This window comes from Pinus tabuliformis, chromosome 5_2, assembly GCF_031772625.1.
Source record: "Pinus tabuliformis cultivar Carrire ecotype Pingquan chromosome 5_2, CPIR1, whole genome shotgun sequence".
Classification (NCBI taxonomy): Eukaryota; Viridiplantae; Streptophyta; class Pinopsida; order Pinales; family Pinaceae; genus Pinus; species Pinus tabuliformis.
The window spans coordinates 316,152,640-316,224,728 of record NC_142306.1 but is presented as its reverse complement, the minus strand read 5'-3'; positions in this window follow the sequence as shown (position 1 = coordinate 316,224,728).

The following is a 72,089-nucleotide window of genomic DNA, read 5'->3' as shown; positions in this document are numbered from 1 at the left end:
ACGTACCCGACTGAGTGTAAACTAAGTCAAGGTACTAGGCTTGAGTAATGACTTGCTCCTCAGTAACTACTCCGGCCTTAGCTACATCTTCAGTAATCTTCGGTAATAATGATTTTACAAACCATTCAGCTAAGATTTGGTCCGGGATAAAAACTTTCACCAATCGCCGTCGACGTCTCCATTCATGAATATGATCAGAAATATAAGTGGAGGTCGACTGTTTTAATGAAGTTAATAGCTCCGTGTCGTTATCGTATCTGACCGGCAACTGAAAATGAGTTAGGAACGAGGTAGCTAACTGACTGAAATTGTAAAAAGAGGCCCGTGGTAACTCAATGTACCACTTAGCCGCGAGACCAATGAGCGTATGCTGGAAAAGACGTAAGCGGATCGAATCATCCGAGATGGAATTTGAAGCACACCAGAGGTGGTAAGTCATCACGTGATTGGACGGATCCTCTCCAGACTTACCTTCAAACTTGGGTATATCACTGGGCAACTTATTTGGCATTGGCGGCCAGAACGGAAGATATTGTATTGGATCGTTCGTTAGGCGTGTCAAGTCGAGTAAATCCAAAGTTACGATAAACGGTAATTGCCGATTAGCATCCCTAAAACTTTGGGTCACAAGACCAGTCCCAGGAGGAGGATATCCAGGATAACTTGGAACAGGAATCGCATTCGAGATATTATATCCTCCTGGAAAACCAGGATTAACCGGACCGTACTGGGGTTGTTGATAAGTGTACCCAGGATACGGTTGATACTGGTAAACTGGTTGTTGGACAGCAGGACCGAATTGGTACTGTCCCTGGTACTGTTGATAGGTAAATTGAGGTTGACTTGTTACAACAGTACTTAAACCAGGCTTCCCTACAGGCATCTGGACCGTGGTTTGAATCGTAGATCCGGACAACGGTAAAGATGTCTGAGGAGTGGTTGCAGAGACAGTAGAAACCGGAGCTGTCGATACTCCAGAAGTAAGTGCGGTAGATGTTGCAGTAGTTGTAGCAGTTGTTTGAGATGGAGTACTAGGTGCAATTGGTGGCTGAGTAACTACCGAAGTTACAGAAGTTTGAATATTTGACTGGACAGGTTGCGGTTGCTGGGGTGAACCAGAAACTACGGGTTGTCCAGTTTGAGGTACCAACTGTATACTTGGCTGCAACACCTGTTGACCTTGTGATGGATCCCACACTATCATTCCAGGGTATTGACCCATAACAGGTTGAGGATACTGAGATCCGTAACCGGATTGAGGATAGGATTGATAACTGAAAGCTACAGTTCCCATACCTTGAACATATGACTGACCTTGAGGTGGTTGATAACCTTGACTCGAGTATTGACCTTGAGGTTGATAACCTTGGGGTAAATACTGATACTGGGGTTGACCTTGACCTTGAGGTTGATACCTTTGAGGTAAATATTGATACTGAGGTTGACCTTGGGGTACATATTGAGGCTGGGGTTGACCTTGAGGCATGTATTGTACTATGGGTACATATTGTCCTTGAGGTTGCCCCCCAGACGCAATTTGTGTACCTTGAGGTTGTCCCCCAGGCGTTAATTGAGGCTGCCCCCCAGGCGGTAATTGGCCACCTTGAGGTTGAGAAACGGGAACTGAACCTGACATCATATAAATGTCTCCTACACCCAACGGTTTATTACCATTGTTTCCAGCTAATAACCCATGATCAATGGGTTGAGGAGATGCCCCCGTAAAGGTACCAGAAAGTGACTGATACCCGGTGGGAACAGAAGGACCGTCGTGCAAGAAAGATTCAGGAGATTGAGTGAACACGGACGACTGACCAGACATATTTACAGGAGTATAAATACCTCCAGGTTGAAAAGGAGTACGAGGTGGAGAAAAACCTATCCCTGAGTTGTCTAAATAATTGGTTAACGAAAGGTACCAAGAAGTACTTCTAGGAGGACTGTAAAAGATAGATTCACGCTGCCTTAGATCAATAGTAGGTTGATCTTCAAGGATAGATACGCCTAATTCTTCCTCTGGAGCAAGTTCTTCAATAGCTACCAAACCAGCAGGAAGATTTTCGGTGATGACTCTTTCTACCCTAGGTGAATCTGGTGCACTAGAAGTTGGAGTAACAGGTTCAGATACTTCAGGTTCTTCGCCTATATCACTAGTAGATGAAAAACTACCAGCAAGCTCAGAAACTGCAATAGCCTCAGGATTATAACCTGTTTCTAGACCTTGGTAATCTGGATGGACTACCAATGACGATTCTCCTTCTTCAAGTGAACCTACTTTACTGCCACTAGGAGTTACAAGGACCTTTAAACCTTCGTAATGACTTGGGACGTCTTGAGAAGGCTCACCCCGAAGTCTACGGGATTTCCTCAACAATTCGGCCACAGAAACAACCTCAGGAGACTTGCCCCGAAGTCGACGGGACTGTCTCGGTAATTCCGCCACAGTTAAAAACTTTTAACTACTGCACACGCAAACAAAGTAAAATCTCAAAGCAAACTACCTAAAGTCTCTAAAGAACAAAACAAATTTGAATCACACGCCTAAAGAATCTAGGGTGTCAAACCAAGCACAAACAGTAGCCTTCCGGACCAAAAACGCTAGTTGGAGATGAAACCCAACATCGCCGGATTCAGTACAGAAGTGGCGGGTGGAACAATTACCCTGGAAACCTGCTTAATGAATAGACCGGCACAAGTTCCTCCACTTTAACCGTCTCGAGTGAAGTGAACCCCCCGGAAAATCCAAGTGAGTCTAGCCGACGTCTGCTCCAGGTACAGTGGGATCTTCCCTCCACCGTCACCTCGGTAGAATCCTAAAGATAATGGTCACTAAGGTTACCAATAGCAACAAATGCACCTGGGGGAACAGTCTACACTCCGACAGCACGCAAGGGCAGAGTATCAAGCTCAATCCCCTTGCCGGCTCCTTGACAATAATCCAAGGTTTACCGACAAGTGACCCCTGGCTCCTCGACAATGGTTAATCTGAGGTTTACCGTTTGTAATACGTGCGTGTCTGGCGTCATTCCCAATGAGGGAGGATTGATCCCCTCACTGGTTCGAACACGAGCTCGTGCTTCTCCTTTAAGAGGAGCTTTCCCAGAGTACAAATGAAACAATTGGATTTATTCTATCACAAGATAAGCTACGTGTTTGGTTTTGTTGTCTTGGAGAGTTAATTACTCTCCTACTCCAAGACACTAGCCTGATCTAAATTGGTGTTTCAGAGCCCTAGTAAATAAAAGTTACTAAGTTGATTTTACTTTAAGCGTTAATTTTATGGTTTTTCTTAAAGACAAAAAGGTAGTGGAGATGAAACTAGTGGTGTGTGGACTCGACTCGCAACCACTACATAGATGCACCTAAGATGATTTACACTACTTTTCTCTTTCAATGAATCTCCTAACTAAGAGAGTTGGAAAATGCAAATTTTATAGAAAACAACTTTCTTAGTAAAGACAATCAAAGAAACAATCTCTTTATCTTTTCAAAACACACAACTCATGACCACTAATTACTCTACAAAATTTCCTTTTTCTCCCAAAAGTCTACAAATGCTACCAAAGCAAACTTTTTCCAAAAGATTTTTTGTGTTTTTTCTATATTAATAAAGCATGTAAAAGCTATTTATCAAATCAAATTTAACAAATCTAAAAAAATCAAATCAAATTCACTCAAAAGCAAATTAAAAGGAGATTTACCTAAAAGCAAAAAATAATGAGGACAAAAGCCTACAAGGATAATTCCCAGATGTTTTGCTCAGTCAAAATGCAACTAAGGATCAGTTCATGCAGAATCATAAACTAATCAAAAAACAAAATCGAAATCTTTTTGTTCTTTTTTCTCAAGAATGAAATTCAATGGTTTTAACAAACAAACTTTTCGAGATTCGCAAAGAGAAGACACAAAGGTAGGTCTCTCACAAGGGTGAATTCTAAGACAGGCCCGACTCCTAAGAGGACTGACCAAAACCAAGGAGATCCAAGGTTTGACAACCTCTAACGCCAAAGTCACTACAGGACCAGTTAAAAATCAAACCCTAAGGCAAAATCCCTATGAATTCCACCAAAACCCTCGACACTAACAGGACAAGTTCAGGTGAAGATCTCTGACAGTAAACTAATGGATCTGGGCAGTAAAAACAAAGTAAAAACAAATCTAAAGAGCAAAAAGAGGAAAAATGAAATTTTCTCAAATTTGACAGGGGTACGCAGGTGATCTGTTGACACAGGCACGGGTACGCCCTGTGCACAAAGACGCAGTGCGTACAAGTACGCACTGTGTCAAACTCAGAGACTGCGTATTGCTGGCAAAGCTAAGAAAAATAAAAATCTAAATTGAATCTAAGCTAACCCACCCAAATACACAGTTAGACAGCCAAAAATCAAAAAACAAGCGATTTTTCTCAGACCAAAATATCAAATCAAAAAGAACTCAAACACATTCATGGAGTCCCCAGTATGGTCGCCATTTTGTCACACAGAAAGAGTCGTTAGTGCGGACATAACCAACCTCCCTAGAAGTCTAAGACTTTCTAGTGACAAACAAGACAAATAAGAGCAATCCTTCACTAAATATGCCTTTACAATATGAGAAATCAAGTGTTTAGATCCTACCTGTAACCCAACGTTGTTGTAGTAGTCCAGCTTCGTTGATCCGGATGAGCTCCTCCTTCCCTTCGAAACCTGCATTCACTAACAATCAAATGATTAAATAGCACCTGAATATCACATAAAATAAAACATATTTAACATATAGACCAAGGAGTATATGAAACAACTCATAAATAACAAATTGTTGAGAAGAATGGACTAATTTGTATTAAAAGGTAACAAAAGGAACCATTACAACCTGAGCCTTGGTGTTGTGCAAGTCCCTCCCAGGGTCCACAAGAGTTCTCCTTTACTCTGATCAGCTCACCCACTTCCAAATAGAACAAGCAAAGATGGTAATCTCTCCTCACAAGCTTCTACAAGGAAGTCCTAATTCCAGCAGCATCTACCCTTAGGGATATTCAGCTTTCAACCTCCCCTCCCTTTGGCCCAATGCCTGTATTTATAGTGCTCTAGAGGAATTTATTCAGGTCCACCATCAATGGGATAAGCCCCTCTTTGGATGGGATAGCTCCCCTCTTGATGGGATAAGTTCCTCTTTGGTAGGGATACATGAACCATCGGGAGGCGCTTCATACACGTCAAACAAGCTTCTAGAAGGCTCTAGAAATGACCACAAGTAACTTTTTTAGAGTGAAACTTTCGCATTTTGACCTTTACAGGAGTACGCACCCATCCCTTTACATACAGAGCGTACAAATACGTAGGTATTGTGAACTTGGGTTGCGTACACGCACGTAAGGCTAAGAGAAACTGCGTACCAGAGATAATTGACTTTAAATGACTTTTCTCTCTTTCTTGAAGTTTGACATGAAGAGCAGAGGCATGAGACTTGCCAAGGAGGATAGTATGACAGTGGATGGAGCCATACTAACTGCAAATAGTCATGGTGACATTTTTTAGTGTAACATGCCCCAAGATTATCAAACCAAAATATCATATTTTGATGGTACTGGCTCTCATTCAGCCCTTCAACATACTAAGAAAATGCAGGATTATTTTGAAAATTATGAGATAGATGATGATGGGGTTAGAATGAAAATTTTTGTGCAAAGTCTAACTGGAGATGTAAGATCATGGTTCAGGTCACTCCCAGCAAACTCTATAGCTGACCCCGAAGCCCTGTATCAAACCTTTATTAACAGATGGGAGAAGAAAAAGGATCCACTCCATATTTTATCTGAATACAATGCTATCAAAAGAGGTCCCCAAGAAACTATCTTGGACTATTATGCTCGATTCAACAATGTCTACAATGCTATCCCCCAAAATCTCAGACCCCCACCTAATCTGGCCCTATACACCTTTCCTGATGGGTTTGATTCAGATATGGCATACCAATTGAGAGAGAGAGCTCCCCGAACTTTAGCTGAGATGCAAGATATAGCAGTCAGTGTAGAAGCCAACCTGATAGCTAGGAGAAATAGGACCAGAACTGAAAGAAAGACTACCTTCAAAGAAGAGCCTTCAGGCTGGGATCAGAAATTGGATGCAATAATCACTGGTATGCATAGATTAGGTGACAGAGTAGAATCAGTTGAGAGCAAATCATCATGGGAAGCACCACAGAACAATCCTATCAGGAATCCCAATTTTAGAAGAAATAAAAATCCTAATGTTGGCAAGGCCAGCCCTGAACCAAAGATTAGGCCTCCGTTCCAAGAAAACTATGTTGAAGCATCCACTTCTAGTGAGCAGATAGATGATACCCACATTAACTTGATGGGCCTGAATGATGATCAACAAGTTTTTCTGAGTCAAGAGGATCACAAGGATGATGACATCAATCAGTTCCAAACTAAATCAGGTGAATCATTTGATTTCAAACAAGGCTATGACACAGCTGTTTTTGAAGTTCATAAGCAATACAAATTGAGAAGCAGAACTATAAATGTGACACAGCCTGAGAAAACAAAGGATACCCCACTGCCTAAGAAGGTTATTGTCACAGAGCCAATTGACAAAACTGATGCAATTACAAATGAAGTAACGGTTGAAGAGGTAACTGAAGCATTTCCCTCAAATCAACAACCATTGGATACACCGCCTTTACAGCACAATCCAAGCAACACTTTTCAAAAAGTGAGCAAAAAGGACAAACCTCAAGATCAGTTTGAAAGTCAAGAAGAAACCTCAAAAAACTCAATTGAGAAAGAAAAAGTTGTTAACCAGAACACCAAGATCCAATCTGAAAAACCTTTTGACTTAGAAGCTGAAATTGGTAAATTAAAGATAGCCATTCCTCTTTCAGAGCTAGCCAAACATAACATTTACAAGCAACAAATCAAGAAGTCCCTTCAACTGACCCCTAATAAGGATGATGTCAATGTGTTGGATGATACCCCAGAATTACTTTTCGGTCCAGAAGTTGATGGAAAGACAGGAAATACTGGAATCTTACCTTTTTATGTCAGCTTGCATATTCATGATAAGATATTACACAATGCAATGTTTGATTCAGGCGCCTCTCATAACCTTATGCCTAAGTCAGTAATGGAGAGATTGAATCTAGACATCACAAGACCATATAAGGACCTATTTTCATTTGACTCCAGCCAAGTTAAGTGTTTAGGCTTGATAAAATATCTATGTGTTTCCCTTGTCCAGTACCCAAATAAAACAATTTTAATGGATGTTGTAGTTGCTGATATCCCACCTAAATATGGAATGTTGTTATCAAGATCATGGGGAGCTAAACTCCAAGGTTCCCTACAATTGGACATGTCATATGCCACCATCTCTGTCTTTGGGTAGCCAAAGAGGCTATACAGAGAATCACTCATGAAATACATGGTGAGCAGTGAAGAAAAGCCTCAAAATTTCCCTATTTATGCAGTCCATTCTGACATGGATTCCTTCATTCTATTCAATGATGATATAATTCCAACATCTGATGATAAATCTGTCTTACTTGAACAATACCTGCATATGAATGAGCAATCAAGTTCTCAAGAATTAGGCAACCAATTGATGAGACCATTCTAGAAGACAAACCAGATGAAAAACAAGATCTCCAGCTTATAATCCCAAATCATAGAGAAGCTGTTAAATATCCCCTAAATCAAGAAATCCTTTGGTTTCTTGAGTTTGATGGATCAGTCAACAAATTAGGGGCAGGAGCTGGAGTGTGGATTCCTAACAAACAAAGCAATCATGCAGAAGGTCGAGCCTATAGGCTTAATTTCAGATGTACTAATAATATGGCAGAGTATGAGGCGCTCTTGCTAGGCCTCAAATTGGTAAAATCCTTACAGGCCACAAACGTTTCAATCATGGGAGACTCAGATCTCATTATTCAACAAGTGAAAGGCAATTTTGTCACCAATGACCAAATACTAAGAGCATACAGGTCTGCTGCTATTGAAATACTCAAGGCTTTCATTGAATTTCAAATGACCAAAATATCTAGAACCCACAACCTTCATGCACATAGTTTAGCTACATTTGCCAGTACATGCAAATTGCCTTTTGAACCCAACCACTGCTTTACAGCTGAGATTAAACACAAACCTTCTATCCCAAACAATGTTAAAGATTGGCAAGTATTTGAGGATGACACACAGATAAATAGTTTCTTGACCTTGCAGCATGAATTTTCAAGTTTGAACATTGTAGTTGATTCTGTAAAAGACACACAACCACTAACTGAACAGGACCAAACAACTATATCGCCCAAAACAGAAAATCAAATACTTTGTCCAAAAACCTTTGACAAGGAAAATATACAAGAACTCAAACAATTACATTTAGATGAAATAGCTGGTGCAGAGGCTGAGGTCATACAGCTAAAAGACAATTTTCTACCAACAGGCTTGACTCCGTTGGAGGACATTTTTGACTCAAATGATGTTCCTAGAAAACCAAAAATGCAACCCCTTAATGCTGCCATTGAAGAATGCAACATTGGAACTACTAAAAAACCCAAGATAATAAAATTGTCTGCATCTTTGCCTCCCGACCAGAAGCCCAAATACATTGACCTCTTTAAAGAATTCCAAGATGTATTTGCATGGAGTTATGAGGATTTGAAATCCTATGACACCTCTGTTATTCAACACACCATCCCTCTCAAGCCTAATCAAAAGCCATTCAAGCAAAAATTGAGAAGGATCAATCCTATGCTTCTCCCTTCAATTGAGAAAGAGGTACAAAAAATGTTCAAAGCCGGTATCATAGCACCAATTAGGTTTTCAGAATGGATTTCAAATTTGGTCCCCACAAGAAAGAAAACTGGTGAGATTAGGCTTTGTGTTGATCTAAGGAATTTGAATCAAGTGTCCCTCAAAGACAATTACCCCTTACCTAAAATGGATCACATTCTCCAAAGAGTGGTGGGGGCTTCAAGAATCTCATTGCTTGATGGATTTTTAGGCTTTAATCAGATCCTAGTCCACCCTGATGATCAGGATAAAACAGCATTCAAAACCCCATGGGGAACTTTCAAGTATGTCAAAATGCCTTTTGGGTTGAAAAATGCAGGAGCTACATTTTAGAGAGCAATGGATATTGCTTTTGCTAAAGAGATTCGTGATTTCCTTGTTATTTACTTAGATGACCTCACACCTTTTTCAAAGTCTGACCAAGAACATCTGAAACACTTGAGACAAATATTCGTAACATGTAGGAAATATGGAATTTCCTTAAATACTAAGAAGTCTCTATTTGGTTTGGAAGAAGGTAAGCTATTGGGTCATATCATTTCAAAGGATGGCATTAGAATTGATCCAGACAGAATACAGGCCATTTTGCAAATGCCCCATCCAAGAAATATTAAAGAATTACAAGCCTTCTTGGGAAAGATCAACTTTTTAAGGAGATTTATCCCAAACTTAGCAGAATTGATTAGATTACTAAACAGCATGCTAAAAAAGGATTCAAAATTAAAGTGGACAGTAGAAGCAAATCAAGCTTTTGAAGGTATTAAATTGACCCTTACCCAAACCCCAGTCTTAACAAATCCTCAATTTGACAGAGAATTTATCATTTTCTCTTTTGCCTCCCAGCATACCATTGTTGTTGTCTTATTGCAGAAAGATGATCAAGGGAATGAAAAACCTATTGCTTTCTTTAGTAGAGCCCTTAGAGATGCACCTCTGAAATATCAGATCATGGAAAAGCAAGCTTATGCTTTGGTCAAGGCCATCAAAGACTTTAGGATTTACATCCTATACTCCCATGTTATTGCTTATGTACCAAATCCCATTGTGAAAGACATACTGACTCAAGAAAGCTTAGAGGGCAGAAGAGGAAAATGGATTGCTAACATTTTAGAATTTGACATTGAAATCAGACCTACAAAACTGATAAAGGGGCAAGGTTTGGCTAAATTGATGTCTGAAGCAAACTTCCAAGCCTTGGATATTAACCAACTGGACAATGAACCAGAGCTGGCGACTCCAAAGATCAATGCAGCCTTTGAACAATCCCTGTGGTATTCTGATATCTGTTATATATTGCAAAACCTGTGTGCTCCCCCAGGATTGTCCAGAACCAAATCTAGATTTTAAAAATGAAAGCTTCAAGATTTTGTGTTATAGATGGTGATTTACTATGGAAAAATCATGAAGGTATACTGCTGAATTGCTTGAATATGGATGAGGCTAACAATGTTATGAAAGAATTCCATGCAGGTGATTGTAGTGGACATTTGTACTGGAAGTCCACTATGGATAAGATATTAAGGGTAGGTTACTATTGGCCCACTCTGTTCTCTGATGTTAAAAATTTTACCACTTCATGTCACAAGTGTCAAGTGTTTGAGGGAAAAAGAAAATTACTACCACTTCCCTTAAAGCCTATTGCAACAGAAAGGCCCTTTCAGCAATGGGGCTTGGACTTCATTGGGGAAATTCATCCTTCATCTTCAGGCCAACATAAATGGATCCTAACAGCCACAGATTATTTTACTAAATGGATTGAGGTTGTTCCATGTAGACAAGCAAATGATTCTACTATCATTCAGTTCCTTGAAACTAATATTCTTTCCAGATTTGGTTGTCCTGACAAGATTATAACAGACAATGTTGCTGCTTTCAGATCCAAGAAGATGGTGAACTTTTGCCATAAATTCCATATTACTTTGGGCCATTCTACTGCATACTACCCTCAAGGCAACGGTTTAGCTGAATCATCTAACAAAAGTCTTATCAACATCATTAAAAAGATATTGGAAGAGAATAAGAAAAATTGGCATAAGAAGCTTGTAAATGCCTTATGGGCAGACAGGTTAACAACTAAAAGATCTATTGGGGTCAGCCCATATGAGTTGGTTTATGGAATGGAAGCCAAATTCCCTTCAGCATTGGGGGTCCCTGTCATGAAGCTACTTCAAGAAAGTCAGGCTGAACCAAATGACATGCAAAGAAGAATCAATCAGATTATTTGTTTACAGCAAACCAGAGATCAAGTGTATAGCAGAGTTCAAATCCTACAAGAGAAGCTGAAGAAAGCCTTTGACAGAAGAACTAAGGCTGAAGATTTCTTTATTGGTGATAAAGTGCTTAAATGGGATTCAAGAAGAGAAGACAAGGGAAAGCATGGCAAATTTGACTCCCTTTGGAGGGGACCCTTTGTAATTCAAGCAGTACAAGGAAATAACACTTATTTCTTGAAGAATTTGGATGGCACTGAAGCTGAAGAGGGCCCTGTAAATGGCCGGATGTTAAAGCATTATTTTGACTACTTTCCATGTATATAGCATGGCCTTGCCCTGTACATTATCAGTTGTATATAGTATTTTCTTTCAGCATATAGATAGTTCAGCTTCAGAAGTTTTGTAAATAAGCAGGAAAAGGCTTTTACTTCAGGAGTTCCACAATGGTGGAAGATTCAAGTTTTGAAATTCAAGGAGAAAACCTTCAAGTTTTGATGAGAAGTCAAGAGCCAAGGCATTCTGACCTGCTGTTCTTGGTCTTTCAAAGTAGAAAAACCATCCCCAAGTGGAGCCACTATTAGCTACCTATACCAATAGGTTTCATTTTTCATGATTGGCAGGGGAAGTGCCAAATATGCTCTACTTTGGTGATGCAAAGATCTCATATTTTTGTGGAAAACACCTATCTACAGTTGTTTGATGCATGTCCTACTTTTGAATGGGTGATCCAACAGTCTAAGCTGGGTCATGCCATATTTCAATTTTTGTTGTAGACTAGAGAAAGAATTCTGTCCAAACTGTTCAATCTTGGCAGATAAGTAGTTAGGTAGAGAATGAAGGTTCCCAACTGCTTAATCTGGGGCCTTGGAAGTAATAAGGCTAGCCTTAGATAGAAAATCAAAAGGAAATGCCAAAAGAAAAGAAAAGGGCATATGAGGGTTTGCAAGTCTAAGTGCACCCTCCCTGAAGTAACAAAAAATGCTAGGCTATAGAATGGGTAGGTAGATGGGGTTGCAGAAGCATGATTTCTTTCATATCACTGGCCTAAGCAAAGGAAACACATGGTGGCAAGTGCAGATCTTCCTATTCAGCAATTTTGTAGCAACAAAGTGAAGCATGTCTAACTTCCCAATCATTCCCTATCAAACCCCTTTCTAACATCCCACTATCACCTTTGTTCATAAGAGAAGTCAAACTCTTTTGTTGATTCTTGTTACATAAAGAGCCACATTTCTTGTGTAAAAATCTTTTCATTTTGATCTACTCTCCAAACTAAGTTTGTTTCCTAAAAAACTTAGTCTTTGCTTCCTCTCTTCTATATCTCCCACCCAATAGTAACTACTAACTCCATTATTACTTAACTCCCTATACTTCCCTTTTTCCCTACTACTATATCACTATTGTGAAAAGGCCCACTAAATATGTAAATTCCCTCTTTTTTTGGCATTATAGCCATATGTTCAAATATTTGGAAAATTAGGCAGAATCAAAGGTTTTGTTTGGTTTGCTTGAAGTTAGGGATTAAACTAACACTTGGTTAGTTTAATAACCTATCCCCAACCCTATCCCCTTCTCAAACCCACTATGATGTCTAACCCGCGCTATTTGCATAAAACCCGGTTAAAACCCATTTCCTCCGCTTATCCTAAATTTTTACCTCTCGGCGCACTTACCACAAAAAAAACAAAGGAAAAATATTATTTAAATGCCGCCGGGTCCCGCCGTATCATGTTGGCAGTTTACTCTCCCGTCATCCGTCGGATCTGGGCCCTCCCATCTAACGACTCACATCAATATCGGACCACCCCCGATGCCCGGACGATAGCACCCGAAATCTGTCAGACCATGACGTCAGGGCTCGGACGCGTGTCGTTCCCAGATTGTATCGGGAAGCCACCTGCCAAATCCGCTCCTGTACAATAAGCGGTCCGAAATTACCACTTACCGCGTTTGTTTCTCCGCCATACGTCACGTCCATGTCATGCGTACGTCACTGCCACCTCAGCGTCACATCCCCGCTCTATCCATCACTCCGAGCTGTCCGCCATGTCACCTACCCACGTGGAGCCACTCACTGACTGCCACGTCATCACTCCGTACCTGACCCCACCCATGACGTCATGCTGATGTCATCCGACAAAAACGTGCCAAAAACCAAATTTTCACTATTTTGCCCAAAAAACCTGTTTTTTCGCGTTATTTGCAATATTCATGCACTGTGCTTTTGCATGAGTTAGAACGTCGTTTACCTGCCAACTTCGAAGACTGCTCCCGTGCTGCCAGCGCCCCTAATTCACCTGCTCTTCCACCATTGCCCGAGTATACCAGGTATTTATCAAAATTTCCCCTCCGCGCCTAGTTTTTCACATAATTCACTGAACAAGCTAAAGGAAGAAAAACACAGTAAGTTCAAAGAAATCCTCATGAACCAGTGCTCCTCTTCCACACTGTAAGCCCAATTTCATTCACAGAAGTTCCCATGGTGTCCGATTTCCACAAATTCACCATTTTCTTTGCGCATTCGCAAATCTGAACCTCTACTAGATGAATTCACCGGGAAAGCAAGTCCCAAATCCTAGCATTTGCTCTCTGAATCTATCCTAAGTGCATTTTGACTCAGTTTTACCCCAGTTTACCTCTTCCCCTCTGCAAATTGCCCTGCTCCTGCAAAATTCATTGCTCTGTGTTGCTGTGCCCAGAAAAACAAGTTCAAATACAATTCAAAGTATCAATTGACCATGGAGACACCAGTAGCTCTAAACATTCCACCTCTAAATGCCCCACAAAGAGAGCTAGAATGGCAGCCCCTGGCTGACAGAGACTACTAGATGGCAGAAGTAATCCCAGAGTACAGCAGATACCATATTCATGTACTCAATGAGCTGAAAGCCGAACCTCTCAGTGGAAATGATATTCTAGGGATTTGGGACTCCAATTTGCCCATTTTCAATCTTCCTCAAGTCAATGTCCTCCCAGATTTAATCCATAGATGCAGTGCCAACTATGACCCATGTTAGAGAGCTGTCCTCAGTCCCTCAGGCTCAGTTTTGTTCCATATCACCCCTGAGGCTATATGTCAAATGCTGCACTTTCACACTACAAAGCCATTTGACTCCTCTATCTATGATGGACTTGATAAAGCAAGGAAGCAAGCTGTCCAGTGCCCAAATCATAGAGATTAATCAATTATTCATTCAATCAGGCTCTCAAACTGTGAGGAATCCTCCTATTGGAAATGTATATCTCAATGACTTGGGCAAAATGCTTGTGGATATGATCAGTTATGTCCTGGGATACAGATCATCTGAGGATGTTGATGAAACTATTCTGGCCATGATGTCTATCTTCTCCCCTAGAAATCCTCCTTCTGTTCACTATGATTATGCTACATACATTGCCAATAAAATTCATGAGCAATTGATGAATTTAGAGAGGGAAAGGATATTTAGATACACTTCTTACATCTATCACTTGTTCCTATTTTTTCAGCCCGATAGCTTCCCTATTACTCTCAAGAAGTTTGATGCTCAGGAAAACCAAAGGTCTGTGGTATTTTGGTCTTCAATCTTTCATCACATATCTTTTTCACCATACAGCTACTGTGAATTCATAGACCTTTTCATCCATCCAGCCATGTCCTTGCTGTTGAGCTCTCCTCCTCCAAGATTGACAGATGAGATGCAAAGAATCCTCCAGCTCTCAAAGGCCTACAGCATTGGGGATTGGTACTTTTACCAACACCATACAGTGATCAGAAGATATGGTTGTGAGTTAGCCCCATATAGGCTACCAAGATATGTCCCTATGAGACTTTTTTCTTTAGAATATTTCAGACAATTTGGAAATGCAGACATGGTCCATTTCCACAGCAAAAATAAAAAGGTACAACTCAAAGTCAGAAACCAGCTAGGCCCATTTATTTATAATAAAAGAGAAGAGGCATGGAAAGAAGCAGATAAGATCCTGCAACGCCTCGGGTTGCAAACCAGTTTCCTCTGGATACCCTATGATCCCAATCATTTCATTAGTCTTAGAAGGGTCAAATATAAGTTGGCTAGCTATGATCATGTCCGGTTGCCTCATATTGAAAAATATGCAAATCTATTAAGATGGAAAGAGGGCACCCTAGAAGAGGCAAGTTCTAAAGAAGAAATAGCGCAAAAAGAAGCAAAGAAACTTGAGAAGGAAGCTGACTTGGAATATTTTGGACAGGTTTCTTCTTCTTATCATACTCAACTTGGAGCAGCTGCATCTTCTACAGCTCCCCAGCAAGCAGCTCAAACTACTCCTCAAGCAGCTAGCACAGATAAGGGAAAAGAAATGGAGCAGGAGCAGACACTCCCAACAACAGAACAACAGAAAGAATAGACAGAACAACAAGAGGAAATGGTTGAGGCCCCTATATCCATAGAGCAACAGGCTCAAGAGAGTGTGCCTCCAAGGCAGGAAATAGCAATGGATACCTCACTACTTCAAAACTCACTAAATGAAGAGAGAACTAGGAAGAGGGACAGACAGCAAGAAACTCCCCTCACTACATCAGCAAGTCAACAAGGGGAGAAAAGGCAAAGATTAAACCCTTTTTCTGAAGAAGAGATGCCTATTGGACCATCCATGGGTATGGGTCCCCCTAGCATGGAAGCATCAGCCAGTTCCTTCCAACAGGAACAAGAAAGACCACTTGGAGGAGAGGTCAGCTCCTCAAGCCAGCAAAGAAGAGCAGAGTCTGGAATCAAGAAGTAATTCATGGATATAAAAGCTAGGAATGAGCCAGTCAGACTCCAGCTTTACAATCATTTACTCAAGATGGCTCCCACCAACCAACAGAGGCTCATGTCAGCATATGACATTGCAGAAGGGAGGATGACTATGAGCCATTTCATGCCTACCATGCTGCAGCTACAGTCAGTTGCAGATTATATCAGAACCAACCTAGAAGTGTTTGCAAAGGACATCCACCCAATAGACCAAATAGAGCTACATAAGAAAACGGGTGAGATGGTCTACTCTACTCTTGCAGATAAAACATTTCTAGCCCACAAACTGCAGAATTCTCTTCTTCTCAAGCCAAAGACAACAGGATTAGGTCTTTGGAAGATATCATTATAGATCTTGGGCATGACCCAAGTGATCCCAAAGCTGTGCAGGCACTAATGAAGAAAAAGGATGAAGATATAGCAGCTTTGAGGAAGATGGTCAAAATTCCATCAACCCTTCACCCCCAAACAGAAGATGTTGCTCAGCAGAGAAAAGATCAAGATGTAGCAGCCATGCTGTTGACACTACACAAACAATTGGTAGAAACAGAAGGACGATTGATAGCAACAGAGGGTGCATTACAGGCAGCCCTGAAAAAAAAAGGAGGAGAACAGATGCCTCAGCCCTCTCAGCCAGTAATTAACCTTGAGGAGCCTCCTCAAATTATAAGTCCTCCCACAGGACAAACACCAGAGGCAGGCCCTTCAGCAGCAGCACCCGCAACAACATCAGGACAGACACCCAGCCTTGATATGCAAAATATGATGAAAGAACTTCAAGCTCTGGAGGCCCAGATGGCAGAACTAAATGAGGCCAAGGAAAAATTGGCTACACTTAATGAAAAATATGAGAAATCAAAGCAAAGTGTAGCGGAAAAAACAAGAGAGGTAAGGGCTCTTGAGAAGAAAATAAAAGAACTGGAGAAAGAGCTCTCTCTTGATAAAGTTGTAGCTGAAGTCAAGAAAGTCCTGTGGGCCAATATTGGTCAGTCTATAATAGATCAATGGCAATATATTGAAACCATCCATGAGCATATAGATCTCATAGGCAGGGCCCAAAAACAAAGTCAAAGAGCAAGGGCATCTCTAGGCAATATGCCTGAGATAGCCAATAGGATGATCAATGTCCTTAACACTCGCACAGGCCCCCAGCTGGCAGCAATGGGTATCTCTAACAGAACTGATACCATTTTACTAGTAAAAAGGGTTCTCACTTTGAGAAATCATGTGCAAACATTGGATAGAAGGTGCCAGGAAATGCAGACAAAGGTGAACAAGTTCATGGAGAAATTTACAGCATTGCATAACAGAGGCCTTCCCAGCTTACTAAACAGTGCAGGAAGATTACTATCTCATGAAAACTATGCTAAGAGAGTAAATACATATGCTACAAATCAGATCACTGCAGCATCAAGTGCCCCAGAGGAAACAGGGCCTGCATCTAAGCAGAGTCTCTATGACAAAATAGAGAATTTGTTTTTCATCATCCATGAGATTAGACATCTGTTTGAAGTGCCTCCAAATTACTACAAATATACTGAGGCAGATGAAAACTTAGGCATAATTTTGAGACATCAGTTGCCTACTCAGGAATGGTGGACAAGCATGATACAGACATTGCTGTGAACAAACAGATTTTTCATCAAATTTTTGTACATCAATTATAAGTCATCATGTTCAGAAAATTGATATATTCATTATGACTGGAGAGGAGTGGACAGAGCCAACTCAGCGAAAAAATTTGGCCACTAAATCAACACCGACAGATGCAGATGACGAGGCTGAGATAGCTGCATCACGACAAAGCAATAAAGGGCTTATTACTCAGAATCAATACGAAGCACCCGGTAGACCCAGTTGCCCCCAAAAGTCAAGAATTTCTGACAAACAGAAAGTAGTTGTTGTATATTCATTTAAGTAGCTTTTAATTTTGTAACAAATATCTTTGAAAGTTGGTAAGAGCAGTTATTGTGCAATAACTCACTGTTGAGATATTTCTATGATATTTTGTATATATGCACCCCCGCATAGCTTATTGGGGGTTGTTGTTACTCATTTGTTCAAGAGAACTCGGTTGTATATCCTCTGAAAGATATAATACAAAGGAGCTGTTGGTTTCCAGAAGATATGTTTGGCTTGGAAGTGCTGTGATGAAACTATTGACTGCTGCAGGATTCTCGTGTTATGGCATGATACAATAAGTGTTCTCTAACTGTATTTGTGTTTCATTTCTTGTATAATCTGTCTGTGATGTATGGTGATTAATCTTAGTAGAAAGGTAAAAGACTAGTTCAGGATTTGTCCATTAAAGACACCCTAAACTCAATCCTTACTACTAAATATGTTTTCTTCAGGGTTAGCTGCAACTATGGAATTCTTAAATGCTCCTATTTGCTCTAATCACATGATAAGTCTTTATTCAGTAATTCTCTTTTGCTGCTGAGTAGGATTTGTTCTTCATTTCATGTTGCACCGTGAAAGAACTCTTGATTGCCTTTCCTGGTGTAATTTATACTGTCTCTTTTCTAAAAATCAAAGTTTGTATCATGAATACCCATCTAGCCTTGCAGTGAACCTCTCTTTATCACAAACATCAAATCCTATTCATTTCTGGACTCCACATGCCCAATGGACTGAACTCTCTTTGATGTTTGCATGCCCTTCTTTGAACAATAGCTGACAACCAAAATTCAAACAAACTCTCACCTCATAACTAGCCTAAAATCTCCAAAAAACAAAGTTAAAAGTAAAAGAGAGAGCCCTCTCTGATTACAGGTAGGCTAGAACCTGTGATCCAAAGCTTGGTTAGTGGTTACCCCAGCCGTATTCCCTTAGGAGTCAAAGGGAACAACCTGGGTGTTAACAAGAAGCATTCTCTTATATCGGCTCAGTCTGGTCATCTGAAATTATTGTATCAAAAAAATGTGCATCAAGAGTATTCATGTTGTGGTTCCATTGTGGGTATGTTTTTTTTTTTTTTTTTTTTCCGAATGATACTCTTGCTGAAATGACAATATTGTTCCATGCCTATAATCTCAACATTCAACACAAAGTTTGAGCTTTGTGTAGACTTGGCTGGATGGTTATTGCTACTGCTGAAGTTGGTAGCCCTTCTCAGAAAGCTAAATTTAGGAAGCTTTCTACTCATGGTGACCTTGCTTGACCTTTGTTTTAACTCTGCTAATTCATTGGATAAAGAGTTGATGGTGTGGGTCAACCTCTCAAGATTGGTTACCACTTTCTCATTGGCCTTACATACAAAGTCCTGAGACCTTTTACCTATGTATTTGGATTCCTTTGTTGATTCATCATCTGCAATGACTCCAATCGTGTGTAATTCCTTTTCAACTGTGATCTCTTCTTTGTAATTTTTAGCTAATGTTAGCTGCACAGTTCTTTTCATGAACTATACAATATTTGTTGGTAAGGAAGATGTCCAATAATCAATAGTGATGGAGCCATGAGATTTTTTGTCTATGGGAAATCTATTCAATATACATTTAAACCTCTGATTAAAATCCTTCACTTTCTCTTTCTTCTCCATCTTAAGACTCCCCAGATCTCTTAACAACATGCCTCGGGTTTTATCATCAGCAAACTTCTCAAGAAATAGTTTCTTAAAACCCCTCCAATTCTGGATTGAGTTCAAAGGAAGGCTATGATATAATACAAATGCACTATCATCTAAGGTACATGGAACATACCTCAAGCATTTGTAGATGCAGGTAATATTTGTCCAAGTGGTCCTCTGCCTTCACTTCTTTTTCAAGTTCATACTTTGTTAAAAATTTATTCGAGTGCCTCAACATATTCTATAGCACAACTCGTAGTGCAAGTGGGCCCTAAGTCATCCTATCCAAATCTTGGTTCGCCATATCTTTGTCATTGTTTTCCTCCTCTTCGTCGGAATCTAATGGGTCTTCTCCATCTACTTCTTCATTGACTAACCCATGGAAAGTATCGTTTGAGAGTACAACATTGTCATCATCACCACTGTTAAAAGATAGAGGTTGCTCTTTTTTCTCTACATTTTCTGCAGTCTCTCCCAACTCTTCAAGGGTGGAGAGAAACAAATCTTCAATTTTTGAAATGACTATCCCAGTAGGGTTGGTCACATTATTCTTTGGAAAATACGAAAGGTTATGTACTCTAGGTATCAATCCATTTACTCTTGCAAATTTACAAGTGATAGAATGGATGGCCTAGATATGGTTGTAAGAAATTTCGTAAGTTTTTCCGAGACCAAGCTGAGAAGAATCGCCAACTTTAGAAATATGAATATGGGAGGTGTTGGGAATATTATTTCCTTGACCGAAATAATTAGGATTTGGGTGGTTGAGGTTATCAATCATAAAAAGATTATTTCCATCCTTCCGGTGGCATAAATGTTGATGGTGTTGGACCCGCCAACATTCAAGGGGTCTCCCTGATATGTGATCCAAATTAGACCTCACACTAATTGCGAAAGGAGTCCCATCTGAAATATGTCCCGGTTTCTGGTTTCTTAAATATTTTCCTTCTCTCTAATTGTCAACAAGGGAGAGGAGTGAAAATGTGCCTTCGAAAATCGAGTGTGCCTGGTGAGTGTTCAGTTGTAAGTGTGTCAAGGTGCTTCTATTGCAGAGGGAGAAAATAAAGTGAGCCTCTAAGAGAGAGGTAATAGTACCGCCCTAGTAGATACACACACTACAAAGAAGGATTTGTCTAACAAATAAAATATTCTGCAAAGATGAGAGGGTCATTACAACCAATCAACAAGAAATATTTTTCGAATATCAAGCAGAATAGTCCACAAGGATGTGACAGTAATAGTAACCATTACATAAAATTCTCAAGATAATAAGTACTAAAATAGTTCAACTACTTTAGTGTAAGTGAAATAAAACATGAATTACAAACATCCACAAAATAAAGACTCGGTGATTTCTCAGTTGCGTAGCTCAGGCAGTTAGGAGTGAAGCTTGAGCCTTGAGACTGTGCAATGCGTAATTCAAGATATACTGGGTAGGGAGATTGCACAGTTTTATGACTCAATGATCCGGATTGAGCGATTTTACATTGCTTCTATTAGAAAATTATATATTACGGAGCAATGGAACACATAAAATATTGCAGAAATATAAACACAGAAAACACATAAAACAAGAGAGACACAGATATACGTGGTTCACCCAGTTTGGGCTACATCCACGGAGAAATAGCCAGTCCTTATTATATTATATTATCCAGCAAACTGAAGAGATACAACCTACATCAGATTCACTGTAACACCCTCTTCTCTCTCAATATCCTCTCTCTTCCTCACTCAGAATACAGATATCCATAGACACAATACAATTCCCTCATATATATAGTGAGCGGTTGCCTTCTAGGGAAAAAAACCCTAAATTAAACATAACTTCTACCATCAGATCATCTGCCTAATGAACGGCCCAGATTGACTAGAAATTGCTAGACTTTTACAAGGCAATTTTACATCTATTTTTAGCTTCGGGGGCGCTGCCCCCAAACCCCCGCTAGGGGACCACTGGCCCCCGGACCCCCCAACAGGGGGGATTTACCCCCCATGTGGAGGGGTGTACAGTCTTCCTGGGGTATACATCCGGCTGAAACCTTTAAATACAGACGATAATCAGGCTCCACACCCAACAATCTCCCACTTGGAGACTGATTATAGCAACACAATCGCTGCTTTATTTTCTAGAAAATGACTCCACTTTGGACTTGGCTATTTCTCATCTTCTTCATCATACTTGAAGACCAATTGAAACTAAGCAGATTCTCAATTTCTCCCTGGTTACAACTTTTGTGAACATATCTGCAGGATTATGGCTAGTGTGTATCTTTTCCAGCTTCAATTGTCCATATTCAAATGTTGACCATATGAAATGGTACTTGAGTTGTATATGTTTAGTCTTGGAATGAAATGTAGAGTTATTTGCAAGATGTATGGCACTCTGGCTGTCACTGTATAACCTGCCCAACTCCTGCTTCTTACCCAATTCATCCAAAAACCTTTGTAACCAAATCATTTCTTTACTAACCTCTGTAGCAGCAACATACTCTGCTTCTGTTGTTGAAAATGCAACAACACTTTGGATTTTTGAAACCCAACTCACAATTGTTCCACCTACAGTAACACATACCCTGTTGTGCTCCTCCTGTTATCTCTATCACCTGCCATGTCTGCATCAACATATCCCTGTAGAGAAATATTTGAACCACCAAAGCATAATGCTTGATTTGTGGTACCTCTCAAATCCCTGAGAATCCACTTCACCGCCATCCAATGTTATTTTCCTAGATTGTTCATGTACTTGCTGACAACTCCCACTTCATGTGCAATATCAGGCCTTGTGCAGACCATTGCATACATTAAGCTTCCAACTGCTGATGCATATGGAACCTTAGACATATGAGCCATTTCTTCCTGAGTCTTGGGACATGCCTCCTTACTTAATTTGAAATGGCTAGCTAAAGGTATACTAACTAGTTTTCCATTCTGCATATTAAACCTTTTCAACACCTTTTCTATGTACTCACTTTGAGACAATGTTAATTTGAGATTCTTCCTGTCTCTATTTATTCTCATACCAAGGATTTGTTTTGCAGCACCCAAATCTTTCATTGCAAATGAGTTTGCCAATTTCCTTTTTAGCACATTTATTTCATGCATGTTAGAACTTGCAACAAGCATATCATCTACATACAATAACAATATAATATAGCTGCCATCATTTTGCCTTCTGAGATAAACACAATGATCAGAGTGACATCTAGTATAACCTTGTTCAGACATAAACCCATCAAATTTTAGATACCACTGCCTTGGAGCCTGTTTTAAGCCATACAAGCTCTTCTTCAACCTGCACACTAGTTTCTCCTTCCCTTTTACCTCATATCCTTGTGGTTGTTGCACATATATCTCTTCCTCCAAATCCCCATGGAGAAAGGTTGTCTTTACATCTAACTGTTCAAGATGCAAATCTTCAACTGCTACTAGACTTAAAATAGTTATGATTGAAGTCATCTTAACGACAAGAGAAAATATTTCATCAAAATCAATACCTTTCTTCTATGCAAACCCCTTCACTACTAGTCTAGCTTTGTACCTCTGTTTTCCTCCATCTTCTTCCTTCAACCTGTAAACCCATTTATTCTGCAATGTTGTTTTACCTACAGGCAACCTAACTAAGTCTCAAGTCTGGTTATGTGCTAAGGAGTCCATCTCTTCTTTCATGGCTTGCTCCCACTTCTTCTTGGTTTCTACCTACACTGCTTCTTCATAACATTCTGGTTCACTAGAATCAGTCAACAATACATAATATAATGAAGGAGAGTATCGTTCAGGGGGTCTACTTATCCTGGTAGATCTTCTAATACCACTTTCAGGTGTTTGAAGAGCTTGTTGTTGTTGTGGTTGTTTTTCTGGCTGTTGATCATTATGACTTTCAGGCACCATCACTTTTCTTATGATATCATCAAGCACTGTGTATTCTCTGTTTTCTTTTTCCTATTTCTTTTCCTACAATTGATTCTTATACAAGACCTTTTCATTGAATGTTACATCTCTGCTCCTAATGATTTTGTGATTTTCATAATGATATAAGCGATAACCAAAATCATTAACACCATATCCAATAAAGGTACATTTCTTTGATTTTGCCTCAAGCTTTGTTCTATTTTCTTTGTTAATGTGGACAAAGGCTTCACAACCAAAAGTCTTCAAAAATGAGTAGTTTCCCTTTTTACCTATCCATGCCTCCTCTGGAATGCCACCATCCAAGGAACTTGAAGGTCCTTTGTTTATTAGATAAACAACAGTATCTACAGCATCTGCCCAAAATTTTAAAGGCAATCATGCATGCAATCTCATGCACCTTGCACACTCCATGATTGTCCTGTTCATCCTTTCTGACACACCATTTTCTTATGGTGTTCCTGGAATTGTCTTCTCTCTGCGAATTCCATTCTCTAAATAGTACATATCAAACTCTTTGCTGCAATATTCACCTCCATTATCTGATCTAAGACACTTCAACCTTTTCCCTGTCTCATTATCAACCAAAGCTTTCCATTTCTTGAAAGTATCAAATACATCAGATTTATTTCGAATACAATAAATTCAGGTTTTTTTGGTTGCCTCATCAATAAAAGTAACATAATAATGAGAGCCACCAAGAGATGATACCTGTGCAGGTCCCCATAGATCTGTATGCACAAGCTATAATTTTTCGCTCTTCTTTTCTTTCCCAACTCTAAGGAATCTGACTCTCTTCTGTTTTCCATAAACACAATTCTCATAGAATTTTAAATCAACATTCTTCAGACCTAGCAACAAATTTCTTGAGTGAAGAATTTGCATCCCCTTCTCACTCATGTGCCCGAGCCTATGATGCCACAATGTTGTATCTTCTCCTATAGGGGTTAAAGCATTAACAAAATTAGAAATACCATTGCATAAACAAAACGTACCAACATTTTCTACTTTTGTTATTACCAGAGATCCTTTAGTGACCTTCTAGGTTTTATCTGTGAAAATAGTTACACAACCTTCACCTCCAAATTGCCCTTTTGAAATCAGATTTTTCTTCAGATCTTGAACATGCCTTACCTCCTTTAGTAGCCATTGGTTTCCATTCTGTTGTTTTCCAAGAACCTTACCCATTCCAACAATTTTACAGGGTTTATCATCACCCAAATGGACATGTCCAAAATCTCCTTGAACACTGATATGAAAATATTTCTTATCAGGTGTGGCATGGAATGAGGCCCCTAAATCTACCACCCAAGAATCAGTAATATTTTCAAAAGAAAGAATCAAAGCATCTTGCAACACATCACTTGTTACATTCACTTCATGATTAGTTTCTTGTTGTGCATCTCCTTCTTTTCCATTCTGAGTCTTGCAATCTTTCTTCAGGTATCCTTTCTTCCCGCCTTTCCAGCACACTATCCCCGATCTGGACTTGGATATGCCTTTCCTTGATTTACTGCGATATCCTAAGCTCTTTCCTCTTTCCATTTTTCTTCCCCTCGACTCTGCACTCAAAGCATTACCTGATGTCTCACTGGAGCTTTTCCGTCGCATTTCCTCGCTAATGATTGCACTGACAACATCTAGATCTAGAGACGGAGTTACTAATGGCCATAACTAAACCATTCCAACTTTCTGGCAATGAGCACAGAAATAACAGAGCCCTAACTTCATCATCAAAATTTACCCCTACAGAACTTAACTGACTTGTAACTGTATTAAAATCATTTAAATGGTCTACAACAGATCCACCTTCTATCATCTTCATAGTAAATAAATGCTTCATAAGAAATACCTTATTTGAGGCCAAGGGTTTTTCATATAGTTTGGCCAATGCCGACATTAAACCATATGTTGTCATTTCCTTTGAAATATTAAACGCTACCGACTACGCGAGGCACAACCTTATTTTTCCAAGTGGCCTTCTGTCCAGAATATCCCATTTTGTGTTTGTCATACTCATTGGCTTCTTTGTCTTTCCGCTCAATGGTAGGTACAGATCTCTCTGATACAGATAATCTTCCATCTATATCTTCCACAGCTGGTAGTTTTGGCCATTGAATTTTTCAACCCTAAACCTACCATCTTTCGCCATTGCTCCCACTCGAACCAGGAACCCTTCTCTCCTGCGATTTTATCAGCCAAATAGACCTTCGGCTCTAATACCAGTTGTTAGAAAATTATATATTACGAAGCAATGGAACACATAAAATATTGCAGAAATATAAACATAGAAAACACATAAAACAAGAGAGACACAGATATACGTGGTTCACCTAGTTTGGGCTATGTCCACGAAGAAACAGCGAGTCCTTCTTTTATTATATTATCCAGAAAACTGAAGAGATACAACCTACAGCAAATCTGCTGTAACACCCTCTTCGCTCTCAATATCCTCTCTCTTCCTCACTCAGAATAAAGATATCCATAGACACAATACAATTCCCTCATACATAGTGAGGGGTTTCCTTCTAGGGCAAAAACCCTAAATTAAACGTAACTTCTACTGTCAGATCATCTGCCTAACGAACGGCCCAAATTGACTAGAAATTTCTAGACTTTTACAAGGCAATTTTACATCTATTTTTAGCTTCGGGGGTGCTGCCCCCAAACCCCCACCGGGGGACCGCTGGCCCCCCGACCCACCAGCCGGGGGGGATTTACTCCCCGCATGGAGGGTTGTATAGTCTTCCTGGGGTATAAATCCAGCTGAAACCTTTAAATACAGAAGATAATCAGGCTCCACACCCAACAGCTTCGTCTAACTATGAAATTCTGCAAGGAATATTAGACCTAGTGATTGTGTAATTGTGCAGCTCAAGAGATCAATTGCTAAGCTTGATCTCAGAGACTTGCAATGTGCATTTAAGACTAGTCTGGAGGGCTGGATCTCACAATTATGGGGGCCATGGTTCGAGCTTGAGCACTGGAACTACACAGTGCATGGTCCTGGGATACAGGAACTGTGCATTACGTAGTGTCAAGGGGAAAGATGCATCCCGAGGGTTCGAAATACGGAATTCACAATTGAGGAAGTTTGGATGAGGCTAGGTTGCTGAGAAATTTCAGAAATTTGGCTAAGTGAGGGATCATTGAGCTAATGTGATCAATGACATGGCTTGACTATGACGACACACTTAGAACACTTCATGACACAACAACATAGATCATCCATGTGATCTAGGTGGCTCCAGAGATACACATAGGATAAAGAGGGCTTATGAAAGCTTGAAAATCAAAGTGATTAGAATGATTTTGAACCAGGACCAGAGCGTAGATATTGTCGTCTTAATTGTGGTGATGTGAATGGTTCGTCAATCTGAGCTCATATGAGGGAGAACAAGCTAGTCAAAGTTCTTGTCAAAGTTGGATTGTGGGCCAGGTTTGAGTGTCCTACAATTTGACCAAGCCCGAGGCATGAAACTTAGCTCCTGAAGCGGGCAAAATTGTTGCCTCTTTAATTTGTCTAATAACCCTTATGTTAGACAAATTTTAAAAAGGCCCCATTTTTAATATTAATATTATCTATCTATATATATATATATATATATATATATATATATATATATATATATGAATGTCGTGGCAAGCCACCACCCTCGCCACCCCCAAAAACCATATTAAAAAAATAAAAATTAAAAAATACCGATGCCATGAACCCGCCGGTCCAACCGCACCTCCAAATATTGCATATAGTTATATATATGGGGTGCGCACCCAGCCCACACCCAACCAACACCAAACATAAAATGAAACCCAATGGAATGTGGCCAGAAGGTTTGTTAAGGGTGTTGGTAGGGGTCGAACCCACCCAGCCCACGTGGCCGGCCCCCGAGCAGGCAACCCCATGAATGTATTCAACTTACAACGACCCACTCCACGGAACTCACAATCATTACCATAGTACAACCACATGACAACACCGCGGTACCAACAACACCCCAAACAATCAATGTGCCAATTTTAAGTGCGGGAGGCATGGGACGAGCTACCCAATGCGGACCCGATCCCCATTTAAATACATGCAGTTATGTTAAAACAAGAAAATGTTAAACCATGGAGGGGGCGGGGTTTGACCTCCTAACCTCCTCAACCTTATGCAGAATCCTAAACAATCCGCCAAACTGATTTCCTTGGTTAATCCACCCAGGAATTGATATAAACCTCATTTGCATAGTGCACCCAGACAAATGGAGGAACCAGGAGTGGGCACAAAAAACGAGGTAGAGTTTATTTTTAATTAATTTCTATGCAGGTGGAACCATCACTGAGCAAAATTTCTAGGAGGGTGAAATTTTCGCAGTGTCCAAATTGGACAAACTTCATGTTGATCTTACACCTCTCAGCGACACGAACCCAATGACACAGTTAGTTTCCTGATCTGAGTAGCTAAATTGCAGAGGACCCGGAGGAGGGAATCTTTAAGGAATCTAGGGGGAATCTAAAAGATTTCTTGAGCCCTAGATTTCCACTTTCGTAGAATTTGGAAATTTGATAGTCGATTTTCCACTATTCGACGCCACAAATCTAATGGTGTGTTCAGATTTTCTATTTTCTCATTCTATTTTTCAGCCACTTTTCTAAGTGGAGTGCAGGTGTCAGGATTCATGTGTGAGCAGTCACTTCCATGAGATTCGATGTTGTGAGATCGATGGTCCAAACAGCTTTAGCAGTCTGACATCCTTTTCTTAAGATGGCCTCAAGATGTGAGGTATATGCAACGTGTTCATGTACTTCTTTTGCTATGTATTGTGCTGCACAGATCCCTATTTGATGTTTGATGTGGGATCTTGTCTCTTAGCTGTTTTCATGGTTCCTGCCTGATGTGGTGCAGAATCATTTGTGGGATGTACTTGTTGTCATGATTCGTCATGCTTTGTCCGAGTTCCCTTTAGTCGTCATGTTGATGGGATACTCCTGTTTTTGCCATGTATGTTTGCATTGAGATCCCTATTTATGCCATGTGTGGAGTACTAAAGAAGGTATGTTTTTGGTAATTATTTCAGCATCTTTTCATTAGAACTTACAAACCTTTTGCATCATGAACTAGGAAAATGATAAGGGATTGTAATAAAACTTGTGAGATTAATGTGCAAAATGAAAACACTGACAATTGTCATTTTCTTATGCAGGAAGAATGAAAAACGAAAAGCTTCCATTCCAAAGGAAAGGAAAAGGACGGGTTAACCGTTGTCCCTTTGACAGGGAACCATATGTAAACAAGGCAAAACAAATCAAAGTGAATCAGCCCTGGAAAGGAAGTGGAGATATTGGCTCGGCGCAAGAAAGAAAAGAGATAACTAAGGACTAACGGTTCGGCAAATCCCTCAGGATCCCTTGATCCTAAGGGATCGCTGCTTTAACTATTTTTTGCACCTAGACATCTCTGCCTTCACCATTATAAAAGGGGAAGCACTTTTAGCTCGAGGGGTCGGTCGAGTCCTTATGTTTTATGTAATTTCTCTTAAGATTGAAACTTTGATCATCGAGTCTCGTTGAGAGCTGATATACTATAATTCCGTCTTATGCATTCATACAAACTTGGTTGCTATTCCATCTCTGAGTCTGGAATAACTTCAAGTGGTGTACCCCTGGAGGCTAAGCGCCCGGCCCTGGAGGACACTTGCTCCTGTACTATTATGTTTGGTTTATGTGTGGTTTGCTTATCAGCATTATTTGGTAATCTGATGTGTTTTGTTAGTTTACATCACATGCTCTATTATGTTTAATTTGCTGAGGTTTCTAAAGACAGAACTTTTTCATTAACTCTGCAACGTATCACTGTTCTTTTAAGTGTTGATATAATACTGTCGGTCTTTACAGAATATTGTTGCTGTTCAATTACAGAGCCTCTATGTTGTGCACTTATTCATTGATATTACGGAATTCATCTTAGCGATTATGTCTCTGCGATTTTTGAGTTTATAGACATTGTTGTTCCATTTTGAAATGCAATCGTACTCTTTCTAACTGAGATTGATAACTGGATCAAATTACTATTAAGGTGTGCCATGTGTATGTATGCGAGGTTTTCAAGCGTTGTTCTATAATTCATCATTAATCAGTGTTGTTTCATTTTGGCGTGTTGTTCAATTCGTCCTTAAGAGTGAAGGATTTCCATTTGATTCCTATAGGTCACGATTAGTTCATTTGATCTTGTAGACTAAGGTGTTACTACTTGTTAGACTTAGTTGCTATTACAGTTTCCTGTTTGCTGTTCCATTTCAGATTTTCTGTTCTATTTTTGTCGTTCCATTTCTTATCTCTCGTTCCATTTCCTGTCAATTGTTATTTTGGTGTGAAGAGTGATCTAAGGTTGTAGAGGGCATTGACATTTACTGCCTGGATCCCAGATCCATGATCTATTCTCTGATTTCTTTTAGTTCCATCAGTTTACAAAGGGATGAGTTATTGCTACTGAACCCTTGACTGATAAATTGCTTAGTTTTCTGAATGTGTGGTTTAATCTTTTGAAGTAGTTTGTTGTAAACAAGCATCCGTTTAATCTTGTATTTTTAAACACTGTACTACTAGCATTACTCTGGCAAATGATAGCCTCAGACTGAGACACTCTTTGAAATAACAAAACGTTCCTGGATTGACAAACTAATGTGAGGTAATTAGAGGTGAAAGAGACCCTTTTTTAAGCTCGACATTTTGGCACCATTGTTGGGGAAAGGGTGTAGCCATTTGTTCTTTTTCAGAGTAGTGTGAGAACCTACTAGGGAAGAATTGGGTTTTAAAAACGGAAGGTAAGAACCTACGTGTGGAGCATGTAACAGCCCTGCTCCTCTGCCCGCTTTCCTACAGATTTGTTGCTGTATCGTTTGGGTAGAATTTGGCAGTTGATTTGTGTGCATGACTAAGCAGAAAAAGACAGAAAAAGCTAAGGGGCTGGTGATCCTTGGCTGATCATCCTTCATAGACGAAATCTTCAAGAAAGCAGAATCTCAGCCTTTAGTAGGACCCAGAAAAGTTATTTCTAAGCAGCCTACTAGTTCCTTTCAGGCCACAAGATCACCATCTGTAGCCTTTGCTGAGGTGCATAGTCAAACTGAAGAGCAGGACTTTCAAGAAATTGAAAATTCTACTCCAGAACTATTACAAGAAGGGAATTTTAGCAATCTTTGTGAAGGAGGAGGAGAGACAGGGGAAACTAAGGAACCGAGGTCTCCTCTTGGGACAACTCAGCCATTAAATAGCCCAGACAAGGGAAGTGCTGCAAAAATCATTGTTGAAGAAACTCAATCTCCTCAGACATTAGGCACTCTCATTATCCCAGACAGAGGAAGTGTTATTAAAACCATTCCTGTTAAAGCCATTCCTTCTCAACCTAGGAATACCCTCCTAGATATCCCAGAAGGTTATTGGCATATATTCGACCAAATGGCTCAAAACCAGCCAAACACCCAAACCTCTACATTGAAATACCCCATAGTGGATACTGCAGCAAATGCGCCCATGAAAGCAATCCCTCTTCAACATATCCCTACATTCCATGGTCTTACATCAGAAGATCCGGATGCATTTCTATCTGAGTTTGATGTGTTGTGTAGGGGATATGATTACACTACCGACCCCCAAAAACTAAAATAATTTCCCTCTACATTAAAAGGGGTTGCCTTAAGATGGTTTATGGGATTAGGTGGCGGGGTTATAAATAACTGGGATAAAATGAAAGAATATTTTCTAAAAAAATATCAGGACTATTGTAGGTCTAGAGAACTGAAGGATGAAATATTCCAGATGGTAGCTAGACCAAATGAAACATTAGAGGAGTATGTGGAACGTTTTTAGTATAATCTTCAAAGATCTCCTTATAATGTGTTTAAAACAGCATTAATTAGGGGCATGAAGGAACAATGGATTGAAACATTAAACATTATGGGAAAAGGAGATATTTTTCAGGTAAATTTTGCTGACATTATTGACTTATGTATCAGGAGCTCGAGAGGCAGCACAAGATTAAAACCGACAGAACATGATCGGTTTGTAAGAGATAATAAAATTTCGACAGAAGGAGTAACGCGTGCAGAAATTGGAAATCTATTGGAAAATTTTAAAACTGATATATTAGGGACGCTAACTACACAACTTGATGTATGCAAGCCAAACAGAAGCAAATGGAGGTAGAACAGAATTTGGCAATCTTCTGTCCTTGATGCAGGAAGAAGCATAGCCATAAGGAGTGTCCACTAGATGCAGCCCGAACATGCACCATCTGCACAAAAGATCACCTTACGGAAAGTTTTCCCTCACTTCCCAAATTAAAAGCAGTATATAAGGAAGCAGAAGAAGAGCCAGAATCGGTATATTTGCTCAACCAGCGCCGTCAGTGGCAGCCGCGACAATCTGGTATGTTTTCGGACCCAACCTCTTCTTTTCAGTCTCCGCAGTATAATGCTCAACAATATAATATGTGGCAAAGTCAATCCCAACCCCCGTTTCCAAACTGGTCACCACAGTCGTTTCCTTCATCAACCCCGTGGCTGAATCAGGCAAGCCAATCTGGTTGGCCGAATCTTCCCTATACCCCACCATATTGGCAAAGTAACGCATACCCACCACAATGGATTCCCCATACTTCACAAAGTTTAGCCTGACAGACAAACTGGCAAAGACCAATGCATAAGCCAGTAGGAACCATGCTGCTCCCTCAACCTACACTGCCAACCTTACAACAAAATCCCCAGTCTAATCTAAGACCGCAACTCCCAGCCCAACCCAACCCCAATCCAAATAACATATCAGTCCAATTTGTCCAAATAGTAGAAACATCAGAAATAGGAGTTGATCTGATGGAGTGTAATGATCTTCAGCTAAGATCTGGGCATATTATTGAAACTGAGGGAGATAAGACAACCCATGTTGAAAATCAGTTACCTAGAGAACATCTATCACAAGAAGAGGATGTGAACAAACAACAAACTCATAACCAAACAACCACATCCTCTCCCCCATTCCCAGAATGATTAATCATACCTCGACCTACACAATATCCTGATTTTGACATTCTGAGAGAATTACAAAATTTGTACATAAAAACTCCATTCTTCCAAGCCATTCAAGACATCCCGATATATGCAAAGACTATTAAAGGATTGTGTGTAAAGAAATCGAGGAATATGGCAAATAATCCAAGAGTTCAAGTAGTTGGAACTCTATCTGACTTGTTATCAGGAAAAGAACACCCATTAAATACGAAGACCCAGGAAATCCAATAGTCACCATACAAATTTATAGTAAAACCTTCCCTAATGCCTTAGTTGATCTAGGAGCTGCAATCAACATCTTAACAACTACTACTTGCCAAAAGCTAGGCATTACATTTGTAGAACCCACTTCTACTTTGCTAGAGCTGGCTGACCGATCTGTGGTTAGGCCAAAGGGAACACTACATGATGTCATGGTATCTGTTGACTCTTGGGAATATCCGACCGATTTTTTGATAATAAATCCCAAAAGCCGACTTGATTGACACCCATTGATTTTAGGAAGACCTTGGCTTGCAACTGCCGAAGCCTATATTGGCTGCCGACAAGGCAATATGACCATAACGAGAGGAGTGAATATCAAGAACTTAGCCTTATACCCTCCAGCACAGCTAAGTGTCACAATGATCAAAACTAATAAGCACCCTGTATCATACCTTACTGACAACATTAGATCTTCATTAACTATATAAGAGGAACTTGATTTTAAAGATCAGACAGAGGACAATGCCATTAATAAATTTATTAGTCAAACTGAATTCAGATCCCGCACACAATGTCACATGATAGAGGCAGCATTTGATAATGAATTAGAAGAAGATCCTATTAAAGATACACATGATCAAACAATACCTGTTACCTCTGTTGCAAATAGTAAAATTGTGGAAATCGAACCATCTTGACTTTAAACATTAATGCCAACCTCACCTTTGAACAAGAAACGAAGCTCATCCATCTGTTGAGGAAATATAAATAAGCATTTGCATGGGACTATCCTGATATGAAAGGAATTGACCCTCAATTATGTACACACCACATTTACATAGAAAAAGATGCGAGACCTGTTCGCCAGCCTCAGAGGAGACTTAATCCTCATCTAAAGGATGTGGTAAAAGCTGAACTTTAAAAAATTTTAGATGTCAATTTCATCTATCCTATCTCCGATAGTAAATGGGTCTCTCCGCTTGTGGTGGTACCAAAAAAGAATGGGAAATGGAGAATTTGTGTGGACTACAGAGAACTAAATAAAGCAACACAAAAAGACCACTTCCCTCTCCCATTCATCAACCAAGTATTAGACACTTTGGCAGGAAAAAATTTCTTTTCTTTCCTGGATGGCTTCAGTGGATACAATCAGATTCAGATTGCCCCTGAAGACCAAGACAAAACCACTTTTACTTGTCCTTGGGGAACATTTGCCTACATAGTTCTACCTTTTGGCTTATGCAATGCTCCTGCCACATTCCAAAGGGATATCCTCAGCATTTTTGCAGACCTAATAAATGAAGGACTTGAAGTATACATGGATGACTTTACACCGTATGGAGACGATTTCGATCCAGCATTGGATACACTAGAAAAATTCCTACAACGCTGCATTGCTACCAGGCTTTGTTTAAGCCATGAAAAATGCTATATGATGATGACTGAAGGACTTATTCTAGGACACTTTATTTCAACAACTGGCATTCAGGTAGACCCAGCCAAAATCCAAATAATTTTGCTTATTCCCACTCCTACCACTCAAATGGAGATACGTAGTTTTCTTTGATTTTCTAGTTATTATAGGAGGTTTATAGAACATTTTTCGCATATTGCTGCACCTCTATATGAACTAACTGGTAACATTGATTTCCTTTGGACAGAAAAATGTTAACATGCTTTCCAGAATCTGAAGAAGCTTGTGTCCATAGCCCTAGTCATTCAAGGACCAAATTGGGATTTTCCATTTCAGATATCATCTGATGCCTCAGATACAACCATTAGAGTAGTCCTTGGGCAGGAAGAGGATAAAAAACCATATGCAATTTATTATATTAGCAAAAATTTATCCCCCGCTGAATTAAATTACACTGTTACTGAGAAAGAATTTATAGCTGTAATACATGTTGTCAATAAGTTTAGACATTACATTACTGGATATCCTGTTATCATGTATACATATCATTCTGCCATCAAATATTTAGCAAACAAGCCTATCACAAATGGCAGAATAACTAGATGGCTGATTTTATTGCAAGAATTTGATATTACAATCAAGGATCGACCTGGAAAAGAAAATCCTGTAGCCGATTTTCTCTCAAGAATTCCAAAGCCAATCGATGCAGCAACAGTGGAAGATCAATTTCTGGATGAGCATCTGTTTGTTGTGGCTGTTCGAACACTCTGGTATGCTGATGTTGCTAATTACCTAGCATTAGGTAAACTACCAAAACATCTAACCCCTAATGAGCGGAAATAGATTGTTCAGAGGAGTGCTCGATTCTCGTGGGTTGGAGGCTACCTGTTCCACACAGGGGTAGATATGCATATCAGAAGATTTGTTCGAGAGGATGAAATCTTTGACATTTTAAAAGCATGCCATGACGGACCATGTGGCGGACATTTCGCCGATCGCAGAACAGGACATAAGGTGCTGCAAACAGGGTATTATTGGCCTACAATTTTCAAAGATGCAAAGAAATTTGTCCAAGCTTATGACAGTTGCCAGAGAGCAGGACGCCCTGGTCAGTCCGATGAGATGCCCTTGAACCCACAGTTAGTCATTGAAAAATTTGAATGATGGGCCCTTGATTCGTCGGACCAATTAACCCATCCTCAAACTAGAAAACATATATTCTGGTGGCAACAGAATATGTCACCAAATGGGTTGAGGTAGAGGCTTTGCCGAGAGCTACAAAAGATTCTGTCATACATTTCTTATTCCATATATTTGTGCGTTATGGCATTCCAAGAGATATAATTACAGACGGTGGACCACAGTTTGCTAGGAACAAAATAGCTGCAACACTCAAAAACTATCATGTCCAGCATAAAATCACTACTCCATACCACCCACAGGAAAATGGTCCGGTAGAAAGCAGCAATAAAATAATAGAAGCAATCCTAAAAAAAACAATTGCATCACATAGACGTGATTGGGCTGCCAGACTACCAGAGGCACTGTGGGTTTACAGAACAACATGGAGAAGTACCACTGGTTACTCACCTTATCAATTAGTGTTTAGCAAGCAACCCATTTTTCCCATAGAATTCGAAATCCAAACACTGCAAACATCACAGGAAGTTGGCTTAGATTTAACTGAGGCACAGATTAATTGATTACAGCAAATCAATGAGCTCGATGAAATCAGGCTCTTTGCACTCCAAAACACTGTACTTATCCAACAGCAACGAACTAAATGGAATGATGCTCTCATTAAAAAATAAAGTCTTCCACGAAGGAGAATGGCACTTTTATACGACTCCAGGTTTCAGGACTTTCCAGGGAAACTTCAGACTCATTGGTTGGGACCATACGAAATCCAGAAGGTACATGACAATGGTACTCTTACTCTAATCACTATTGACGGTTCCAGATATGCCTTCAAGGCGAATTGCCACCGAGTTTGTCTTTATCGCAAACCACTCACTCGGGAGTCCTTCTGCCAGCAGCTACGCCAAGACTCTGATATGGAAATTTTGGGGGAGGGAGAGAAGTCTTCCTCACCTGTGATTCATTAAGTAATTTACCTCTTTTCACAGTTTGTACATAATTTATTTTGTTTTGTTTTTGTACATATTTTTGAATCAAATACTTTGCCGTCGCTTTTCGAAGCAGCAGCAATGTTATTATTTTTGTTGTTCCTTTTCTCAAAGGGACAAAATTTTTGTTCTGTTGTTCCTTTTTCAAAAGAAAAGCACCTTTTGGATCAGTCGTCATTTTGCTTTAATTTTGTTCTTTTTCTTTATTTTTTGCTTTCTGCTATTCCTTTTCCAAAGGAACAACACTTTTGCTTTTTTCTGTTCCTTTTCCAAAGGAATGACATTTGGGTGTTTTTCTGTTCCTTTTCCAAAGGAACAACATTTTTTATTTTTTTTGTTCCTTTTCCAATGAACGACATTTGTGTGTTTTGTTGTTCCTTTTCCAAAGGAACAACATTTTCGATTTTTGTTGTTCTTTTTCCAAAGGAATGACATTTGTGTGTTTTGCTGTTCATTTTCCAAAGGAACAACATTTTCGATTTTTGTTGTTCCTTTTTCAAAGGAACGACATTTGTGTGTTTTGCTTTTCCTTTTCCAAAGGAACAACATTTTCGATTTTTGTTGTTCCTTTTCCAAAGGAATGGCATTTGTGTGTTTTGCTGTTCCTTTTCCAAAGGAATGACATTCGTGTTTTCTGTTGTTCCTTTCCCAAAGGAACAACATTTTTTATCTTTGCTGTTCCTTTTTCCAAAAGGAACACCACTTGTATTCTTTTGCTCTTCCTCTTTGAAATAGCAACATCCTCATATTCCTTTTACTTATGCTTGCTCCCCTTGCTGTTTTAAATTAAGGATGCTTACTGTTCCTGTTCTTTCAAGTCTTTTGGAATACAACTATGCACTTATGCAATGGATATAAAATCACAACATACTGAAATCAGATGAATTATAAAATCATTATTTTTATAAGAAATTGCTCTGAATTGGTAAAAGGACAGAGGGAAGGACACACTTACCCATTATCTTTTGCTGTCATTGTTTCACTAACTTTGCTCTGATTAGAAATCTTTATCATGTTGGTTCCTTTTAAATCCTCTTTGATTATTATTCAGGAATAGAAGCAAAGGGTTTATATCTTCCTATTGAGATGTTAATACTTCTTCCACCATTCCTACTCTTAAGGAGTGTTGAACCACCCTTTGTGGATAAATACTTTATGAAAAAGAAAGAAAAAAGAGCAAACTGACTTCTTTATATAAAGATGTCAAATGCAAGATAGGGGGTCTCATCAAGAGCCAGCCTACCATGATCATGAGGAAGAAAGTGAAGTGGCATTCCCACTATGGCCACCACACCAGGGATATGGTCCAAAAGGTATATCAAATAAAGAACCCTTGGAATAGGAGGTCTCATCACGAGCCGGCCTGCCCACCTTTCGCTCCTTCCTCGTGAATGGCATTATGGCTAACTGGTCACCAAGCCAGCATAATGGCCTACATTTTGACATCACATAACACTTCCTAAGCATACACAAAGGATCATGGTTCCATGGGTGAAATAAACAACTCTGCCAAGGTTATGGACACCTGTCGGCAGCAGAGCACTGTTAATGGTATTGAAGTCACATTATTTACACCAATAGGTAGTTATTAGCACCCTTTTGTTTCTTATACCTTAGTAATTAGTCACATAATATGAATGTATATTATTTTCCGAACCATACAATGCATGTAAATCTATTATCACCAATCATGACAGAACAATTGACAATGACCGCATGAGACTCGGTATGTACGGAAAATGTCCTATCCTCCCAGCCTCGCATCATATCACAGCAGTCTCTTACGTATTAAATGATCCAACTTGACACCTTGATTTTGGTAATCTACTACTTTTGTAAACATGGCATATTGCCATACGCTGTTCCTTTATGACTCTGCTTCAGAACAGACTGGCATGCCACTCCTTTATTTGATGGTCGGGATGGCCTATCACATTATGGGGGGGGAGGTTAGCCTCATCATTCCTTGGATGATGTGTTAGACTACTATTCGGAAAACTGCGTACTTGGGAATAGCACGGCTCAAGGGTATACTATTTTTTTATATTTTGCATGACTTGTTGTTCCTAAGCCATTTCCATTGTATACTCTGCAGCATTAGATTTTGAGCGAGTCTTACGTCTGTCAGCCTCTCTGTGTTTTAACAGCGTGAACAACTGTCGTTCCATTGTCAAAATTCTGAGATTTTATAGCAAAAGCATAAACATGGGAGGAAGAACGATTCGGAGAGAACCATAGGTGTTAACAGTCTCTGATGCTGCACTTGAAATCCTGGCAAGAGCCGGGTGGCTAACTTATCTCAATTGCTTACAGGAATCAAACAAGACTGTAGCAACTGAATTCTTGCAGAAATTCCAAGAGGATCACTCCATAGTGAGGGGGAGACACATAGCAGTCACCGATGACATAATCGCAGAGGTCTCGGGACTGCCAGCCACTGGACCTGTATGGACGCTAAAGAAGGAGAGATTGTAGAAGATTATAGAAACCTTCCAGGAGGAAGGCCAGAGCCTGACAATTAAAGGAAAGGGGGTTCTGCCTATAGCATTAGGAGAACCGTGGGCAGAATTGGCAAAGACCATTCAAAGCTACATCACCTGTGAAGGAAGAAAAGACGTGGTAAGACCATGGCACCTTAAACTTTTAGCTGTGTTAAAGCAAAAATGCTCTGTAAATTTACCTGCATTTTTGAATTCATTACTGCATGATGTTGCACGGAGCATGAAAAAGGCACAACATGTAGAATTAGTTGTTAGTCATCATGGGTTGATACGGTTAATAGTCAGCCATAGCCTTACCCAGCAGCAAAGCAGCTGGGAAGAGCTAATTGCCATGATAGAGGGAGGATTGACCACACCATCCCTGTCACACAGTAATTTATCAATGTCTTCCTATCAGTCTTCCTACTGTGTCATGAGTCTGAATCATCCATGCTCATGCTCTCTAATGTTGCCAAATGACCCACTTTGCCAAATTTTTTGCCATCATCGCAAGTGTTGTAAAAATAAATGCGCTGATGAGCGCTCCAAAACAGACCAAATGTGTTGCCAGTGCAGAAGCACACGTGATTCCCGCGCTGGTCGAATTCCATGAGACAACGCGTCTGTTATTTATATCGGATCATGCTGATATGACTTCTTTTGTTATTCAGCAGCGATGTCAGTGCTCCAGTGCAGTTATGAACCCGCGCTGATCCAGTCTGGGAGAGTTTGTTCTAACAGCCGGCCTTCCAGATGACTCCAGACCTGGTTGTTGGCCTTGTAAATGTCGCCCTCCCTTCTCTGGAATGTCTGTTTCGTCATTTGAGCCACCTTCCTTGGAGATAAGCTCATCCTCCCACCATTCATGGAGACTCCTTCTCCTATTTAAGCCTCCACCATTGCCACGAGCTGCTAGTTTGGAATTCATAGTGTTTGGAGTGTTGCTGCTAGTGTGTGAGCTTGATAGGTAGCTGGTGTGATAAGTGTGGGATTGCTAGGGAGCTTAAGGAAGGTTGTGAAGTTTTTCTTTCTTGTGGAAACTTGTGTGAGAGAGAGCTTTCGTCTTGGGAGATCTACCTTCAAGGGTGAATGCTTGAGAGGCTTGCTAGCTGGACCCTCTTGAGAAGGATTTGACGTCAGAACTATGGTTGTATTCTTCTTTGTTTATTAATAATAGACGAATATCATTATGGTTCCACTCTTATTATCTTTATGATGGTATTTGAGTTATATCCTTTCTGACTGATATATAGTTACATCTATTGGATTTTATGCTTGTGTTTGTATCGTTCTTTGCATGTGCAAGTGTCCGTGCACGAGGATCGTGAGGATTGTGACCAGCTGGGGCAAAGGAACGGGAGCATCAACTCTTCTACAAGTATTAGCATTGGAATCCAGGTAGGCCTCCATCATTGGTCTTTTATTTGTAATTAGGAACCTGCGTGTTAGCATTGTTTGATTGTTGCTAGACCTTGTTTGGACTAGTAGGGATCGTCTCTGTCCGCAAAGGGGATTTACCTCCACAACAATTTGGCGACTCCACTGGGGAGTTTTACCTTGTTGTTTGAGTTGTAAACTTTAGACGGAGCCTGAAGCACGGCCAGATAGCCTTCGAAACGCTATTGCTTTGCATTAGCGAAGTAGATCAAAGCCACTTCAGTCCATCTCCGGTTTGGTTTACGAACTGAACAGCTTGGAGCTGGCTTTTGTCCTTTTGTGTTCATTTTTCCTTGAGTTTTATTTTTTCTCTCTTTGCAAAGTTTAGGGATTAGTTCTCTGTTTTTGGATTTCCTGGTTCGATCTGGGAGGTTCCTTGATTGTTTAAAGACTGATTGTCTTGGTTTGGGAGTTTTTGGCTTGATTGTGCCCGTTTTTTAGCTTCAGCGCAGTTTATAATAAAACAGTCGCGCTGCCATCGCATAGCCTTTTCTGTGACTTCTTGATCATCGCGTTAATACACCAAACAGTCACGACGGTTCTGAAAATCGGACCATCGCGGGTAAGTCGTGTACTTCCGCGCTGACATCGCTTTGTTGCTACACGTGGTTTCTGATCAGCGCATTGTTGCTGTGTACCACCCGCGCTGATTCCTGTAGAATTGAATTTCTTCAATTCTGCCTCCTGAGCCTGTTGGTCTTGCTATCCCCTGTTGTTTGCACTTGGTTTATGACTTGATTTTCATTGTCTGAAGATTGAAACACTTTCTTGTGAGTCTTGTTGAGCGGATCTTGCATTTTGTGTCTTGTGACCTAGTTTTGTCATTCCAATTTTGTTGGATCAGCTTTTCTTGGTTACTCATTTAAAAAGGCTTGTTTACTGCTTGCTTGTGGTTTTGTGAAACCTTCCTCTTTGCCTGCTTTTTCTTGGTTGTTTAGGTGATTGTTATTGAACCAGTTTTCACATTGTTTCGATTACTTCTCACTACCCGGACACGGATCACAGTTGTTTGGGGTCAACTGGTTCTTTTCACATTTGCTTGTTATTATTTCTCAAAAGTTTGTTTAATGCACTTTGCCATCAACAAAAAGAAAATCTCTTTTGCTTTGTATTAGTTAATGAGAACTAGAAGCCTTTCGTTTTAATTTATGATTAGTGATCTTAAAGAAAAGTCTGTGAATTTCCATTAGCTGCATTAGAGAAGCTGTTTGTTGTTTTGTGACCATTTCGTTTGTGTGAAAGCCTTCTAACTCTCTCGTAATTAGCGTTCATTGAATGGAATGACGTATTTTGGCATATAGTTTGCATTTAGGAATTTTTTGAGAGATTTCATACGGTAGGGCCTGAAAACCGAAACCTAATTCAAGATCAACCGTAAAATGAACTAAATGAACTTAAAAACGCATTGGAACATAACGCTCACTGCTTAGAGGTCTAGGCTAGAGACGTGCTCCGGCGTCGTTAAAACTAGTCATTTTTTGTTTCACTTAAGGTTGGGTGATTCCTCCTTCTGTGACGCAACAAGTGGTCTAGCATGGACTTGAGCTCCCACGTACCGTCGAGTATATGGGGAGACCCCACTAGGTTATCATCCTTTATCCACAGGAAGCCGTGTCTGCCGCCTTACAAACCGTAATGCACTGAACATAGCATTCGGGAAGATTGACTGCCGTACGGGAAGTCCTTGGTTTTCATATGACTACCAAGGTGTATATGCAGTTTTACGGACTTGTTTGGTAAACCTTTTTTCCTAGCTCTCCAGAGTAGTCGCTTTTGATCCTTTCCAGACTCCTTAAACGAAAAGGCTCATCTGAGCATTTGTCACTTCGGGCTCATTAAACATTCGAAGGAGACCAGAGTCATCTTTTTGTCCTTTTCTTGACTCTTAAAACATGAAAAGGTCAAGTTGTGTCCTTGCGTCTTAAAATTTACTTGCCCGCGATTAACATTACCTGGTTAGATCTTGTGTGCGTTAGTTTGAGTAGGGTTCTTTCTCGTTAGATTCCCTTAGGTTTTGTTTTGAAGTTTGTCATCCTAGCCAAATCATCGATCCCGTCTCCCGTTCCAAGTGATCAAGGGTCTCCATCTTCTGTTGCTCCTGATGTACCGGTTTTGAGTGATACTCTCCCTGTCATCCCGAGTATCCAACCGATAAACTCTCGTGCCCCAGACGATGAGGATTACAAAATTCATTGGAACCCCATTTGGGAGCCTGACGAAGACGATATTCCTTTTACCCCTCCTGGTGTTTCAACCCCAATGTCGACCTCTCACATGGATGAAACATCTCCTAGAGTGAGTGAGACACCTGTTTTGTCGAGTATCGAAACTCCTATCCCGGCCACTTCTCCGGTACCCTCACGCTATAAGTCGTTGAGGGATAATGCGGGTACTAGGATCCCTGCTTCTAGTACCATGTGGGACCTCCGCATCACTCCCACTACGGGATCTTTTGTTTCACAAGTTCACAATACGCCCGTCACTTCAGTTCCAAAGAATCCAACTGTTTGTGTAGCACATTCAACTCCGGTTGTTAGTGTCGTTACGACGTCTTTAGCTGTGACTACTGGTGCTGGTCCGCCTCACGGTCAAGTGAGTAGTGGCCAGCCAGCACATACACCCAAAATTTTTCATCCTGCACAAAGTGCACCACCCTCTTTTGGTCCCGTTCCAGGAGGGGGGCCATATGATCAGTATATGCAAGCTGTCTAGGATCCAAACGCGCAAGGTCCATTTTATTACTACGATTCTACTGGTCAGTTTCTTTATCTTTCCAGACCCTTGCCTACTCAACCTGTTGTTGAGGTCTCGGTACCATTATCCGTTGCTTGGGGCACCACCACTTACCATGGGGGCCAAGCAATGCCTGCACAGCTTCAGGGACTGCCTAACCAAGGCCAGCCGTCTTACGTGCAAACCCCCCAAGGGCAGCAATATTACGGCCAGTCTTACCCAAGGCAACCTGGGGGCCCACAAGGACAACCCTATCAGGGACAACCTTCGGCCGCTGATGGTCCATCTTTCACTTATCTGACTCAACCTTCTGGTAATCCAGGGTAACCTGGTATCTAGCAAGGTTACCCGTCTAGACAACCAGGACAACCTTACATCCAACAAGGTCAGCCTGGTGTCCAGAAAGGTTATCCCTCTGGACAAGCAGGACAAACTTATATTCAACAAGGACAACCGACAGTCCAGCAGGGGTATCCTTCTGGGCAGGGAGGTCAGCCTTACGTACCGCAGGGCCAACCCACTGCCCAGCCTAGTCATCCTTCTGGACAAGCTGGTCAACCTCAAGGTCAACTGGCCGTCCAGCCAGCTCAACCATCTGTTCTGCAAGGGAAACCCTTGGTTGCACAAGGACAACCTAATACCCAGCAAGCTCGTCCTTCTGGGCAAACGGGTCCATCCCAAACCCAACCAGGACAACCTTCTGGCCAGATGGTCCAAGCTCAACCTGTTCAAGGACATCCTTCTGGGCCCCAGACTCAAATTGGTCTTCAGATGCAAGGTGGGTTGCAATCCCAACCTTCTTACCAAGCGCAGCCTGGTCACCAGGCTCAGTATGGAGCCCAGCAACCATATGGTTACCAGCAACCCCAGGGGCAAACTCAGTTAGCCCCTTATCAAAATTATCAACAAATGCAGGTCACCCCTTATCATAATTATCAGCAACAGTATGTTGCGCTTGCAAGTCAAGTTGCTAATCCATGGGGTGCTGGGGGGCAGATCCAGAGTCACTGTCTGCTTATGAACATAACCCCTATGGACAGAATCCCTATGGGCAGAACCCTTATGGGCCAGGCCCGTCCAGACAAAGTCCATGGGGGCAACCACCACCTGGTTGGAACTCTGGTACTACCTCTTTTCCACGGCCACAGATGTCCTTCAATCCTCAGTTACCTTTCTTAGCGACATTGGAACTGCCAGATGTATCCAAATTGACTAATGATCCCATTCTTCATAATCCATATTGGCTTCCAGTTCCAACCAAGATACCCGGTGATTGCCCGAAATTCGATGGCAAAGCTGGCAAGGACCCTCAAGCCCATTTCATGACCTATCACCTTTGGTGCTCATCCAACTCGTGGCTTGATGATTCCATCCGGCTCCGCCTCTTCCAAAGGACTCTCACCAGCTCGGCCGCTAAGTGGTATATTGAGTTGAATCGCGGATCCTTTCAAGATTTCAACTCGTTGGCTATGGCATTTGTAACTCATTTTCAGTTACCCATTCGATATGAGACGGGGACGGATCTCCTTACGTCTCTCAAACAGGACACGGTCACGCATATATCCGATCATATACATGAATGGAGACGGTGTCATCGTTTGATCAAGTTTTGGATTCCTAATCAGCTCCAAACCGATTGGTTTACAACCTCCTTCGTCCCTGCGATCGCGCGAGACATTGCTATGGGAGCTTGTGCAACTGAAGAGCAAGCCATTGCGCGTGCTCAATACCTTGACTTAGTTTATTATCAGTCAGGTACTTTATATGATTATTTGTCAGACGCCCCAAGACCCGAAACATCCAAAGCTCCGCCAAAGCCATCTGTTGAAGGTGTTATTAGCTCTGTAAAGAAGAAAGGGAAAGCCAAGAATAAATCCGAAAAGCCCAGACAGGACTCCCCTAAACCTCCACTCGAGGAAGGAGCCAAACGTAAACCTAAGTATCCTTGTCTTATCTGTGACGAGGATCACTAGACTGCCCCAGGCGGTCCGAAGTTAGTCGATTGTTGAAAGGTGCTCCTGGGACTCTTGCTGTGCTTAAAGAACCTTTCCCTTCACAACAAACTCAAATGGTGGCAGATCCATCACAACCCTCTTCTTCATTTGGCTCTCAAGTATTTATGGCTGGGACGATTCCCGTCCACATCACTACTCGAGCAAAAGAATATATGTTGCATGCCGGGAAAGAGCCTAAGGTCTCCTCCAGCGCTCCTCCGTCCAGTTCTGGTCCACTCCATATCAAGAGACCTAGCACTGAGACGCCTATCCGACCCCCTCCAAAAGGTGTACTCCGGAAGTCTTCTTACAACCCTAATGCTCGTGCTGCCCAACACTACAACATCGTTGAGGACTTAGCTCAGGCTCCGTTTGCTATGTCTGCCTTAGAAGTGCTCCAGAGATACCCCTCCCAGAGGAAGTCCTTGCTATCGGCCATCGGTGGCATAGACTCGGCTGACTCGGATTTGATTTCTTTTGACCTCGAGGGCCATACGCCGAGACTGCCTCACCAAATCGCTTTCCTCATATAGTCATTATTAACACTAAAACGATTCATCATACAGTCATTAATGAAGGTGCTTCAACTTGCATCATGTCTGTTGCCTGTTGGAAAGCTATTGGTTCTCTGACTGTGAGTCAGTCTCCTATCACATTGGAAGCCTTTGACGGAAGAGAGTCCCATCCTGATAGTATCCTCCAACAATTGCCCATCTCTTTGGAAGGGAAGACGGTCGAAGTGGAGGTCGAAGTTGTCGATGCTAATCTTACCTACAACCTCCTCCTCGGACGTAGCTGGACATACGCCATGCAAGCCGTGGCTTCCTCTCTTTTCCGTGTCATTCGTTTCCCTCATCAGGGGAAGATTGTCACCATGGACCAGCTCTCCTTCTTCGCCTCCTCTTCCGAAGGTAACGTGCCTTTCGTGGAGCATACCTCCAAATCATGTGAGAGTGTGGGAGCCGAACTCTTTAAAGATCCCGCCCTGATGGGTGTCTTTTCCCTTCCACCTCCTAATCTTGCCCCTATTAATATGATTTCCGTGCGCTCTGATCTGTGGGTCCTTCCTCCCGCTAATCAGATAGAATCTTGGGGCGATATGATGTTGTTGAGTCCCGCCGAGCTCAACTACGTTGAAATCGTTGCTGCATCGGCTCCCCCTCCTGAACCTGCTCCTCCAAGCAGCATTCCCGACTCGTATTTTCATTCCCCTTGGCTTGGAGATGACGCTACTTCAGATCCATTAAAGGAAATCTTTCCCTCCGATGAAGCCATTATTGAGACTATGTCTCTCGAGGAACCTCCTTGGTCTGATCATCACCACCGTTCCTCGTTTCTCCTTACCCATCAGGAAATGATCGCCTGTCTCGAACGGTTTGCTTCTTGTATCCCATTTCAACCCCTTCAAACACCTATTCAAGTTTATCAAGTGTCCTCTGAAGGCAACATGGGAAACATTACGCAGACCCAACCCATCGACATCTCTGTGAAACCAGGGATTTTCGAGCACATTCACATTGGAGTAACTTGTACTCCGGAGGAAATTGAGCTCTACACCGATCTTTTTCACGAATTTCGGGATGTCTTCGCTTGGTCCTACGAAGAAATGCCCGGCATTGACCCCAGCATAGTGATGCATGAGATACCTACGTATCCGAGTGCTAAGCCTGTTCGTCAACGACTATGCCCCGTGCACCCCCGAAAGGCTGCAGCCATTAAAGCAGAAGTTGAAAAGCTTCTCAAGGCTGGCTTTATTTACCCCATTCCACTTACGGATTGGGTTTCTAATATTGTCCATGTGAACAAAAAGCAGGATACCATTCGAGTCTGTGTTGATTACCGTGACATCAACCGCGCCTGTCCTAAGGATAACTTCCCCACACCATTCATCGATCAGCTCATTGATGAGTGTGCGGGAAGCGAAATCTATTCATTTATGGATGGTTTTTCTGGGTATAACTAGATCAATATTGTGCCCACTGATCAGCATAAGACTGCTTTTATCTGTCCTTGGGGCACTTTTGCTTACAAGAAGCTCCCTTTCGGTTTGAAGAATGCCGGTGCTACCTTCCAACGTGTAATCTCCTATCCTTTCCATGACATCCGCCACATTATACAACCGTATCTGGATGATCTTCCAGCTCATTCAGTCAAACACCAGGACCATCCTTCCCATCTTCGTGAAATCTTTCTCCACTGTCGACACTACCGTATCAGGCTCAATCCTAATAAATGTGTCTTCTGCATTGAATCAGGCCGACTACTCGGGTTTATCGTCTCCCGAGAGGGCATCCATCTGGATCCCCTCAAAGTCGAAGCTATTATGAATCTTCCTCCCCCTGCTTCTTTGTAGCAATTGCAGAGCTTGCAAGGCAAAGCAAATTTCCTAAGACAGTTCGTTCCGAACTATTCTGAGGTGGCTAAAGGCTTTACATGGTTATTGAAGCGAGATACTCCCTTTCATTGGGATGCTATCGCTCAGGAGTCTTTCGAGTGTCTCAAGGGCCTCCTTGTTTCTACTCCATTATTGCGACCTCCGAATTACCATTGCGATTATACTCTGTATTTGGCCACCACCGATACCACTATCGGCATGGTTCTTGTGCAAGACGACAATGATGAAAATGAGCACGTCATATATTACCTCAGCTGCAACCTCTTGGATACGAAAACTTGATACGCTTACGTTGAGAAGTTGGCATTGGCCGCCGTTTGTGTCATCCAACATTTCCAGCATTATATCTTGTTGCGCACCACGACCGTGATTTCTGATTGCAACCCGATGACGTACATTTTTTCACGTCAGTTACTAGGGGGAAAATACGCAAAGTGGATCGTCATCCTCCAAGAGTTTGACTTGGAATTCACTGCTGCCAAGTCTAAGAAGTCCCTGGTCTTTGCTGAGTTACTTTGCTCTTTGCCATCTCCTTCTGCACCCTCTCACTCAGAGGATCATATCCCGGACGAAACTCTTTTTCTGATCAGCACCCTCGATCCCTGGTACGGGGATATTATTGTATATTTGCAGACGTCCTCTTTCCGTCCCGCTGTATCCAAGGATGCTCGGCGACGGATCCGTCATCAGTCTCAACCCTACCATATTATCGGGGACACCCTGTACCGTCTCGGCGTTGACTCCGTCCTCCGCCGATGTCTAACTCTCGAGGAAGCTGAGAAAGTCCTGAATGACTGCCACTCCGGCACCTGTGGTGGTCACATGTTCAGATATGCCATAGCTCAAAAAATCCTTCGCACTGGTTATTTTTGGCCCTCCATTTTTAAGGATTGGATACTTGCCATCCGTTCGTGTCATGCGTGCCAGATATACCAGCGGAAGATGAGTGCGCCACCAGCTCCGCTGCACCCTGTTGTCACCGTTGGCCCTTTTGCAAACTGTGGCATTGATTATACAACCTGTAAGCCTCGCTCAGCCGGGGGCCATGGGTTTATTATCATTGCCGTCGATTACTTTACAAAATGGGCCGAGGTGATGCCCACATCAACGGAAGACAGTCACACAACGGGGCAGTTTTTGTTCAACCATGTTATTACTTGGTTCGGAGTTCCGCAGGCCATCGTCACGGATCACGGGAAGCATTTCCATAATCACATGATGACCGAACTAACAACCCAACTAGGCTTACGACATGATAGTTCGACCCCGTACTATCCTCAGTCCAATGGCCAGGTTGAAGCCGTTAACAAGATTTTGGTTACGATGCTTCAACGTACTATTGACATGCATAAGTCTAATTGGCATCTGATGTTGTTTCCCACCTTGTGGGCCTACCGAACCTCTATGAAGGATGCCACCGGTTTCACTCCATTTCAACTAGTTTACAGACTGGAGGCTACCCTTCCTATAGAATGCGAAATCCCTTCGTTAAAAATAGTCGTCGAGTTGCTTCCCAACACTACTCCGGTAGAGGAACGGCTTCTTTACCTAGAACGGCTAGACGAGACTCGTCGCCTAGCCTCTCTAGCTATCGAAGCACAAAAGAAGAGAGTCAAAACTCACTTTGACCATACCATCCATCCTCATTCCTTTGTTGAGGGAGATCTAGTCCTGCTATACAACCAAGCAAATGACAAGCTGGGGGCAGGCAAACTCGAGCCCATGTGGCTAGGCCCTTATATTGTAAAGAAAGTGTTGCAAAAGGGGGCATATGAGCTAGTTGACTACGAAGGTAATCCTCTTGATAAGCCCCGCAATGGGCTGTATTTGAAAAAGTACTATGCATGATTCCATGCACTTCGATTTATACATGCGTGTGTTTTAGCAAATGTGAGTGTGTGTGTGTTTTCATGTTTTTGGCTTGGTGTGAAGGCATGATTGCCCCTTATTGTGTCTTTTGCTTCTTGTGCAGATGTCAGGTGCACCTTATGTTGGTTTTGCTGACGGTGCCTGCCGCATCACTCACAATTTGTCCTCTGCGGTGTGGGTGATCTATGATCCTCACGATGAGTTGATAGATCTTCAAGGTGTGTGTTTAGGCTGTACTACAAACAATGTCGCCGAATATAGCGCTATGATTGAATTATTAGCCGAGGCAATTAATCTCAATATTCGTACATTGGTTGTTAACCTGGACTCTCAACTTGTTGTCCATCAGCTCAATGGGCGATATTCTGTCAGAGACCGTCACATTTTAAGGTTTTATTTATGTGTTAAATTGTTAGAAAGGAATTTTGATTTTATCACATATCAGCATATTCCACGACGATTAAACACATTATCTAATGCATTGGCTAATCATGTATTAGATAGACATTTGCGTAATTTATAATCAAAAAATCATACAAGAAAGCGCATAAAAGCACAATAATAAATCATAGGAATATGTATATGTATATATATATATATATATATATATATATATATATATATATATATATATATATATATATATATATCGTGTGGCGCACCAAGGCGCTCAAAAATAAGTGTGCATGTCTAGATAGGGCCTGTGTTCTCCGTACATCTGAGACACATGTCTCTCAAAAAACCACCAGTAGGAAATAAAGACCTAGATATCTACTGTGGTGGGTTATGCTCCCTATAATCCGTAGCCGCTTGTGCCACCCGCCTCAAAAGGCGGTGCATCCTAGGTTCTAATCCCACTGTATGGATCTGAGATGCTATGGGGACCTCCTCTATCCCCTGGTAATCTGGAATCCCTGACAACAAGCCCTCGATGTTCCGTATCACGGTCTCCATCGTATCGTCTCCCGGAGGAGCCAGGGCCAGAGCTTCAATGCTCTGTGCATCCCTCCGTGCCTCTGGGGCCAAGCCAAGGGGTCTCGTCGGTCCTACATATGCATACCATAGCATTCATCATTAAGACATGTACATGAAAAATAAAAAACATCACAAAAAAAAAATCAAAAAATGAGATCGAGTGTCTTACCACCATCATCCCACTGCTCTCTGGCAGGCAACGGCATGTCTGAGTCTCCACCGAAGTCTAGGCCAGCATATGGCCAGTCCTCCACAAAAATAGTCTGCCTATCCAGCCACTCTCAGAAGTATACTCCCCATGCCACTGGTCGACCGCCACCTCCTCGTGGCATGACATGGCCCCATCGTGTGGCCCTTGTCTCTCGAGGGCCTCTAGGTGGGTCCACGACCATATCCTGCAGCTGCAATGCCGGTGCCCACTCCAGCATGAGCGAGACTAAAATCAACCCGTAGCCAAACTGCTTCAACTCACCACGACGGCAGTTGGTCAGCTGTCTCTTCATACTGGTTGTTACTGTTGCTGCCCAGTTGAATATGGTAGGATTCAAGCATTCGAGAGCCAATCGAAGATGGGCCTTTGAGGCCTCGTGGTTGGCCAAAGAGCCCACTTCCCGAGTCACCATGATGAGTATAGTTCGAAGGATGATGTCCTCCACCGTAAGAATTGCTACCTTCCCGCTCCGCGTCTTGCGTGCCTGTGGGCACACCTGGGCCATCAGCATGTCTAGAGTATCACCACCAGGTCGCTGCCCCTCCAGAATAGGCATCTCACCTCGACGTGATAACCCGGTCAAAAAATAGATATCTGTGTAGTCAAACTCGATGTCTCAGCCTCGGATCACAAACTTCCCATCAGTGGGATTCCAGGCTCTGATCAAGAATTCAAGAAGGTCAGGTTGTGCTCGCAGGCGCGGAGTTAGGAAGAATTTGAACAACCCGCACGCCCGCAATGCATTTCGGCACCCAGCATCGGCAAATGCCGCTATGTCCTCATTATCATGAGCTCGCTCCTACCAAACGAATGCCATTTTACCCTGCATGATCAAAAAAATTCATTAGGGCCCTGTCCATAAAGTTTCATACATTCAATTTGTCAAAAAAATTGTTGCGCGGCGTCAGCGCGACTATTTTTAAAACAGTCGCGCTGATCATGGCGCCCTTTGATATTTTTTCCGGGTTAGTGTGGAAAAACAGTCGCGCTGATCATGGCGCCCTTTGATATTTTTTCCGGGTCAGTGCGGAAGTACATCACTCTTCCGCGCTGATCCGGGAGTGGTCAGTGCAAGTTTTTTTCGATCAGCGCGGACCCGATAAGGAAATCCGCGCTGACCGAGAGCGGAATGAGTTTCAAAAAATCCGCTCAAACCGCCACTTCCCACCGTTCAAATGCAGCTAAAACACTTCAAAATGGAGCGTAAAGGAAGATGAACCTACCTGGAACAGACTGCAGGATGGTTGATGCGCGTACGGGGTGGAATTTGGCTCGTCAACCTCACAGCTCCAAGTCGTTCTCCAAAGCTCCAAATGGTAACAATGGTAAAAACTTTGTTTACCCCCCTATTTATGGTAAAATTTCATAATTAAATATTATTTTTCATAAATGTGGGATTTTTATGATGGATTTTACCATATGCTTGGTTCCAATATAGTTTTGCGATGTTTTTATGCATGTTGTCCATATTATTTCGAACAGGTTTACGCGTGTGGTGTTCTTTGTGCAGATTCTCATGCTGGTGGAATTACGACGATTCTATACACACTTGGTCCCGAAACGTCGTCTTTAAGCTCTTTTTCGACGTGAAATAAGAAAAGATAGCCGAGTCCCCCTCTCGACTCATTAAAAGAAGCGAGAGGCGGTCGCCTTTAAAGCTCTTTTTTTCGACCGTTTAAACTTAAAAAGATTGCCAGGTTTTTGTCGTTTCGAACTCGTTATTGGTTACAAAACGACATGCTTCTGACCACTTTTCTACTTTTTTGGGTTGAAGTCACTACTTACGAAAAGTACTCCTCGATCATACTGGTCGGGCGGTTCTTTCGAGCATCGTTTTATACTTTTTCGGGCTCGAGAGACACAACTTTACGAAAAAGGACCCCCCTGGAGTTCACTTTTCTGCTGTCTTTTCAGACTCTCTAAACAGGAAAAGACGCTGAGTTCTTCCTTTGTCAGACTCGTTAAAACTTAATGACATCAGATTCTGTCGAAATGACGCCTTCCAAGCATATGCTATCCCCGTCAAGCTTGTCATCAAAAAATAATCGGGGTACTCGCCAGAAATGGTGGGGAAAATGGAACCATAATCATTGTTGTGTCGGCAGTATGTCACTCTTGAACATGGCACTTGTCTGCATTCGTGTCTGGGTGGGAACCTCTCATCTTGTTTTACACTGGCCTCCATGGGTTTGGGTTATCCTGTTTGACCTCTCATCTGCTCATTGCCTTGTCGCCATGACCCTTGATCATTTAATGTCAAATACTGCCAAGTCCACTGTTGTGCCACCGATATGTTCAAGAGAAGTTGACCTCTGCAAAAATACTCAACCTCCCTCTGATACCTCACGCAAAATATCTTATCCTTCTCTCTCTCATGTTCATGATGTGGGAAACATTATGACCCACCTTCGATCAAGGTCACTTCCTATCGCCTTCAGCTCATTATCCAGGAAGTTGACCTAGAGACTCCCTTCAGGTGCCTTGGAGCCTGCATGCCTCAATGGTAGGTTCTTCGTGTTCGACGTGAGGTTTTCATCATTGGCCTCCAATCGAATGATTCTGCGGGTGCTCGATGCCAGCTCACTGATTCACACGCCGTAGATTGTACCTATAGTACCTTGGGGACCATTGTCATTATGGGTGGTACGTCTCGCGTCTGTTAACAGTTTTCATCATTGACTGGTAATCAGACGATGTTCTTGCATGTTCGAATTCAACTCCTATATTCACATGCTTGAACTTGTACTTTCTTCGGGTCGAGATGGAGCGCAAGACCCTGGATTTTGTCTATTGAAATCTAGGCTGCGATTTTGTGGATGCTTATGATCATTACATGACTCATTGATGGATGGTTGCACCCATACCTGAGTCTTCATGGATGGCTGCGACCATACCTTTATTATCATCATGGTCTCATTAGCTGGGTGGTTGCATCCATACCACAGACTGCCTTCGTATGTCCTTTGGATGGTTGTGCCCATGACTAGACTACATGTACTGGTTATTAGAGACATTAGTTGTACTCGCGTGTAGGTCCTTCTTGGTGGCATTCCAGTTCAGTCGGTTTCATAAAGCATTTCACCCCTCCCACTCTCTCGGGCTTCATGCTTTAGGGGGCATCTGTTGCACAGTAATTTGTCACTGTCTTCCTATCAATCTTCCTGTTGTGTCATGAGTCCAAATCATCGATGCTCATGCTCTCTAATGTTGCCAAATGACCCACTTTCCCAAAGTTTTTGCCATGATCGCGACTGTTGTAAAAATAAACGCGCTGATGAGCGCTCCAAAATAGACCAAATGCGCTGCCAACGTGGAAGTACACGTGATTCCCGCGCTGGTCGAATTTCATGAGACAGCGCGTCTGTTATTTATATCGGATCGCGTTGATATGACTTCTTTTGTTATTCAGCAGCGATGTCAGTGCTCTAGTGCAGTTATGAACCCGCGCTGATCCAGTCTTGGTGACTTTGTTCTAATAGCCGACCTTCCAGATGACTCCAAACCTGGTTGTTGGCCTTGTAAATGTCGCCCTCCCTTCTCTGGCATGTCTGTTTCATCATTTGAGCCACCTTCCTTGGAGATAAGCTCATCCTCCCACCATTCATGGAGACTCCTTCTCCTATTTAAGCCTCCACCATTGCCATGAGCTGCTAGTTTGGAATTCATAGTGTTTGGAGTGTTGCTGCTAGTGTGTGAGCTTGATAGGTAGCTGGTGTGACAAGTGTGGAATTTCTAGGGAGCTTAAGGAAGGTTGTGAAGTGTTTCTTTCTTGTGGAAACTTGTGTGAGAGAGAGATTTTGTCTTGGGAGATCTACCTTCAAGGGTGAATGCTTGAGAGGCTTGCTGGCTGGACCCTCTTGAGAAGGATTTGACGTCAGAACTATGGTTGTATTCTTCTTTGTTTATTAATAATAGACGACTATCATTATGGTTCCACTCTTATTATCTTTATGATGGTATTTGAGTTATATCCTTTCTGACTGATATATAGTTACATCTACTGGATTTTATGCTTGTGTTTGTATCATTCTTTGCATGTGCAGGTGTCCGTGCACGAGGATCATGAGGATTGTGACCAGCCGGGGCAAAGGAACGGGAGCATCAACTCTTCTACAAATATTATCATTGGAATCCAGGTAGGCCTCCATCATTGGTCTTTTATTTGTAATTAGCAACCTGCGTGTTAGCGTTGTTTGATTGTTGCTAGACCTTGTTTGGACTAGTAGGGATCGTCTCTCTTCGCAGAGGGGATTTACCTCCACAACAATCCCCAAAACGTAAACATGCCACCATGTTACAGGGAAAAGTGTCTATGCAGAACTGCTAATCCCACTAAGGGTGGTAGCTACCTTAGAAACAAATAGAGTAAAACTACTTTCATTTTCCTTTATGAAAGATAGATGAGAGAAGAATAAAGGAGACCAACCTCTGTCTTGTGCTTGGTTCCTTGCTCGATTCCTCTCTCTTCTGATAGTCCTTTGCTACTTGCTTTCTTGTATACCCAGCTTCATAAAGTACCTATAGAATCAAAGCAGCATAACACTATAGGAGAACATGGATCTATTATCATAAACAATCTAGGATCAGATGTAAATTTACCATACAAATGTATAAAACATAAATCACACAAGAGTATGGAGGAAAACTTGAATAGCTTTATTGATAATCAAGAAAGAGCCAAGAGAGTTACAACCAGTTGTTCTGACCCAGCATCATCCTCTCAGCAAGTGATCCCTTCTTCACCTCATGAAAAGCTTAGATCACCCAACACTATGATGTTGCCTCAAGAAACCAACAACAATTCCTTACAAGATGCAAAATTCCAGCCTCTGGATCTTTGGGATGAGGGATCCATATATAGATGTCTGCAAGGGAGATGAGTCAGCTTGTGATTTGATTAGTGTCTTCCCTCTGATAGTTCTTGCTTCCACTTGGAGATTGATGATCTCTTACTCATCCCTGGTCGAATTCAGAGAGGCAAGTGTCACAAGAGAAGTTTCTGGAAGATTCCATGCTTCTCCACCTCGCGGATTGACACTGCCATTTGTCCCTTCTCGCCCATCGCACCCCATAGAAGTGCTTTTTGAAATGCAACGCACCTACTGTGTGTATTTAGGTGAGATACAACGCACTTTGCCTATGGAGCAGGTGAAATGGTCCAGTTTTGACCAGTTTTGAGCAGTTTTTCATGGAGAACTTCTGGGAGAAGCTGTAATCAGATGACCTTGTTATTTTAGGGGTTGGAACAACACTTTTAGGGACTTAGGAGCCCTTAGTTTATGGACATTTATGCTTGGGGTTGCAGTGCCCAAAAATTTCTATAACAGTTGCCCCCTAAAGCATGAGGTCGCTAATCTTTTTTTATGTCGGGTGAAATGCTTTATCATGAGGATCCGCAGTTCTTTCAAGCTGGAAGGAGACCTGTAATAAGATACAATACAATACATTATCTTCAGAATATTTTCATGATCTAGCTGAGGTGGGCATTCCCATGCTTAGCTTTATAAATTCATTTTCATGTACATAGGACAGACAATCGTCTGAGTGTAGACTGATGATTCTGGTAGAGCCATCATCCCTTAGATTGGATGATTATCTGTGCAGCAATGATGTACATTTGATGTCTTTATTTTCCTGAATATATATCGCAGCCTGGATGGATGAAACTAGATCCAGGGTCTTCAATCTCATTCGATCTTCACTCAAAGTACAAGTCGATCCATGTGAGAGATGTTCTGGAGTCGAACATGGAAAGACATCGCCAGATTACCAGCCAATGATGTAAGCTGTTAACAAGTGCGAGAGGAATCACCGATAATGATAATGATCCTCAAGGTATTGCAGTATAATTCACGTTGTGTGAATAAAGGACTTGGCGTCAAACACCATGCAAAATCTTTCGGTCGAAGGTCATTGATGTAAACCTGTCGCCGGAAATGAGAAGCTTGCCATTGAGGCATGCAAGCTTCAAAGTACTGAAATGGGTGTTCCTAGATCGACTTCTTGGATAATGAGCTGATGTCGACAAGAAGCGATCTATCATAGGAGGGCCTTAATAAATCCCACATCAATGACACGGAATAGAGCAAATTATTTTAATGGAGGTGAAAATGATCTGGTGATATAAGGTTCAGGGTGGCGATCATGAAAGAATGGAGCGTAAATGTATTGTAGCGGGTGAGACACAGGTGAATTCTCTGAGTGACTTCTCTTGAACATATCAGCGACACTGACATGATGGATTGGTAGCATTAAACCCAAATGTGGATGGTGTGATGTGACCATGGTGATGTGACCGGCGAATGAAACAACCCAACCCGACTTGGATGCAGAGTGAAAGTGTCATGTTCAAGAGCGACTTGCTACCAACAAAGTTTCTTCAAGTTTTCTTCCCAATCTTTCCCCAGTCATTGCTGACTAGTACCTCTTTATTTTTTTCAAGCTTGAGGAGGATAACATATGCTTGTTCTATAATTTGCCCTTCGGGCAAACCCATCGCTATGTTTTAATGAGCCTAGCGATAGTGAAACTCGTTCTTGTCTGTTATGACAAGTTTGTCGCTATTAGGTTTTAACGAGTTTAACGACAAAGATAACTCAGTCCTTTTCAATTTTAGAGAGTCTGAAAAGGGACGTAAAGGAAACTCCAAAAATCCTTTTTCATCATATAATCCCTTAAGTCCGAAAAAAGTATAAAACAATATATAAGGGATGAAGTTTTGATACTTTTAATGAGCCAAACAAAACAAGCGCTTGATCTTTTTGTGTAATAATCCCTCAGGTCCAAAAAGATTAAAATCTAAAGGAGGGATAGCACTTTTGGTCACTTTAACAAGCTGGAGAGGCCAATGGCTCGGCAATCTTTTCATATTTTACGAGTCAGTTGAAAAGAGCTTAAAGGAGACTCGTCTTTGAGGAACGAGTGATAAATTCGAGTAGCAGCTGATTCCGGGTAAGGTTTGGAATTTTCCAATCACAGCAGTGTCACAAGGATGGCTAACAGGATCACTCTTCGCAGCTGTTCCTCAAAAGGGGTAAACAATCAAGTGGAGGTGAATGATCGGCCAGTACAGAGTGGAGGTGATGATGAGAAAATGACCAAGGCTTTAAAGGCTTAAGTACTACATTCACGATGGTTATTTACCGGAAATTGGTTCATTTTTTATTGAGCTTAAACGCTGGGGGAAACATTTGCTCATTGCTTATGTTTATTTTTTAACGAGCATGAATTCCGCATTAAAACTGCTCGATGGCAGGTTTATTTTTTAACGAGCTTGAACCCTGCGGTAACATTGCTCATGATAAGTTTGCATGCCCCCTGCATAATAACGCAAATCGAGGTGCATGCCCCCCAAGCTTCATTGCATTCAACTCGGTGATTGGAATGAAGGTTTACTTTCGAGATCTTTGAAAGACTCGACCTTGATTTTACGAGATCGTAATCAAAGACTCGATTTGGAAAGGGAGTCTTTTCATTTTTTAATGAGGTTGACACAGTAAAAGAACTATCCTCATGACTCCTTGTTTCATTTTTTAATGAGGTTGACACGAGATAAGAACCATCCTCAAGATCCACTGTATTTACAGTATTTGATAGAAAATCAAAAACTGAAGGATGATTAAGGTTGTTGGAATAATCTTTGTGGTAATTCGAAAGATGGGAGCGATGGTGGTAATCTTCCCATGGTGCCTCTCCTATCATCATTGATTGAATGATTCCTTTGTCTGTAGAATGTACATGCGACCAAGGATCTAAAGAGGTGCCATATTCCTTAGACCTATCTATCCAAACACTCGATGAGCGTTGATTTGGGTTTTCCCCCCAGGCCAAGAAAATTGATTTCTACAATATTTCTAAAATGGCGATGATCCATGCTGACAAAATGTTTAGGAATCTTTTGAATCCATTAGATATAGAAGATTTCATATTGCAGGTTCCCACTATGGCCACTTCCACCAAATTACTCGGAGGCGGTAGGGAAAAAGTACCCATTAAGGCAGGGTCTTTTAGGAGACCTACTCCGATATTTTGAAGTGAATGATCGCTTCCATGGATCATTGGAATGCTTCCCGTAACTTGTGAACTGTCGGGGAGAAATGTTTGTTGGTCGACGATTGTAATTCCTCCTTGAAAGGGAAATGCAATCTTCCTGAAGTAGGTCGACACAACTGTGGCCATGGCATATATTCAGGGCCTTCCCAGTAGGATTTTGTAATCGAGGTTTCCATCGATTACTTCAACATCAATTTCTACTATTTTTCCCCCCAGTTCAACTTGCAAGTTACTTAAAATCCCATATGGAGTGTATGATCGTCCATCAAATGCTTTTAACGTCGTTGACGATCTCAACAAGGGTGGTGAGCCTAAATTTTTCCAGCAACTCATCGACATAATACATGTAGATTCCCCCTCATCAATAATTGTTTGATGAACAATTTTGTTGAGGGCTTTCACTTGAATAAGGAAAGCTAGTTGAGCTGGTAACTGAGGGTCATATCCTTTATGATCAAAGGCCACAAGATTGGAATCCATTGGGTCAATCCCACCTATTTCTGAAAATAAAGCTTGCTTTTGGGAGGGGCAATTTTGCGGGACCTCAAGTGTCGACATAGTGGACGGCAATTGGGCCAAGTCCCCTACTATATTATAATGTTGTGCTACTCTAGCACGAGGATTAAATGTCGATTTGTGTACTACTCCCTTTGGCGGATTTATCGTTAGCTCAGGAATGATGGGTGGCACAACTTCGGTTGAAGTTGTTGTCGAACTACTAGGTTGATCATTAGCCTTGTTGTTTGACAGCTATGGATTCCCGTAATCTTTATTCCTTGTCAAAGCATCATTTTGCTACTTTGAGATAGACAACATAAGCACTTGGGATCGAGAAGCATTTTGATTAGCAACCAATTTCGTTCCCGAGTTTGGAAACAGATCAGTCAATACTGCTGAGGTTTTTGAACTCTTAAAGAGTTTCTTAACTTTAGCTTTATGTGGACAATCTCTCGTCCGATGATCCTCATCGCATATTTGACACCCCGCAGGGGGTTTCCTTTGCCCAGAAGGGTTTGCAGAAGGTTTTTTAGGAGATGACTCATCCTGCTTCTTTTTTCTCCCTTTCTTTTTCTTCTTGCCCTCTGGTTGCTTCAGTTGTTTGCCCTTGTCGGTCGACACGGCATTTACCTCCGAGGCGAGAAGTTCTTCATTTGCATTTGACTAGAAATCTTACGGGCCTTTTTAGATGTAGCCTTTGTTGATTTCGTGTTTGTAGTACCAATCATGCCATCGCTGGCATGAGAGTCATTGTTCTATTTAGGAGGAGGAGGAACGGAAAATTTTGGTCTGGGAGCGTTAGGGATTTTATCGTAGAGTGTGCCAGACTGAGTATAAATCAAGTCTAAATATTGCGTCTGAGCAATAAATTTCTCTTCAGTGACGACTCCTCCCTTTGCCACATCTTCTGTAATGGAAGGTAATAATGACTTAATAAACCATTCAACTAAAAGTTGATCAGGAACGTACGTTTTTACCATTCTACGACGACGTCGCCACTCATGAATATGATCATATATGTGAGTGGTCGTTGTCTGTTTAAAATTGGTAAGAAGCTCTGTTCCTATTTCGTACCTTATTGATAACTGAAAATGGGTTAAAAAGGTTGTGGCTAGGGTGTTGATGTTATCAAATGAAGCTCTAGGCAATTCGATATACCATTTTGCTGCCGGACCAGTTAACGTTCACTGAAAAAGGTGAAGCCTAATCGAATCATCGTTTAGAGTGTTAGATGAACACCACAGATGAAATTTCATCACATGATTCGACGGGTCTTCACCCGGATTTCCATTAAATTTAGGAATATCTAACAGAAGTTTATGTGGAATCGCCGGCCACCATGGGGGGTAAGCAATTGGATCATTCGTCAGCCGGTTTAGATCTGGTAATTCTAGAGTTGCTACAAAGGGAAACTGTTGATTCAGGTTAGGCAAAGCATACCCAGGATAAGATGGAATCGCCTGAGCAGTGGGTCTTTGCATACCAGCATAAAGTATTTGATGATGGTAAATTTGATAAGGTTGATGGGCATAACCATTATAGTATGGTTGTTGATAACCGCTTTGGAAATGCAGTTGCCCATTACTTACAAAGACTTGTTGCTCAGGTCCTTGATATGACTGATGGAATTGCGGTTGTTGAGATTGAACCAGCCCTGGTTGTTGGACCATTTGTTGTTGTCCAATACTGGATGATTGACCAAGATGAGGAGTCATAGTATTTGTTTGAGCCTGAGTTGCTCTAGATAAGGAGGCACTAACCTGAGGTTGTGATTGAGTCGTTGAGACAAGAGGCTGTTGTATTGCAACCTGAGAAACTTGGGGTTGACATACAACACGTAGCGCTTGTACTTGTGATGCAGTCACCATAGCAGGTATAGTTGGAATATTCGACATAGGGTGGATTGGTTGCATTGAATATACAACCCTTGGTTGTTGAGGCAGTATTGGTACCCAACCGCTGGATGTAATTCCAGTTTGACCTGAACTTTGTTGTAAACTCCCATATGGTCATCCTCCGGGAGGGAACAATGAAAAGGCATACTGCCCTCCATATGGTGGGTAGATTGGCCTTTGAAGACACATTGGATCAATTTGTTGAGTTTCAACATCAGAAATACCAGATGATAATCCGGATGAAGAAATAGGAACTGACCATGTTGTCGCAACAGTCCTTGATTGGACTTCGACTTGTTGTTGATAACTTGCCGGGACAGGTGGTATACCGGCGAACATCGTTGGAGTAGCAGTAGGAGGCTCTGCCGCTGTTGCGTCGGATGACACAGTCCTGGATGTCGATGGTTGTTCAGACATATCTAGTCTATCCAAAAGATTTTCTAACGATTTCGATTGACTTTCTTCCATGATTGCAGATTACTCGATCAACTCAAAATAAAGGGGAAAATGATTCTGAATTAAATGAATTTTAGACGCTTTGACACAACTTGTTTTTTCAATTTTTAAGAGTCGAGAAAAAACAAAAGATGACACTAGTCACCTTCGATTTTTAATGAGCCTGAAGTGACAAGTGCTCAGATGGAACTTTTCCTTTAAGGAGTCTGAAAAGGAATGAAAGGGACTGCTCTGGAAATCTAGACAGAGGGATTACCAAACCAATCGCAAAACTGCAGAATACTTTTTACGGTACGGCAGTCAATTTTCCCGAATGCTGTGTTCAGTGCATTGCGATCGATAGGGCGGTAGACACGGCTTCCTAGGGATAAAGGATTAAGCCTATTGTGGTCTCCCAAAATATACTCGACGATACGTGGGAGCACAAGTTCGTACTGGCACTTATCATCTCAAAGTGGAGGAATCACCCAACTAACAGTGAAAACAACAGTTACCAGGCTTTACGATGCCGGAATACGTCTCTAGACTAGACTTCTAGATGTTGTGCGTTAGGTTCCAAAGCGTTGTTAGATTCATTAAATTTATTTTATAGTTGATCTTGCTTAAGAAATTTGCCTTTCAGGTTCACCGCGTGATGTAGATGTACAATTCCTAAAATGCAATCTAAGATGATAAACAGTCGTTTTATCTTCTTTGTGCAATGAAAATCCTAGCTACTAAGGAAAGAGAGACAGTATTCTTTCAACAAAGAGCAAAGAGCACACACTATATGCACTGTCCTAAATCAAACCAATCAAATATTCTAAATGCAAATGCACATGCATGTATTTGTTTTCAGCCTTCTTAATATGTGAATGATAAAAAGAAAGCTAATGCGAAAATCTGAATTATTTTTCAAAGTGACAATTACTAACAAGTTTCTTTTCAAAACAAAATGAGGACAATGACAACACTTTGCGATTTGGAATTGAAAACTTGCTTTCGACACTAGAAAAACTACAAATTTAGATCAAGTACAATAGTAACAGGGTAATCAACTATCAAGAGCAATCATACTCTCTTTTATGACGGAAAACGACACTTGTGACACTGTCAAATCAAGAAATGATAGTACAATTACGTTACTTCTTTGTAAAGGAGAGCTGAAAATGACCCAAAAAATACATAAAACATTTACATTTCTTTGCAAAATGGAGGCGGAATAAAAGCAAGGAAAGGGGTTTCAAATAGAGGTGTACTGACTACAGGCAGCAAAACTCTTGAATAGATCTGAAAAGAGTGAACACAGAAACCAAAATTTAGGAACAATGCCTAGTCTGATCAACGCACCTATAACATAGTGCAACTGAAATGCAACGCACCTACTACACTCGGGCAGTGCGCTGAATTTGAGGTTCACAGAACAGACAGTGCGCTGGACCAGGGACGAGAATTTGATTGGGTTCCGGGTCACAGTTTGCAGTTCAGTTCAGGGATTTTGGCCGAGCAAGTGGTAATCAGTAAATCAATCACAGGGGTAGATCTAAGGAGGTTACTAGAGCCACCACAAGGGCAATTAGAGAGCTTGTAAATCAGTTGTTTAAATCATAAACAAAACCCGAAGATTGACTAAAGCAGTGTTGATCTACTTTGCACTTGCATAGCAAATGCATTTCGAAGGCTAGCTCGCTTGACTTCAGGCTCCGTCTGTAAGTTTATAAAGTAAACAAATGTAGATGAAAAAACAATCTACTCGGTCCCCAGCGGAGTCGCAATTTTGTTACAGGGAAAAGTCTCTATGCAGAACTGCTAATCCCACTAACGGTGGTAGCTACCTTAGAAACAAACAAAGTAAAACTAATTTCGTTTTCCTTTATCAAAGATAGATGAGAGAAGAATAAAGGAGACCAACCTCTATCTTGTGCTTGGTTCCTTGCTCGATTCCTCTCTCTTCTGATCGTCCTTTTCTATTTGCTTTCTTGTATACCCAGCTTCATAGAGTACCTATAGAATCAAAGCAGCATAACACTATATGAGAACATGGATCTATTATCATAAACAATCTAGGATCAGATGTAAATTGACCATACAAATGCATAAAACATAAATCACACAATAGTATGGAGGAAAACTTGAATAGCTTTATTGATAATCAAGAAAGAGCCAAGAGAGTTACAACCAGTTGTTCTGACCCAACATCATCCTCTCAGCAAGTGAGCCCTTCTTCACCTCATGAAAAGCTTAGATCACCCAACACTATGATGTTGCCTCAAGAAACCAACAACAATTCCTTACAAGATGCAAAATTCCAGCCTCTGGATCTTTGGGATGAGGGATCCATATATAGATGTCTGCAAGGGAGATGAGTCAGCTTGTGATTTGATTAGTGTCTTCCCTCTGATAGTTCTTGCTTCCACTTGGAGATTGATGATCTCTTACTCATCCTTGGTCGAATTCAGAGAGGCAAGTGTCACAGGAGAAGTTTCTGGAAGATTCCATGCTTCTCCACCTCGCGGATTGACACTGCCATTTGTCCCTTCTCGCCCATCGCACCCCATAGAAGGGCTTTTCGAAATGAAACACACCTACTGTGTGTATTTAGGTGAGATGCAAGGCACTTTGCCTATGGATCAAGTGAAATGGTCCAGTTTTGACCAGTTCTGAGTAGTTTTTCATGGAGAACTTCTGGGAGAAGCTGTAATCAGATGAACTTGTTCTTTTAGGGGTTGGAACAACACTTTTAGGGACTTAGGAGCCCTTATTTTATGGACATTTATGCTTGGGTTTGCAGTGCCCAAAAATGTTTATAACACACCAGTACACCTAAGTGTCTAGAAAAAACGAAGGAAATCGGTCTGGCTAGCACGACTACGAGGGAGGATAGAGAAGCCCCAAGGAAATACCAGCCAACTGGTAGAGATAGAAGATACAGGGGATGAGCAACCCCCACGATTAGAAGGAGAAGACAATGAGAAAGTAATGCAGGAAAACGAGGAAGGAGAAATGGAGGAAGAAACCGAGCAATCTGAGCAGGAGGAGGAAACAGAACAGTAGGAAGGCAACCTAGTGCAGGATCCATTGAGAGAAGATGAATTGGCCAAAGTCTTGGCCAATATGGGTGAATATGGCCAATCTTCCAGCCTATCAGACCTCCATGCTAAAGAAGAACCAAAAGAACACTCTGCTCAGGAGGGAAATGCACCTGAAGAATCACATGCAGAGGAAGTAGAAGAGGAGAGTCAGCCTGTTCATGATGAAAACATGACAGGAGATGCAGAACAGGAACAATCCGTTCCTAGCCAGACGACACCTGAAGAAACTCCAAAAGCAAGGGGGGCAGAAAAGGAATTCACCCAAGAAATAACAGAACCATCTAGGGTTCTTGCCCCAGAGCAGCTAGAGAAGAGCAACAAAGAAGCACCCAGAGAGAAAATCAGGAAATTAATCCAGGTCATAGTCTAGGCCACAACAAACAGTCTGTTGTTCCTTCTAAGGAAATTGAGGAAATTAAGAAATTACAGAAAGAACAACAAAGACTACTGAATGTAATAGTTCAACTTCAACAACAGATTAGAATTTTGAAAGAAAGGAAAAGGGTTAAAAGGACTTCAGGAAGGAAACATGCAATCGCTCCAGCAAAACCCCTCAAGACAAAGGATCGGAGGACCAGAGTCCACCCTGCTGTTCAAAACCCTGTCAAAAAGCGGGTTGTTGTTCCAATTGTTGTTAAGAAGCAGACTGCTATTCAAATTAAAAAGGAACAGCATCTGACTGATACCCACATTAAGATAGAAACAGATGATATATTGACCTGCGATAAGGAAATTCAAACAGAGGCACCACCCTCGGGAGTGATAAGGGCCATGAACGCAAGACAACGCAATAGGAAAATTCAGGTAAAACTCCCGGTCTCCATCGTTGCATGGGAAAGAGATCCGAGAATGGTAACCCTATGGGAGGGTTTGACGCAAGCCCAGAAAGTAGCAAAACAACTCATAGAGAAAACGGTCCCTCGAGAAAGGTATGAAGAACTACAGCAACAGCTTAGGAATGTCAATCTATCCGAAAGCCAGGCCTTTGAAGGGTGGCGAAGTGAAGAAGAAAATGTCGCAAAGGTAACTCGTAGGTTAGATATAGTTATCAAGCATATGGATACCTTATGTTCTTTGTACAATGACGTCCTAACATGTAGAGCCCCTGCTAAGAATTATGCCTTGCTTTTAATGGAACGATATTTGCAATTGAAAATAAAGGCTGTTAAAGCAGGTGCTCCCATACAAATTAATACCATCGGTGACTTTATAAACTGTTGTAAGCACTATGGGGTAAAAGTTCAAAGACTACTCTGTGAGTTTTATTTACATAACCTTGTATTAGACCAGGAGACCAAGCTGAACCCTAGCCCTTTTGTTTGGGATATCCAATTACAGTCATTTATTTCATTTGGGGTTAATCAAATTAAATGGCTTAAAGCCTATAATGCTTTCCAAAGGCAAGAAAACGGATTAGATTTGTGGGTAAGAGCTGAGCCTAGGGATCCAATACAGTTGTGGAGAGAACATAGGAACCTCATGAAGACTCCAGGTGTAATTGAAGCATTAGGACCCATTCACACAATAATCAATCAGCAAGGAATAGAATACCTTTTCACTATTAAAGACCTTGCCATTGATGCGGCTAAATTTCGATATCAGATCTCTAATCCGAATATCCAACTCAGGGAACCATTTAAGTATGAAAATTTTAAGTTAGCCGCCAACCGCTTGCACCTCTATGGCGAAGTCATTTTGAGGGCAGGGCCATCCTGGTTAGGATATAGGTTCCGGAGTCCAATTATTTGGCACCCTGCACCTGGGTACCAAGCCCTGTATGAGATGCCTGAGGGTCAGACAGGCCATTTCTTTGAACACCTAGTTATGCATCATGGCTGTAGACCTCCACATGAGATTCCATCTCCAGCCTACTCTCTCACTGCCTTACATGTCAACTACAATGTTTTCATGAGGGCATGAAAAAGGGTAAGCAGGGGGGTGTGTGGAGTACTAAAGAAGGTATGTTTTTGGTAATTATTTCAGCATCTTTTCATTAGAACTTACAAACCTTTTGCATCATGAACTAGGAAAATGATAAGGGATTGTAATAAAACTTGTGAGATTAATGTGCAAAACGAAAACACTGACAATTGTCATTTTCTTATGCAGGAAGAAGGAAAAATGAAAAGCTGCCGTTCCAAAGGAGAGGACAAGGACGAGTTAACCACTGTCCCTTTGACGGGGAACCGTATGAAAACAAGGCAAAACAAATCAAAGTGAATCATCCCTGGAAAGGAAGTGGAGATATTGGCTCGACACAAGAAAGAAAAGAGATAACTAAGGACTAATGGTTCGGCGAATCCCTCAGGATCCCTTGATCCTGAGGGATCGCTGCTTTAACTATTTTTTGCACCTAGACATCTCCACCTTCACCATTATAAAAGGGGCAGCACGGTTAGCTTGAGGGGTCAGTTGAGTCCTTATGTTTTATGTAATTTCTCTTAATATTGAAACTTTGATCATCGAGTCTCGTTGAGAGCTGATCTACTGTAATTCCGTCTTATGCATTAATACAAACTCGGTTGCTATTTCATCTCTGAGTTTGGAATAACTTCAAGCGGTGTACCCCTGGAGGCTAATGGCTTGGCCCTAGAGGACACTTGCTCCTGTACTATTACATTTGGTTTATGCGTGGTTTTCTTATCAGCGTTATTTGGTAATATAATGTGTTGTGTTAGTTTACATCACATGCTATATTATGTTTAATTTACTGAGGTTTCTAAAGACAGAACTCTTGCATTAACTCTGCAACATATCACTATTCTTTTAAGTGTTGATATAATACTGTCGGTATTTACAGAATATTGTTGTTGTTCAATTACAGAGCCTCTGTTCTATGCACTTATTCATTGATATTACGGAATTAATCTTAGTGATTATGTCTATGCGATTGTTGAGTTTATAGAAATTGTTGTCCCATTTTGAAAAGCAATCGTACTCTTTCTAACTGAGATTGATAACTGGATCAGATTACTATTAAGGTGTTCCGTGTGTATGTATGCGAGGTTTTCAAGCGTTGTTCTATAATTCATCATTAATCAGTGCTGTTTCATTTTGGTGTGTTGTTCAATTCGTCCTTAAGAGTGAAGGATTGCCATTTGATTCCTGTAGGTCACGATTAGTGTATTTGATCTTGTAGACTAAGGTGTTATTGCTTGTTAGACTTAGTTGCTGTTACAGTTTCCTGTTTGTTGTTCCATTTCAGATTTGTTGTTCTATTTTTGCTATTCCATTTCTTACTTGCCGTTCCATTTCCTGTCAATTGTTATCTTGGTGTGAAGAGCGATCTAAGGTTGTGGTGAGCATTGACATTTATTATCTGGCTCCCAGATCCACAATCTGTTCTCTAATTTATTTTAGTTCCATTAGTTTACAAAGGGATGAGTTACTGCTACTGAACCCTTGACTGATAAATTGCTTAGTTTTCTGAATGTGTGATTTAAACTTTTGAAGTAGTTTGCTGTAAAAAAGCATCCGTTTACTCTTGTATTTTTAAACATTGTACTACTAGCATTACTCTGGCAAATGATAGCCTCAGACTGAGACACTCTTTGAAATAACAAAACGTTCCTGGATTGAAAAACTAATGTGAGGTAATTAGAGGTGAAAGAGACCCTTTTTATAGCTCAACACCATGTTGGCAGGATGATCATCATGCATGAGTTTTATGTCATACTAATAGGAGTTTTTTTACTAAGAGTTCTTGTAGCGGAACATCTCTTGGAGCCACTCCTGTGTGAGGGAATTTTCCTTGTATGATAGCAACAACACCTCATATGTACATTATCACTATTGACAACACTTAATGCGACAGCCTACACCGTCTTGACACCGGGGCCCGAAGACGTAGTCCCTCCTAGATGAACTCTGTTATCAACAACTTATGTTCTCATGTGTTGACGATTATCATGTTCCTCTTCTTTACAGCATGTAGATGTCTTCATTTATGTTCTTTGAAAAATGCAATTTAACACATCATGAGAGTAAAAGGTCTTGGAAGGGTCCTTTGTCACACCCGGACCTGGATCACCATGACACATGAACCAAACATTTCCCTTAGTGTGACAATTGTGTGACAGCTAACATGCGAAAAGATGACATTTTTTCTTTCTTGTAAAAGCAACCAAAACACTTAAAGAAAGCACATGGAATGGATTTCAATGTTTGCGATGACAATATAGAAGACCAAGGTAGGCAAAAATTTTGGAGGGTGTTGTAGTAGCAACCACATGTTGGTAACCAGATTCACTTTTTGAGGGATTTTGGAGGGAAAGCTTCCTCCTTTCAAGGAGGATGCTTCCCCATCTATTTGTATAAGTACCAATTCGAATTTTCCTCTAGGGACAAGTATTTCTTAGTCTTATTGTGAAGAAAAATTGTTGTTTAGCGGCTTTACTTTCATTTCTAATAGGGATGTACTTGGATTGATTCAAATAATGAAGTTTGGTGTCATTTTCGGATTCTAAGGCTTGATTATTTCATATAACTCTAAGTATCCTTGGGCTTGGCCATCCTAGGAGTCTCATAACCCTGTTTTACAAATATATTTATCTTCTTTGAATCTCTTGTTCGGTTGCATTTATTATTATTTCATTTTTTTGCATTTAATATCCATGCTTCATTTGATGTAGGTTATATTGGTTAAATTATTGAAGTGAGTTGTTTTACAGGTTATTTATGAAGTCACAAGAATTATGTATCTTTATAAAAACCTTTAAAATTCATATCCATGATTGATCCCTTTGGATTGGTTTACTAGTTCACAATTTTGGAATTTTTGGAAGTATCCTGTAGCAAAACAATAGTAATTTTCTGCTATTTCTTAGCACGTGTTAGCAAGGTTCTTTTGAGTTTATTCCACTTATTTTAATTCATAAAAACATTATATTTAATAACAAAATTCACCCCATAGCATTTTCACTTGATCAGGTAAGGCATTTGGTAGGTTAACTAGCTCACTAGTTCTAAAATTTCTAGTTTTTAGATTAGTAATTTTCTATTGTTTTTTGACATATCTTAACAAGGGTATTTTTGAATAATTCCACTCAGATTGGAGTCCTAGGACATTGTAATTAATAAAAAAGATTACCCCATCTCATTTTAAATTTATTTTATTGGGAATTTAGCAAGTTAACTCAAGCAACAGACATCCTTTACCAAACCCGTAGTAATCCTATAGCAATTTGTTTTCAAAATCCTTCTTGCCTAGATTCACTCCAAATTCATGGTAGAAGTAGATTTATAGCCTATGGATTCTCTGAGGCCACTTTCATTGAGTTGAGGTTTGGTTAGGTCGCCATTTAGATCTTACATTTCTTTCTTCTTGAATGTTGATTTCTGTAATTAGTCTAGATTTCATTTCAACAATTTACTTTAAGCAAAGTGTGATTTCCTTCTTGCAAAAGTAGTCTAGGAATTTCTTTTTTACCAAGATAGAATTGATTTCCTTTAATTTCATTTCCTTTATAACAATATAAATTATATTTTCTTGGTGTTCATTGTGCTTTACAATTTTTCATTTACAATAGATTTACTTTTTTTTCATTTACTTTCTAGCAAAAGTAGGATAGGTTTGCTTATTTACCTTTTTCAACTTATGATTAGTGGCTTACCTAGATCCTTTCTCATTTGAATTCATTTTATTTCCTTATTTCACTTGCGCCAAAGGGAGTCAAACTAGGAAGAGTAATTTGTATGTTGCACATATACTGTCAACCCCTCTTAAGTTTGTACGAACCTGAGGTTGATAATTTAAGTCAATAGCCTCAAGAGCATTATTTTTGCAATACTAGGGCTCATCACCCTTGATGAAACCTTTGCTCCTATTTCCCGATTAAAGGAGATTAGAATGTTTTTGGCATTTTTTTGTTTCAAGAAATTCAAGACATATCATATGGATGTCAAATTTTCCTTTCTAAATGGAGAGTTGTGTGAAGAAGTATACATTGAGCAGCTTGTTGGTTTTCAGTTATCAGAATAGCTAGTTTATGTTCAAAAGTTGAGAAAGGCCTTGTATGGTCTCAAGAAATCCCCACAAGCTTGGTATTCCAAGTTGGATAGTTATTTTCTAAAGCTAATAATGGAAAATTGTTAGTGGTGGTTGTCTATGTTGATGATATTATTTTTGCTAGTGGTTCAGATCAACTAACATGCCAATTGGCAGCTGATATGAAGGCCAAATTTGATATGATATGCTTGGAGAAATTTCTTATTTCCACGGTTTATAGATTGAATAGTCCTCCAAAGGAATTTTATCTCACAAAGCAAGTATCTCAAGAAAGTAATGAATAAATTTGGAATGGAGGAATGTTCTTTGGTAAGAACTCCAATGGTTACAGGTTGTGAACTCAAAAATACTAATGAATTACCAGAGGTGGATCAGGCATTATATAGATATATTATTGGCATCCTCTATATTTTACATCCTTAAGACCAAACATCATGCAAGAATTTCGTATTATTGGGAGATTTCAAGCAACCCCAAGATAGAGCCATCTTCTAGCAACAAAGAGGTTTCTTAGATATCTTAGACCCACAATGGACTATGGAATTTGGTACCCAATAGGTAAATATTTTTTATTTTTTATACTAATGTTGATTGGGTAGGTTATGTAGATGATTTAAAGAGCACTAGTGGTGGTGATTTCTTTCTTGTAGAATGTCTTGTTTCATGGTTAAGCAAAGAAGCAAGCTTCAATCTTTGTCTCTACTTTTGAAGCAGAATATATAACAGTAGCTTCTTGTTACACTCAAACATTATAGATGAAGTATACTCTACAAGATGTATAAGTGTTCTATGATCATCCTATTCCAATAATCTATGATAATACAAGTGTCATTAGCACGTCCAAGAACCTTGTTTTCCATTCAAAAACAAAGAATATTCCAATCAAGTACCATTTCCTCTGATAGCAAGTTGAAAATTATATTGTCAAGGTAGAGTAGGTAGATGATATATTCACTAAACCGCTCCCAAGAGATCTATTGAAAAATGCAGCAAGAAAGTCTCAATTTGATTTTTCCTTGGGAAATTTGAGAAAATTAAAATTTCCACATCAGCAGAAAACTTGGAGGTAGTTAACTTGTGTGACATGGCATTTGTCACTTAGTTAGCTCATTAAATTCAAGTTAGAGGGCTTGGAGTTTAGTTAAGCATGTGTCATTTCTAATTTGTAGCAACAAAGGTCAGTTATTTCAAGTCTTTTCATTTAAACTAGTTCTAACTATTGATGGAACTAGTGGAAGGTCAATTATGTAGTGGGATAGAATTCTAACTCAGTGATAATCCAGTTAACTGATAAATCGGCCCAAAATGGCTAGTGCATGTGGAGAATTTGAGTTCCCTAACTAGTAGATATTCCAAGGTAGTGTAACATTAGTTTTGGACTAATATTTAGTGTACAGGTGTTGCATGCAACTAGATGAGAAACCTTGGGAACTGCATAATAAATTGGTGGAAAATTCCTAAATAATAGGGTCTTAATTCTTCAAGAATTATGCAAGGAAATAAGGGCTCAATCATAGGTAGAAATTGTCTAAATCTAGGTCAGAGCTTCTCATTAAGTAGAGAGATAGGTTATTCACTTGTAGGTTGAGCTCAAAGTGAGCTAGAAATTGTAATAAATTCTCTATACATCTGATTAATGCAAGTAGGCTTAAGGGGTTTTTAGCAATTGATTTTCCCTAGAAAATTATTGTGCATGTGTTTTATTTCTTATTTCATGTCTGAAATTGTCATTCTAAATTGTGAATTCATTTCTACAAAGCAGTAGAGTATAATTTTCTCTCTTGATTTAGATTAAAATTTCTTGAGTAGTTTGTTGGGCACGGGATCCCCTAAGGGAAGTTTTGGGGCTTAGAGTCCAGATTTTGATAGAAAATTGTAACTTCAATGTAAAGATTGCATTTTGTGGGCGCAGAGCACGTAGCTTGTAAAAGAGTCATAGGGTTTTCCGCTCTCAATTTTGTTATTGTAATGTTGGCTATAGAGATCTACCCATGGTCCG